Source organism: Coptis chinensis, chromosome 7, assembly GCF_015680905.1.
Source record: "Coptis chinensis isolate HL-2020 chromosome 7, ASM1568090v1, whole genome shotgun sequence".
Lineage (NCBI taxonomy): Eukaryota > Viridiplantae > Streptophyta > Magnoliopsida > Ranunculales > Ranunculaceae > Coptis > Coptis chinensis.
Window position 1 is genome coordinate 67,937,724 of NC_141462.1, and position 72,089 is coordinate 68,009,812.

The 72,089-nt window shown below is 39.9% G+C and overlaps 4 protein-coding genes across 6 annotated transcripts; all 4 read right to left on the minus strand.

Annotated features, from left to right (window-relative positions):
- Window positions 1–6,447: 6,447 nt before the first annotated feature.
- On the minus strand, window positions 6,448–7,200 carry LOC147488515 (uncharacterized). The gene has a single exon (XM_086574402.1). The coding sequence runs from the start codon at window positions 7,198–7,200 to the stop codon at window positions 6,448–6,450; it is 753 nt and encodes a 250-aa protein (XP_086430528.1).
- A 5,003-nt stretch (window positions 7,201–12,203) lies between these two features.
- Window positions 12,204–15,601, minus strand: LOC147488516 (uncharacterized). 3 transcript variants are annotated; one of them, XM_086573329.1, is made up of 5 exons: window positions 15,417–15,601; window positions 14,974–15,167; window positions 13,830–14,150; window positions 12,862–13,541; window positions 12,204–12,489 (listed from the first exon to the last, which is right to left on the minus strand). In XM_086573329.1, the coding sequence occupies exons 2-4, from the start codon at window positions 14,974–14,976 to the stop codon at window positions 13,128–13,130; spliced, it is 738 nt and encodes a 245-aa protein (XP_086429455.1). In that variant the 5' UTR covers window positions 14,977–15,167; window positions 15,417–15,601; the 3' UTR covers window positions 12,204–12,489; window positions 12,862–13,127. The 3 variants fall into 3 exon arrangements, 2 of the variants coding, with proteins under 2 accessions (XP_086429455.1, XP_086429454.1); XM_086573328.1 differs by lacking the exon at window positions 14,974–15,167; XR_015202560.1 differs by lacking the exons at window positions 12,204–12,489; window positions 12,862–13,541 and adding an exon at window positions 14,678–14,857 and having other exon boundaries at window positions 14,009–14,150.
- Window positions 15,602–16,868: 1,267 nt separating this feature from the next.
- Window positions 16,869–22,291, minus strand: LOC147488517 (putative pectinesterase 14). Its single transcript, XM_086574403.1, has 6 exons — window positions 22,121–22,291; window positions 20,540–20,691; window positions 20,027–20,201; window positions 19,701–19,907; window positions 17,135–17,373; window positions 16,869–17,019 (listed from the first exon to the last, which is right to left on the minus strand). Exons 1-6 carry the CDS (start codon window positions 22,289–22,291, stop codon window positions 16,869–16,871), a joined length of 1,095 nt encoding a protein of 364 aa, XP_086430529.1.
- Window positions 22,292–58,546: 36,255 nt separating this feature from the next.
- On the minus strand, window positions 58,547–61,733 carry LOC147488518 (cucumisin-like; the record flags this gene model as incomplete). The annotated part of the gene is given in 10 exon segments (XM_086574404.1): window positions 58,547–59,167; window positions 59,478–59,691; window positions 59,783–59,923; window positions 60,020–60,038; window positions 60,085–60,315; window positions 60,397–60,455; window positions 60,568–60,705; window positions 60,707–61,091; window positions 61,282–61,519; window positions 61,604–61,733. Coding segments are annotated over 10 exon segments (2,079 nt in total), but the record flags the coding sequence as incomplete, so codon positions are not given.
- Between the last annotated feature and the right edge of the window lie 10,356 nt (window positions 61,734–72,089).

Consider the following 72,089-nt stretch of genomic DNA (forward strand, 5'->3'; position numbering starts at 1 on the left):
TAACAGAATGAGACAAATCAAGAAACACTACTCAAGTATCCTAAAGACTAGGACTTATTCAAACGGACTACAAAGACATGTTCTCTTCATTCCCTCCCTTAAACTAGTTACCAACTTCAACTAGTTTAATTCGGGAACTTGACAGACTCCTAACTGTCGTCGAAACCTCTGAAATGCATCCACTATGAGGGGTTTTGTCATTACATCTGCCAGTTGATCATGTGTTTTACAATAAACCAATTTGACTGCTCCTTCTTGTGTGAGATTACGAAGAAAATGAAAATGCACATCAATGTGCTTGCTTCGACCATGTAGCACAGGATTTTTTGACAACTTAATTGTGGAACTGTTATCACAAATAATTGTAGTACCGTTACTTTCCTCCAAACTCAACTTCTCAATTATTCTCTTCATCCAAACAACTTGACTAGCACAAGCAGCTGCAGCCACGAACTCTACTTCTGTGGTTGAAAGTGTGACTATAGGTTGCTTTCTGGAGGACCATGCAACAGCCCCATATCCCAACATGAAAACATAACCTGATGTACTCTTCCTGTCTTCTATATCTCCTGCATAGTCACTATTTGCATATCCAACCAGACCTTCACACCCTCCCTTCTTGTAGAAAACTCCAAGGTCAATAGTTCCTTTAAAGTATCGCAAATATCCTCTTGGGTCGCCATCGGATGCAACTTCGGTTGGTTTGGCCATGTACCTACAAATCAAGCTTACTACAAACATCAAATCTGGCCTTGTAGGCTGTTAAGTACATGAGACATCCCACCATTTGCTTAAACAAAGTCTCATTCACACAAACCCCATTCTCATCTTTAAAAAGCTTACAACACGGAATAATAGGATTATGAACTGAAGTTCTTTGTCCTCCATCCTAAACCTCTTCAACACCTCCAAAGCATACTTCCTCTAACAAATATACATCCCATCTAACCTCTGCAAAACTTCTATTCCCAGAAAAAACCTCATTCTCCCCAAATCAGTCATGTCAAACTCCCTCAACATGGAATTCTTAAACTCAGCAAACATCAATTCATCATTGCCAGTAAATATTAAATCATCAACATATAAACTGACAATGAGAATCTTACCTCCCTTATTTGTTTTAATGAACAAAGTATGCTCACTATAACACTTCTCGAACCCTTCACTTATGAAATGTGCTTCAAGACGACTGAACCAAGCTCGTGGAGCTTGTTTCAGTCCATATAGAGCTTTCTTCAACTTCAGATACTTTTTGAGGACTATTCTCCAGCGCATAACCCTTCGGCTGTTCCACATACACTTCTTCATTAAGTTCCCCATGCAAGAAGGAAGATTTGACATCAAGTTGATAGAGAGGCCACCCTTTTTGAGCTGCTAGAGCCACAATCATTCTCAATGTGTGTCCATTCACGCAATTGGTGCAAATACTTCTGTGTAATCTATCCCTTGTTGTTGCACATACCCCTTTGCTACCAGACGAGCCTTCAACTTGTCCACTTCTCCATTCTCCTTGAGTTTGGTTTTATAAACCCACTTCACTCCAATTTTATTTGCACCTTTAGGAAGATCAGTGATTTCCCATGTGTTGTTCCTCTCTATAGCCTGTATCTCCATGTCCATAGCTGTCCTCCATTTGTCATGCTTCACCGCTTCCTCAAAATACACTGGATCTGCTATAACAAACAGAGCTGAATGGACATTTGCATCTTCTTCTTCCGACTCCTCCGAAAGTCCTTCCCCAGTTACATAATCTCTCATTCACCCCAGAGGCCCTTTGTTTCTTCCTTCTTCAGAACTAGATGAATCGCCTCTATTTGCAACATTTCTTCCTTCTTCAGAACTAGATGAATCTCCCCCATTTTCACCATTTTGAGGACTACCAACCAGTTCAACGACTTCTTCTTCTGCTTCATTCACTGCTCCCTCATTCCCTGCGTTCACTGCCTCATTATCTTCATCATCCCATTCCAAATCAACCATTATGTGTTCTTCATAACTGCTATTCCAGCTCCAAGACTTATTTTCCTCAAACATGATATCTCTGCTAACTACAATCTTCCTTGCAACTGGATCATAGAGTCTATATGCCTTAGACTCTGCACTTACTCCCAACAACACACAAGCAATGCTCTTTGCATCTAGCTTTTTCCTTCTCACATCATGGACATGCACATGCGCCACACATCCGAAAACTCTAAAGTACTTTCGGTGGGTCTACTTCCACTCCATGCTTTCTCAAGTGTTTGATTCTTCACAACCGATGTAGGACTTCTATTCATAACATGTATTGTCCAGTTCACCGCCTCTGGCCAGAAAGTCTTCGGAATCCTTCTTTCAGAAAACATGCATCGAACCATGTTCATCACAATTCGATTTTTTCTTTCCGCTACGCCGTCCTGCTGGGGGGGTGAATACCAAAACAACAAAGAAAACAAGTTTTGAAGGCGCTCAAACTAGCACAAGAAAAACACCAAAAAGCTATTTCATCCTCAACAACGTAATGAGTAACAAACATATTGTGGATGAGAAACTACTAATGCTCCTTTTTAGACTTTTTGCTCTTGTAGGCTTTTAGTCTTACACCCTTCTAGCAGACGTCTTGATTTACAACTTTCCTGTGTGAAAGCATGCATGTCTCCAATCTCGGCAGTAAAAGAAGTATTTCCAATTTTAAGATTTGAAAACAGAGTTTTTGAGGTGGGTGAAGCAGTCAATAGCACGACAAAGAATGAAGGTGGAGAATCATGATAGAATATGCAAGAAAAATAAGAATTTCTTCATCCCATTTGCTTTGGACACATTTGGGCCCCTAGGCATAATTTAAAAATGTCGAAATAGGTGTTTAGTAAGGTCTCCAAGTACAATTTGGAGGACACCGACGTAGAATATTTATGAGCTCTGAACAATAAAATAATTCCCAACTTTTGGTGATAGGATTCCAAATAAACCCAGCAAATTGAGGCATTGATAGAAGCACAAGATTTACCAAACTAACTAGACATGGTAAATGAGGCTAAAAAAAGTAGGTCTTAAACCAAAACCTTGTTAAGAACAAATGTTCAAGTAGTACTTAACAGTTCTAGTAATGACTTACTTATTATTAAAGAATCTTAGGCTTATAAATAACCTGTTACAATCTTAACAGAATGAGACAAATCAAGAAACACTACTCAAGTATCCTAAAGACTAGGACTTATTCAAACGGACTACAAAGACATGTTCTCTTCATTCCCTCCCTTAAACTAGTTACCAACTTCAACTAGTTTAATTGAAACTTGATGACTCCTAACCGTCCGTTTAAACCTCTCTCAAATGCATCCACTATGAGGGGTTTTGTCATTACATCTGCCAGTTGATCATGTGTTTTACAATAAACCAATTTGACTGCTCCTTCTTGTGTGAGATTACGAAGAAAATGAAAATGCACATCAATGTGCTTGCTTCGACCATGTAGCACAGGATTTTTTGACAACTTAATTGTGGAACTGTTATCACAAATAATTGTAGTACCGTTACTTTCCTCCAAACTCAACTTCTCAATTATTCTCTTCATCCAAACAACTTGACTAGCACAAGCACTCTGACCTACCTAACTCTATACGTGGTTGAAAGTGTGACTATAGGTTGCTTTCTGGAGGACCATGCAACAGCCCCATATCCCAACATGAAAACATAACCTGATGTACTCTTCTTGTCTTCTATATCTCCTGCATAGTCACTATTTGCATATCCAACCAGACCTTCACACCCTCCCTTCTTGTAGAAAACTCCAAGGTCAATAGTTCCTTTAAAGTATCGCAGTATCCTCTTGGCTGCCATCAGATGCAACTCAGTTGGTTTGGCCATGTACCTACAAATCAAGCTTACTACAAACATCAAATCTGGCCTTGTAGCTGTTAAGTACATGAGACATCCCACCATTTGCTTAAACAAAGTCTCATTCACACAAACCCCATTCTCATCTTTAAAAAGCTTACAACCTGGAATAATAGGATTATGAACTGAGTTGTCTGTCCTCCATCCTAAACCTCTTCAACACCTCCAAAGCATACTTCCTCTAACAAATATACATCCCATCTAACCTCTGCAAAACTTCTATTCCCAGAAAAAACCTCATTCTCCCCAAATCAGTCATGTCAAACTCCCTCAACATGGAATTCTTAAACTCAGCAAACATCAATTCATCATTGCCAGTAAATATTAAATCATCAACATATAAACTGACAATGAGAATCTTACCTCCCTTATTTGTTTTAATGAACAAAGTATGCTCACTATAACACTTCTCGAACCCTTCACTTATGAAATGTGCTTCAAGACGACTGAACCAAGCTCGTGGAGCTTGTTTCAGTCCATATAGAGCTTTCTTCAACCTGTATACTTTTTGAGGACTATTCTCCAACGCATAACCCTTCGGCTGTTCCACATACACTTCTTCATTAAGTTCCCCATGCAAGAAGGAAGATTTGACATCAAGTTGATAGAGAGGCCACCCTTTTTGAGCTGCTAGAGCCACAATCATTCTCAGTGTGTCCATTCACGCAATTGGTGCAAATACTTCTGTGTAATCTATCCCTTGTTGTTGCACATACCCCTTTGCTACCAGACGAGCCTTCAACTTGTCCACTTCTCCATTCTCCTTGAGTTTGGTTTTATAAACCCACTTCACTCCAATTTTATTTGCACCTTTAGGAAGATCAGTGATTTCCCATGTGTTGTTCCTCTCTATAGCCTGTATCTCCATGTCCATAGCTGTCCTCCATTTGTCATGCTTCACCGCTTCCTCAAAATACACTGGATCTGCTATAACAAACAGAGCTGAATGGACATTTGCATCTTCTTCTTCCGACTCCTCCGAAAGTCCTTCCCCAGTTACATAATCTCTCATTCACCCCGGAGGCCCTTTGTTTCTTCCTTCTTCAGAACTAGATGAATCGCCTCTATTTGCAACATTTCTTCCTTCTTCAGAACTAGATGAATCTCCCCCATTTTCACCATTTTGAGGACTACCAACCAGTTCAACGACTTCTTCTTCTGCTTCATTCACTGCTCCCTCATTCCCTGCGTTCACTGCCTCATTATCTTCATCATCCCATTCCAAATCAACCATTATGTGTTCTTCATAACTGCTATTCCAGCTCCAAGACTTATTTTCCTCAAACATGACATCTCTGCTAACTACAATCTTCCTTGCAACTGGATCATAGAGTCTATATGCCTTAGACTCTGCACTTACTCCCAACAACACACAAGCAATGCTCTTTGCATCTAGCTTTTTCCTTCTCACATCATGGACATGCACATGCGCCACACATCCGAAAACTCTAAAGTACTCAACTGAGGGTCTACTTCCACTCCATGCTTTCTCAAGTGTTTGATTCTTCACAACCGATGTAGGACTTCTATTCAGAACATGTATTGTCCAGTTCACCGCCTCTGGCCAGAAAGTCTTTGGAATCCTTCTTTCAGAAAACATGCATCGAACCATGTTCATCACAATTCGATTTTTTCTTTCCGCTACGCCGTCCTGCTGTGGAGTATACCCTGTAGTCAATTGCCTCTTGATGCCATGCTCTGTGAAGAACTCATTGAACTCAAGTGATGTGAACTCTCCTCCTCGATCTGTTCTCAAACATTTAATATATCCTCCTACTTCTTTCTCAACACAACTCTTAAAACGTTTGAACATGCTAAATGCATCAGATTTTTCTACTAAAAAATAAGTCCATGCTTTTCTAGTAAAGTCATCAATGAAGCATATAATGTACCTCTTCTTACTGTTAGAGATGGGAGAGATGGGTCCGCAAAGATCTGCATGAACAAGCTAGAGCTTTTATGTGTCCCTCCAAATGCTCTTCTTTGGGATTGGATCTATGTGTTGTTTTCCAATCATGCAGTTTGTACACACTGTTGTTGGAGTCCTGAACTAAGGTAACCCATGCACCATCTTCTTAAACTAAGAGTCCTCAACCCCTTGTAGCTTAAATGTCCGTAACGACAATGCCCATAAGTGTGCCATATCCTGTGTGGAGATGTAGAAGCAAGCTGGCTTTTGTGATAGTGATTTGTCCAGCAACACAAACATCCGATTTGCTGACATCTCGGACTATATTATGAGTCCTTTCTCTGGATGATAAATCTTGAGCATTCCATGTTGGATGAGAATCGCCAACCCTTTTTCTTGTAGTTGACCAATGCTCAACAGATTGTTCTTTAGTTCAGGCACAAAAAATACTTCACTAACAACATGTGTAAACCCACTTACTTTCAATCTCACACTGCCTTTTCCTAACACATACATCCATCCTAACACATCCATCCATTCAGTGAATGAACTCTTGTCACCACATATGTGGTTGCTATAGCCAAAGTCTAAGAACCAGACATCTCCCCTTCGAGCACCGTTCATCTCCACATATGACATGAGCAACATCTTTTCTTCTTCTCCTAGTTCAACGCATAGTTAGCTTCCTTAGCCCAGCTTGGACATTCAAATTGAAAGTGTCCAAGCTTGTGGCATTTAAAGCATTCCACTGTTGCTTTGTTGTAGGGCTGGCGTCTACCTCTTCCGCTTCCTCTGTACACACCTCGACCCCGTCCTCTTGCACCAAATTTGTCGTCATAACTGATTTTGAGTGCTTGTTCTTCTCCTGTATGTCGCTGGAATTTTTGTTCATGAACAATTAGAGAACTCTGCAGCTCATCAATGGAAAGGTGATCGATGTCTTTGGACACCTCAATCGAGCAAACAATATAATTGAACTTCTCACTCAGCGATCTGAGAATTTTCCCCACCACTGTGACATCTTGCATTTGCTCCCCATATGTTCTCATCTTGTTGGCCACTAACAAAACTCTTGAAAAATACTTAGAGACTCCTTCTCCAGTCTTCATCTCTAGGATTTCAAACTCTCTGCGGAGAGCTTGTAGATGTGACCTCTTGACCCTAGCACTCCCTTCAAACTTCTTTTTCATAGACTCCCCAATATGTTTGGAAGTTGTCTTCACAAGAATGGTCTCCAATATCGTCCGATCTATAGCCTGAAAGAGAAAGTTTTTCACTTTCAGATCTTTCAGTTTCAATTCTTCTAGTATCTTCTTCTGTGCGTCTGTCTGCACAGATCCATTTGTTGGCTCCTCATAGCCAGTCTCCACCAGCCTCCATAATTCCTTAGATCGTAGGAAACTCTCCATCAACATGCTCCAATGGTCATAATGACCATCAAAGCGAGGAATGGATGGCTACATAAAACTCTTTTCGGTAGTCATCTTCTCTGCTGCTGCAAGAACGTCAAAGACTCTGCTGCTTTGATTTTGTCAGGCCCAATGGTGGCTCTGATACCACAATGTTAAGAACAAATGTTCAAGTAGTACTTAACAGTTCTAGTAATGACTTACTTATTATTAAAGAATCTTAGGTTTAGAAATAACCTGTTACAATCTTAACAGAATGAGACAAATCAGGAAACACTACTCAAGTATCCTAAAGACTAGGACTTATTCAAACAGACTACAAAGACACGTTCTCTTTAAACGTCAGGGATGCTTATATACCAAGTAAGCCAACGTGCAACTATTCTTCACTCTAATATGCACATCAATCCGACTCGTTACTAAACTGTAACAAACAAATGTTCAAATAGGGAAAAATCAAGATATAACACGGCTAGCACATCAAATCTAGTGTAACAAAACACAGATATTATAGATATTAAGCTAGAGTCAATGATCTATCTTTCCTGGAGTTCAAAGGCACATTTAACACTAACTTCAAACACATTTGTCATGTCAAAGTACTTTAAAAGAGATAGGTATCAAACTATACAGTGGTAAAAAGCAAGTATATTACAGCTTCATGGACAAAAACATAGAAGTGTACACCAAGGTTAATCTATACTCACCTGATTAAGCGACAAGTTCAAGAGTCGATCCACAAAGCAAACAACGCGTCTGGATGTAAAGGGGTTGCACGTATCCAAAAACATAACAGAATACACATAATTGCATGTGAACACTTGAAGCACGGTTTGTAAACAAACCTAAATAGTATACACCAACAAGAATGCTATAAAACAACAATTAGCCAGTCCATCCATTAAATGAAACACACATACAATTATACTTGCATATACATACTCAGTCACATACCTGTGCTCAGTTTCAAGAGACTTTAATGATGGCATTTTTTAGATTCCTATTCTTCTTCTAAGGTTATAAGTTTTAAGCCCTGTAGAAAGTGTCGGAATTTTATCGATATTCTGTCGCAATTATCGGTATAAGATTTAAAAGCAAGGCTAGTAATATAGTCCATCTTTCATTGCTGTGCAACATGCTAGGAAATATGGGACTAAAGTGGGGGAGGAGCATCTTTAGGAGCGATACCAAAAAACACCAATTTTTTTAACCAAATCAAATACCAAACCAAACTTACACCAACCAAATGCCATGGTTTTGGATAAACCGTGACATATAGTCATTGATGCTTTCACAAAACCGCGCCATAGACGCCCACCACAGAAGCCTAGGCCCACGCGGTTTTCTAGAAACCGCGCGGTGTGTCGCACACCCCGTGATATCATCCTTTAACTCCGTGTAGGTTTTCGCAAAACCGCTTCATTGAAGCCCACACTCTAGCCTAAGCCCATGCAGTATTCGAAACACCGCGTGGTTTTTCCAAAACCGCTAGAGAGATTTGATACAACACCAAAGCAAACACTAAATTTTGCCCAATTTGGTGTTTGCTTTGGTGTTTTTATTAAAAGGTGTCTCTCCTGAAGATAAAAAAACACCAAATTATTGAAAATTTGGTGTTTGATGTTAGGATAATGTCTCTCCCTTAAATGGTGAGACCTGAAAAACACCAAATATTTTAATCAAACAAACACTAAAACTAAATAAACACCAAACATCTTCAGCCCATCAAAGATTTTTTTTTGTAAGTGTCTTCTAGCTTAGTTGGTAAAACTTTTGGGTGATGATACTAGAGGTCTGGAGTTCGAACCCCGCTACACACTATTGAATTACTGATCTCTTTAAAAACAGGCTTGTCCACACTTTTTTTTTTTTTTTTTTTTACCTTTTAGCTTAGTTGGTAAAACCTTTGAGTGATGATACCAGAGGTCTGGGGTTCGAACCGCGTTACATACTATTGAGTTATTGATCTCTTTAAAAATAGGTTTGCCTACACATTTAGCAGGTGCCGACTAGCAAAGTCGGTAAAACCTTTGGGTGATAATACTAGAAGTCTGGGACTCGAACCCCATCAGCATCAAAGAGTTATTGATCTCATTTAAAATAGGTTTGTTAATAATAATAATAATAATAATAATAATAAATTGACCTCAAATCCCGCTACTTTGGATACACCGCGCGAAAAAAACCCACGTTGCGTTTTGAACATTGCGCCATATAAGCCCAAAGTACAAGCCCAAACCACCGCATGCTAGCACTTTATAATCTACCAAAACAGTGCAGTTTTCCTCATTTATCACATTCTTCTGTAGAATTAAACTCATCTCTTTAACAATAAAAATACGGCTTTCAAAACCGTGTGGGCCTGAACATAAAGTCCATGCTGCTTTTAGAAAATCGCACCGTAAGAGTCAATAATTCAGTAAAAGCTCACACGGTGTTCGAAAAATCGCACGGTTTTGGATAAATGGCAACGTACATTTGATACAACACCAAAACAAACATCAAATTAAAGCTGATTTGGTATTTAGTTTGGTGTTTTTTTTTTATTTGGTCTTACCACTGGAGATGGTTTTTACCAAATTTTCAAGAATTTGGTATTTGATATTCATTTGGTCTCACCATTAAAGATGCTCTTACTAATGTGTATGGACCATAGTTCGTGATTCCGAACGAAACTCCGGAATTCCGTCCGGAATTTCGGTTTTCCAAAAAATCAAAATTCTAAATATAGAGTCGAAATTTAATGGATTTCGGTTTTTGGATTTATCGAATTCGAAAATTCCGAAATCCCGAACTATGGTATGGACCAAATGATATGATAAACCTAGTGTCAAAAAAAGTAGTAGGCTTAAATGTTTAATATTTAACTTGGCTCATTAGTATTTAGCCAAAAAAAAAGAACTCTCATTAGTTCACAATTATTTTCTCAAACCATTTCGAATTCTCAATTCAATTTATTGATACTTTTGAAATCATATGCTTATACTGAAACCTTCTATTTTTAGTGGTCCTCAAAATTTCACAGAATTACTCGTTAATTTTTTTAGGAAGTCATTTTGTGAGCCTAGTCTCTTTTGCCATGCTGTACGTGTTGTGCGGTTTCGTTATGAACGAAATGGGGATAGTCGAATCACAAATTCTGTGCAGTTGGATGTTTGAGGAATGGCCTCGTCAATTACCCACTTAATGGGCTCTCTTTACATGGTCTGGTTGTGGAAGTCATAGCCGCATTATTGAAAGAAGAAGATTCTTGGATGATCAATTCCGAAAATGCTCGCCGACGAGAATGCGTGATGTATTATCTGATGTCATATCAAGCCAACAGAGTGCATTTGTAGGGAGACAGATCCATGACGGGCCAGTGATTGCGAGTGGTATTCTTTGTAACGTGGACACCTCAAAAGTGTGTGATCAGGTCAACTGCGGTGTTTTAGATCATGGACCAAAATATCGCCGATATATATTGGTATTTTGGTACACCGATATCGATATTTCCGACATATATCCACCGAATATAGAACTCTTTTTTTCCCGATATATATCGGAATTTCCGATATGAAACTTTATATCGCCGATATAATCGATATTTCCGATATAATCGATATATATCGGTTGACTTTTTGACTATTTTAAAATATAAATCCGATATATATCCGATATTTCCGATATATATCCGATATTTCCGATATATCCAATATTTCCGATATTTTAAATAGTTTGGACTGGTTACCAAAAAAAATGGATATATCCGAAATATCCGATATATCCGATATACACTACAACAGAAAAGACATTTAAAATCACTTTATAAGTGATGTCAAAAATATACGACGTCACTTTTGCAAGTGATGTAACTGGTGGCGACGTGAAAAGTCAAGGTTTTCCACATCACTTTTAAACGATGTCCACAAAGTGATGTTACTTCACATCACTTTTTAATTGATGTCCACAAGTGATGTTATAACTTTGCATCACTTTTTAATCGATGTCCACAAGTGATGTTATAACGTTGCATCACTTTTTAATCGATGTCCACAAGTGATCTTATAACGTTTAACATCACTTTTTAAGTGAAATCAATAAGGCCAATTAGCATCACTTAAGAAGTGACGTTTCATTCAAATTCCAAATTACTTGTAAAGTGATGTGAAATAACTCTATAAATCACTTTAAAAGTGATGTCCCATTTATCAAAATAATAAAAAAAATAATAAAAAAAAATAAAATTGCCAATATCATCCCAATATAATACCATTTTCCTGGTCATTTATCATCAAATAAAGATTTTATCATCAAATAAAGATGAAATGTATTTTAAAATCACATTCATCACACAAATATCATCTCCAATTACAAATATTACACTATATACAAAAAATTGTAACGAGCCAACATATACCAACAAAATCTAATCTGCGATTAAAATGAGTCAAAGAGAACCACAATCACCCAACCAAGAACCTATCACAACTTTGGCTTGATGCAATCAATTTAATCCAAGAACCTATCATCACCTAACAAATCACTCTGTTTTCTTTTTACTAGCGGTATGAACATTGTACTAGAAAATCAATGCAGACTTGTACTCATGCAAGAATAGTTTGACAATGTCTGGATCTTCAGCCAGGGTTCCAACCGGTGCGCACAGGGATAAACTGATAAACATAATTACAGACACATTTTCAATCGGACCACACTTAATCATATACAGTAGCTCTAGAAGTACATTACAACTATTAGTTTGCAAGATTTATTGTTTTGTATTACCTCAAAGAGTAACTTAAAAAGATTGCAATGTGATACCTGCATATCCCTTATGGGCACACTCAGACCATGTATCGTCCTTTGGTTGAGTTTCTTTTCCCTGCAGAAAATGAGTAATTCTCACTCAGTATGGTGCCCCAAAAAAATTTCCTTAACATAAATTTCTTTTTCACAAAAAAATATACAAGTACAAAATGGAACCATTCTACCTCGAAATCAGGGAAGACTGTTTCCCCGCCCTTCCCAACATCAGAGAGATACATGAGTACTATTGCAACCCGGTGGCCACCAAGTTTTTGATTCTTTTTGTCATGGAAATAGTCATAATGTGGTTCATACTTTTGACCATTTTCATAGTGCAGAATCTGCATGGCCTCTCCGTTTTCTGATTACAAGTCAAATAATATTAAAAGTGATAATATATTAACAAATTAACAAATAACCATTTAAGATGCTTGATGTTTCATATTCACCGTGAGGAAGGAAAGTCCAAGCAGCTATCCTCGCCTCAATAGTTTCCACAACTTCATCCTTCAAAGCCAGAAAGAAAATGTATAAACTCTCCAGTTATACAAGTTGAACAAAACAAGCTTAAATCACTGTTTGAACAAACAATCAACTTTGGTACAAGTAAGTTGAACAAAACAAGCTTAAATCACTGTTTGAACAAACAATCAACTTTGGTACAAGTAATTGGGGGAATTATAACTCTAATTCACTTTTACCAAGCAGATAAACGAACAATGTGGTGTAAAACTAAGGTAAACAACAAAATGATAACCTTCACAATAGAGGCGTGCCGGCAGAGTACCTATAATTTATGATTACATTACAAAACCAAAAGCACCAACAATAATGTTAACAAGTAGAGACTGAACATAACAAGAAGGGGCGTGGACATACCATAATAAGAAATTCTGGAAGTTCGCATCATTTGGATCCTGCATGGAAGTAAAAAAATCTTCACAAGTAGCAGCCTGTCCATCATGCCTCTTAAAGTAGAGATCCATTCCCTGGAACACATGCTCAGCAGCGCCCACATGCTCAGCAGCACCCACCTGTTCAGCAGCAGCAGCCTTATCGCTCACTGCCCTTTTGTGCGCCACTGAAGAACCAAGTGCAGCAGCCCCCTCTGTAGATTTTACTGCTGAGATCTCCGCTGTCGCACCCTATGAAAAAGATCTTGCAGTCGCACCCACTGAGGCTGGGGCATGATTCTCTGCTGGGCGATACACAACTGCCTTACCAGAAAGAACCGCTTGGGATTTATGAACAGCAGCACCCTCTACGCCCTTATGCTTAGCATCTCCCACACGGGCAGCAGCCCCCTCCTGATCAGCGGCAAAGAACTCATGAGCAGTAGCCTCATGTTCCGCCGCATATGCAGCTCCCACCTGTTCATCAGCTACATGTTGTTCGGCCTCATGCTCAGCCACTAGTTCATCCTTACGATCAGCCACTAGTTCATCCTCACGAACAGCAGCAGCAGCCACTAGTGCATCCTCACGGTCCGCCTCATGCTCATGATCAGCAGCAGCAGCCACTAGTTCATCCTCACGATCAACAGCCTCATGATAAGCAACCTCAAAAATCAAAATATCACTTTGAGTCCAAAAATGGGAAAGGGTCCAAAAATCAAAAATCACTTTGAGTTGCTAACAAACATTTGACTTGGATATAAATCAAATATTATTTCGTACAATTCAGTGATCCCTCTATTTTTTTTCTAACGATCGGGACATAGTGCTAAAAGATGTAATAGTATGAAAAAGTTTCAATTCTACTCTATTCTGTACTTGCAAAGTTTCTGCACTCAATCTAGATAAATATGATGTCCAAAACATTTTTAAGGAAAGCGAACATTGGTATACCAGATATCCACGGAATGCAGTCTGAATCTTGATTGCTGCCACTTCCTCTGGTGATATTCCTGGATACCGGGGCACAGTCGCCAGACGAACAACCTCAGCAGCGTCCTGAGCAGCAGCAATGGCAGCCTCAGCGGCTGCAGCAGTGGCAAGTGCTACCGAATGAGCATGCTTACTTTGTTCATTCTCTGCTTCAACCAGTTTTAATTCCTCGGGCTGTGGAGGAGGAGGAACCTCAGTTACAGCTCTAAAAACTGAAGAAGAGGACGGATCCTCACGTTTCTTGTTTCTGAACCCCCATTTCTTTTTAGACTTGCTAGTTTCCTGATCACAAAAAGAAAAAACTTCAATAACAAGTCTCATTTGGTACATAATTCCTGTGTTTACAGAACCCATACACATCTGCGATCTATTTATCAACATATATATTTGGCGGAAACACATTTAGATGTGATGGAAAGTCTAGTGTGACATAGAGTGGTCTTTCTATAGAATTAGATTCACCACCACTCCCCTAATTTATTAACTTGCAACACCAATATCTAATAGTATATGATTCTAATTTTCATTAAACAAGCATCAACACTGAAAACAAGAATTCATAACAATTACATCACAAATCTTAATTGATAAAGGACTATCAGCGACGCGACAACAATTCATATCTTTGGGTGAATGAGACAGCACCAGATGTCTACATTTCTCTGGGTTATTACGATTCAAATAGTTCTTAACTTTTACGCTGGATTTATTTTTACTATTTTGATACATCATTCTATGAACAAGATGGTCTTGTGTAAATGATATTGATTGTTAAATTAATTTTCTTCAAGTACTAACAATTTACTTACTTCTGTGACGACCCTGCGCTAAAATAATGCCATTTTTCGAAGGGTCTTGAAGCTTCCTATTATTTCAGACAGTCTAACAACAAAACTATCTGGAGGGGCACCACCAATTTCTCTTGGAAGAGATGTCATCACTGAACCAGAAACATTCTTCCTTCTGGGAAAAGGTCCCTCTGCGAATATCTTGCAGATATTACAATGAAAGTGAAAGATCACTAAGGGATTATGCAGATACTAGATTAGAAAATCAATAGAGGGAAACTGAGGGAGTTGTACAAAGTCATTAAGTATATCTTTACCATGATCAAATAAAGACTGGTTTAACAGCAGGAGCTCGTCATCATCACGAAAGTCAGATGTTGACTTATCCTCCTTCTCACGAAGCACTAGAGATTTCATTGCGGAAAAACTTAACCCTGCCCTTTCTCTGACAGGTGAAGAATTTCTAGATGATGCTAGGAGATCTTTCATTGAATTAGACTTCTTTGCAGATCTATCAAACAAACAGAAACGAAAAAAATGAAACTATTAACTTACAGAATCAACAGATCTCAGAGACACCCTCTTTTCTTTTCTTGATAGAGATCAGTACCCAGGCAGCATAGTATACTTTACACCAGAACATACAATAAGACACAATACAAAATCTAATTTTACATATATGCCGGTCTCCTATATGTAATTTTCCAGCATTCAACCGTGGAAACCAAAATCAAAGTAAACAGATCGAGAGTGACCTTACCTGGTTCATCAGCGATGTCACACCGCACTAACGCAAAAGAGAAAATTGGAGAAGATGACAAGAGGAACCCAAAATGTTTTCAGAAGTTGGAGGCTGGATTGAAATAGAAGACAGATGAAGAAGATAACCAGTTTTCTCGGTTTGTTTTTGGTTGGACTATTTTTGGTGTAAGAAAAGAGTCCAAAGGCTAGTCTTGCAAACCAAGCGCACGCTGTTTCATTTCTATTTAACATTTTAACCTTAACCTAATTTTTTCCACCGTGTTTTTCTAACTAATTAACTTAATTAAAATGAGCTATATTAAAAATAACACTTCTGAAAGTCACATTATAAGTGATTTCGAAAACTTGGCAAAGTCACTTTTAAAGTGATGTTGAATACATAGATATTACATCACTTTATAAGTGACACGGTGAGTGACAACACCTTTAAAGTGATGTTGAATACATAGATATTACATCACTTTATAAGTGACACAGTGAGTGACATAAAAAAGTGTTACTACATCACTATCAGCTTTTGAAATAAGTGATGTTAAAAAAAAATTATGATAATTATTACATCACATGCTGAGAAAAGTGATGTCATAGCTTTCATATGACATCACTTCACTGAAAGTGATGTAAAATTAGTGATGTCATATGTCATATTTGTTGTAGTGATATATCGGTTTTTGGGTACACCGATATATTCATCGATATCGATATTTTGGGCCTTGTTTTAGATAATCTGTTGCGAAGAACGGGTTTTTAAGATAAGTATAGAAAAGTGGATACAGATATGTATTAGCTCACCGTCCTTTTAAATCTTGGTGGATGGTTCTCCAACTGGGCCAAGGCAATCCAATATCGTCTTTTCTCTTTAATGAGGTAATTGAGGCACTCAGCAAACTAGTGGTCAAAGTGATGGATTTGGGGTACTAATGTACGTGCACATATTAATCACTCTTGCACATATTAATTACGTGCTTTTCTACAGTTGCATGGATAACTATTTTTTATCAGAAAATAAAAGTAAAGTTTATTTTTTATTATTATTATCAAAGCTAATTGACAGTATTGTCTGTGTACTTGTGTAGCTGTATCAGTATGTTCATGTTGTGCTACTTAATTAACCAAAATGTAAGTGAATTAGGAATCTTTAAATATTTTGCTGAAGAAGAAACTAGGAGGAAACAATTACAATTACTACTGTTCAATACGTCAACAAAATTTGGACATTTACTATTTGTGGGCGTCCAAATTTTGAAGATCGAAACAATCGTGTTGTTGAACATGACAAAGGCATAGGTTAACGCATCAGTGTATACAAACAATTACGCATAAAAAAGGGTATCATGTATGAATAGGAAGCCATTTGGCCCGTGTGAACGATACAAAATAATATTGTTGTTGAATATTACAAAGGCATAGACTAAACATCAGCGTATACACACTATTTCGTATAAAAAATTCATGTATGAACAGGCAGCCATTTGTCTCCTATAAACGATATGCTCATAAATGGACGTGCTTCAGCTACGCTAAGTTGTTTACTGTATGAGACCCTTTTACTGCGGTTGGCTCCAGGTCCAGAGCAACCATATTCACCAAAGAAGACGGTCCTATCATAAAATCAAATAAAACATAATATTTGGAGCATTAGTAATTTAATACCATTACGAACATAAGCAATGGACTTAGAAATTGTAAGACACTTTAAGTAGTGAATTTACATACCGGTGGTAACTTGGTTTACCCATATCATTCCATCCATCCATGGCGATTATGTTAGCCATGTTCGTATTGATGAACACAACAGTGGCATAAGCACGATATGCTCTGCCAAGCCATGCATTGCCCTTTCCAATAATCTTACAGTTCACAAAGGAAAAACCTGTATTACCGTCCAACGACTCTCTTGCTTGGGCTGTGATCATTCCGCGGTGATCACTAGAGATGAGGTTTAGAGTGCAACCCTGTTCAAACAAAAATATTAGCATATGGAGGTGCACTTAGTCAGAGATGAGAATGGAACCTTATATATGGGAAATATACTTGGATTTATTAATGGTTGTCTTAAGTCTTCGAGAAATTGCAAAGCCGACTGAGATATAATACAATTCAGGTATGATTTGAACGTACTCACTTCTGGCACTTAAAATCAACCAGGGAAGCCGTCAAGCTAAATGAGGGGCAGGGACGGAGCCAGGAATTTGACCTAGGGGGGGGGGAGGCGAGTGTAATCAAAATACAGGGTCGGTAGGCGAAGCCAGAAATCTGTGTGGGGAGAAGTGTGTTTACCACTTTGACCATGTAATTAACAAGGGATATGATAACAAAACGTATTAGTAGATAAAGGAAAACATTCAAATTATGAACCTACCCCATAGATCTCAAAAAGGAACAATCAAAGCAAACTAAGAGAAAACAAAGGCTTGGCCACTTTAAGCTCCCCATAGTTTACTTATATAGACTATTTTAAGAGGTATTTTCCATATATTACATGAACTCTGAGCTCTTTCGCCTCCAAAAAACTCAGCGAAATCGTTGAATTGAAAAAAATAGTTTAATATCAGGAATTTAAAATGCTTACATCTTATTATAACATCATTTCTTGACTTCTTTCCATCGAAATTAGTAAATTCTTGTTGTGAATTGAAATAAATTGGTTTAAGAAGTGATGGAAGGATTAAAATAAGCGATTTCTCCCATTCTTTTTTTCAAAACTCAGAAAGGTAAAGTGAATAGTAAAGACAAAATGTGACCTTATTAAAGAAAGTGTATAAATAAATTGTATAATAATGTTTTCTTTTTTATATTTGGAGTGAGCAAGTAAGCCGTCACTTTGCAAGGATTTTATGCTCGACTTAATTGTGTGTTACTTGAGTTTTACTCTCGGTCCCGTGGACAACCAAACACCCTATTTCTCACATTATCATTGAGAATTCAATTATCCGAGAATTTTAATTCTTGTTGTGAATTAAAATAAATTGGTTTAAAAGTGATAGAAGGATTAAAATAAGCGATTTCCTCCATTCTTTTTTTCAAAACTCAGAAAGGTAAGGTGAATAGGAAAAACAGAATGTGACATTATTAAAGAAAGTGTATAAATAAATGGTATAATAATGTTTTCTTTTTTATATTTGGAGTGAGCAAGTAAGCCGTGACTTTGCAAGGATTTTATGCTCGACTTAATTGTGTGTTACTTGAGTTCTATTCTCGGTCCCGTGGACAACCAAACACCCTATTTCTCACATTATCATTGAGAATTCAATTATCCGAGAATTTTAATTCTCACTAGAATTCTAATTCCCGTTCCCAAACGTACCCTCGACGACAGTGAAAAACCAAACCACGAATTTCATTGTTCAAACACTTTTATACAAAAGAATCAGTTAAATTACATTATCAATTGCCTATAATTAATTATTACCACGTACACTACCAGAAGTCCCTTTATATTCTCTAAGAGTAGATTAATGATAAAACACTTGGATTTGATATGACGCTCCTACACCTATTATAAGAAGATTATGTTGTGGCTTCACATTTAAAAAACATAGTCAAAAAGTTTAAGGGGGCGGTAGTAAAATATTTGAACTTATTTTGAGGGGGGGCCGAACCTCTATGTATTCAGAAATTTTCATACTGATAATACATAGAACATAATGGTTCTTCAAAACCTTAGGGGGCTGTCTCCATCTATGGGGGTAAGTGCCTAGTGCAGGATATCAAGATTTAATTAACTGGGTTGAGAAATGTGTTAGCTTAGAGCATCTTTAGGAGAGCTACAAAAAAACACCAAAATTTTGAATCAAACCAAACACCAAACCAAAAAAACATCAAGCAACTTTAGGAGTAACATCAAAATTTCACCAAACAACTACGCGGTTTTGGCAAAACCGCCCCATATAGCCCACGCGGTTTTGCCAAAATCGTGCCACTAAAGCCCAACTGACAGGCCCAAGCCTACGCGGTTTTCAGAAAACCGCGCCATGCATCGCACATAAACTTTTTTCTTTTTTTTTCCCAATCTCTGGCGCCATATAAGCCCAATTAGAACCCAAGCCCAAGCGGTGTTGGGAAAACCGCGTGAGTGATTTGATACAACATCAAATCTGGAACCAAATATTGGCCGATTTGGTGTTTGGTTTGGTGTTTTTTTGGTGTTTTCATCAACATGTAGCTCTCCTGAAGTTGAAAAAACATTGGTGTTTGGTGCTAGGTTGATATCACTCCTAAAGATGCTCTTAGGGGTCTACATATATAACCCTAAGGTCAAAAGTAAAACTCTATTGCGTACCTCAAAAAGCGATATAGCATCACCAAATATAAAGTCAATCGCTCCTTCAATGAAACAATTTTTGTAATAGTGCTTCCCTTTGTTGTCCAAGAGAGTATCTTGTATACCATAAAACCCACATCTATAAAAGGCTGCCTGATCTGCTTCAATATTGACAGCCACTGCTTGTGCTCCCTTTCTAACAGCATCAGGAGGAGGAGCAGTATTCTTCTCAAATGAGAAAAGTGCATAAAAACCAACGTAAGTTTGGTCGACAAACAAAAATTTCATCAATGAAGATACTATCTTATTTGTATTAGTTGGTACAATCAATTAATTTTATATACCTTGAAACTGATATCGTAAGCAGTAAAGTTTGATGCAAAGATGATCCCTACTGTGTGGCTACTTGTTGTTCCTTTGGCAAACAATGCTGTATCAATCCAGGCGATGATGGTTGTCTGATATCCTTGACCTTGAAATATTGCATTGGACTTGGTTCTATCGACTATTACCTTTTCCCTACCGGCAGTGAATGAGGAAAGACAAAAATAAATCAAATTTTAGAAGTAAAATATTTTAACTAATAATAATAGGACATCAAATTTCATATATAGTGATTACTTAGAGTTATGTGAAGTATATATATCTTGGAAAGTGCATGTATTTGTAGCCCCAAAAGTGCGAACATACGTGGGTGTATACACTAGCATTACACATCGTACAAAGTCTCATGGGTACAGAACTAGAATATTCCAGCATTTGTTTTTTCCAATCTAAAATTATAACAACATATTTTCTCAATCTAAAACTGTAAATTTACTAGCAGCTATCAAAGGATAATATAATGAGACTCTAACCTGTATGTCCCTGCGCCAATGGTGATCAACGTCTTCGAACGGCAATTTGGTGGAACCGCATCAACAGCTTTTTGAATGCTTGTAAACTTAGCATCGTGTCCATTCAAGCTAACTTTGAGTACTAGACCAACTTCAGCATGGAATGTACTTGGCTATAAACGCTAAAAAGAACCAAGGGAATTACTAACACGTACAAGAATAGCGGTAAACTGTTCTTTCCCCTTCCGAATATCAGTACTGTTTATAAGGGGTGAGTTTTGTAGTTTGTTTACTTGGCACTTGTATCCATTACCATGAAAGGGAGAGTAGAGGTCTTGCACGTTGAGACAGGGATATATTATTAGTGCACATGAAACATTTTAATGGATCACCCAAGAAAAACATTGCACCTCTGAGTCTCTGACCTCTCAATCCCTATGTGCAACATTTAACACCAAAGTTTAAAAATTGATTGGCTTGTACGTTAGAGCATGCGTCACCTATTATATATACCAATGCAAGTAGATTGCGTCACTTGAAAAAAGTAATGATTTTCATTTGGATTATAACAAAACTCATCGATTTACTTGTTGGGAGATTTCACTAGAAGGTCACACCTCAATCTAGCTACTTTCTATCCCAAATGATTTCAACTTGGAGATCACACCAAGGAAATCACCCACCCAAGACTTTGGTAGTTATCACAACAACTTCAACCAAGCAAAACCACTACTGTATCATCACAATTCATAGCAACAATAATAATGGAAGTAAACATGCAAAGAGACACAAAGATTTAGGTGGTTCGGTAAATATTACCTACATCCACACACAAGAGCCGAGTTTCCTTTATAACAAAGATTGGAGAGTTTACAAGAGATCAAGAATCAATAAGAAGAGGCCTCACTCAAACCCTAGCTCAACAGAGCTCCCACAATACCCTATAAATGAATCTCTCAAAGTTGTACTTCAAAACCCTAATCTATTTCCTTTATATAGGTGTACATAGACAAAGGGGAAGTAAAATGTGCTTGGGCCGCACTTAAGAAAGCGCTGGCGCTATAGGTGTGGCCCCTCTTCATCGAGCATGGCGAGCCCGCCTTAGGTGGCGAAAGCTTCTTCTTCTTCGATTATCGCTATGGTTACGAGCGCTGAAGCTTCCATGGGACGAAATGATTTCAACTCTTTCATCGGGTTCGAATGAGAGTGGTGAACGGACACCCAGGAGCAAAGCTTCGGCGGTTCCAACAACCCAACAATCTCCCACTTGGAACCTTCGAGATTCTTCATGCACATCACATCTCAATTGTAACCACTCAATCCAAATCCAATATACTAAAGAAACACTTTCGGCCATCCATCATGGTCTTCAAGCAAGAAGACCCACACCGGTTGAACACAACTTCAACTTCTCATGAGGCACGCGGCCTTGGTCAACATATCCGGCTGGATTCTCACTCCCTTGGATCTTCTCAAGTGCCAAGACCTCATCCTCCAACAGGATCGGATAAAATGATAACGGAGACCAATGTGCTTGGTCCTAGAATGAAAGGCGGAATTCTTGGCAAGATGTATAGCACTCGACCGTCCACCGTGTAACACACTTCTCTCTTGCTTCATCCCAAGCTCTTCCATCAATCCACAGTAACCCGGATCATCTCTTTGCTTGCCTCCTGTATAACGGCCACATACTGCCTTCCGTGGTGACAAAGCAACAATCTTCTCAGAATCGAAAATCCAACTCACCGCAAGTAGCACCCCACCAAAAGACATAACCAATAGTGCTTTTTCTTCATGATCTACTTCTCCCGCAAAATCGGCATCCACATACCCTTGCGGGTTCACAACACCCCTCCATAACATAGGCATTTCTCTCAGTAGTACCTCTCGGATATCTCAATATCCACTTCACGGCTTCCCAATGTTGCTTGCCGAGATTAGACATAAATCTACCGACAAACTCCCATTTGCTTGGGCTATATCCGACGACGCAAAACCATGACATACATAAGACTTCCAATGGCAGAGGCGATGGTACCTTGGCCATGAAGTTTCTTTCCTCAACTTGATCTTGGGAGAGTGTTCCTTGGACAACTTGAAGTGAACCGCCAAAGGTGTGCAAACCGGTTTCGCGACTACCCATCTTGAACCTCTTCAATACCTTCTCAATATACTTTCGGCTGAACAACTCGAATACCTTTACGCCTATCTCTTCGATCCTCATCCCTAGAATCTGTTTCACATTTGCACCCAAATCCTTCATAGAGAACTCACTTTGCTAACTTCTTTCAATCTCCCAATTTCTCGACATATCGAACTTCGCTACTAACATATCATCAACATATAGCAACGGGATGATGTAGCCGAGTCGAACCTCTTGAAGTAGCAACAATGGTCGGCCACTACTTATAGTAGCCATTTCCTTGCATGAAGTTATCAAACTTCCTGTATTACCCGCCTGTGGGGCTTGTTTCAAACCATACAAGCTCTTTCTCGAGCCTGCATACCATATTCTCTTTACCCTTCTTGATGAAACCCCTCCGGTTCTTTGCATATAAATTTCCTCAACTAGGTCACCATGGAGGAAGGCGCTTTTAACATCCAACCGCCAAGATATAAATCTTCCACTGCAACAATACTCAACACTAATCGAATAGTATTCGTTTCACCACCGGGGAGAATATCTCTGAAGTCAACCTTTTTCTTGAAAACCCTTGACTACTAGCCTTGCCTTGTATCTCTCGAACCATCATGTTCCTCTTTTGACTCTAAACACCCATTTGTTCTCTAGAGCCTTCTTGCCCATGGGTAGTTTGGCTAACTCCCACGTGCCACAAGAGATGAGGGACTTCATCTCATCTTGCATAGCAAGCTCCCACTTGCTTGCATCACTCACCTCCAATGCTTCATCATAGCATTGAGGCTCGCCACCATCAGTAAGTAGCAAGTAATTCACATAGGTGGAGGGCGGATATCTCGAACTCGGTACATGTGGCCTGGATGTCTTCCTTGGGGCACGAGGTGGAGATGGACTCGGTGGTGTGGTATCCTCATTATTCTCTGAGTCACTACTACTGTCATCCTCTGACTGTGGAGCTCCCACTATACCACGACTTACATCGAAGTCTTCCAACTCAACATACTCTGTGCCGCTCTCTGTACCCAATTCCTTGGTTTGTGCTTCATCTCTGTCCTTGTACATCACCTTCTCATTAAACACAACATCTCTACTACGAATGATTTTCCGATTTTGATCATCCCAAAAGCGATACCCAAAATCATCACCGCCATAGCCAATGAAGGTGCACTTTAGTGACTTAGCATCAAGCTTGCTTCTAGCTTGGTCACTAATGTGGACATAGGACACACAACCAAACACCTTCAAATGGGAAAGGTTCACATCCTTCCCGCTCCACACTTCCTCTGGAATCTTAAAATCCAAAGGCACTGATGGTCCTCTATTGATCAGGTAAGGCTTCTTTGTGCTAACACTTTCGCCTGCGACTGTTTGGGCAAGCCTGCTGAGTGTAATGATACACCTAGCTCTCTCTCGTCGGTGTTCTATTCATTCGCTCTGCAACCCCATTCTGCCGAGGTGTCCCCTGCAAAGTCTTTTCCATCTTGATGCCATTGTCGGCCGCAAGATTTCTTAAAACCCTGAATCTTCATACTCTCCACCGTTTGTCGGATCTCGAATTCTTTACTTTCAAGCTTGTCTCATTCTCAACCATGGCCTTCCAAGTCTTGAACACTTCAAATACTTCGACTTGTGTCTCAAGAAATAGACCCACACCTTCCTAGTATGGTCATCAATGAAAGTCACAAAATATGACTTTCCGCCAAGTGAAGAGACATTAGTCGGCCCCGGACATCTGTATGTATCAACTCGAGCCTTCTAGCTTTGAGTCGACCCATTCTCACGAAAACTCACCCGCTTCGCTTTCCAAATACATGGTTCTCACGGAAGTCAATTTCACGACCATTTGTAACTTTGGGAGTTTACCGTAAGAGTGAAGGATTTTCATTCCTTTCTCACTCATGTGACCAAGTTCGCGTTGCCAAACATTCGATCCTCCTTTTGCCATGTGCCCGCGGCAATCGACTCACAACCATGTGCGGTCATGTAGAGTACCATCTTTCTTACCATTTGCAACAATCAATGAACCCTTCGAGACCTTCCAAGTATCACCCGTAAAAGATCAGAATAAATCCTTCACTTGCCAATTGCCCCACGAAATCAAATTCTTCCTCAATCCGGGCGTTATGCGACGTCCCTCAATAACCATGACGAGCCATTCATCTTGATATGCACGCCACCCTTGCCTACAATGTCACAAGGTTGGTCATCACCGAAAAGACCGTTCAAAGGTCACCTTCGGTGTAGTTCTCAAGGAACTCTCGATGTGAGGTAGCATGGAAAGATCTTGCCCGAATCAAGTACCCAAGACTCCTTCTTGGCTCCATCGAACATATCAAAGCGCCATCTACCATCTCAACAACATTAGCTTCTTGATTCTTTTTCTTGTTCTTATTTATGTTGTTGTTGTTTCTTGGTGCCGGGCAATTGGGGCTATAGTGGCGTGCCTACCACAATTATAGCACACCACTTCACTTATGTCTCGAGGTTTGTGTTCAACGCTTTGCAATTGGGAGGCTTGAGATTTCGATCTCCCCCACTTCTTCTTACTCTTACGACTCTGTTGGACTTTCTTCCCCTACTTCGATTGCTCAATGCCGACCTCGAAGTTGATCCCCAAGATGACGGACAATCCTGTCTCCGGATTTCCTCGCTAGTACCATACTAACAACGTGCTCAAACTTCAACTTGGTCATTCCCCAGAGCCACTAATAATAGCGCCATAGTCGCTTCCAACTTGGAGGCAATTGTCCAAGTATCGCCAAAGCTAGCACCTCATCACTAAATGTAATCTCAACCGACTCCAATTGGTCCTTAGTTTGGTTGAATTCATTTAGGTGATCCTGAAGGAGGTCCCTCCAACATTTTCATACTAAATAGCTTGGTGATCAAATAGACTTTGTTCAAGGCGAGGGTTGTTCATACATCGTAGTAAGTGCCTCCATGAGAGACTTCGCCCGTCTTCTCGGCCTTAATATTGAAGGCTACCGACTTCAAAAAGACTCAATCGGATTGTGGCCAAGGCCTTTCTATCTTGCAAATCCCATTTATCTTGCGGAATCTCCTCGGGCTTCTCACTTATCAACGTTTCCATCAAATCCTTTTGATAGAGAACATCCTCAATTTGCATCTTCCAATAGCGAAGTTTGTTCCACAAACTTCTATCTTGTAGCTTTCCTTTCGATTCGTCATGACTTCCACTTGAACCAACACAACGGTGGAGACTCTCTCGGAGGAATTTCTTCAAACACCTAGCCTCAAATGCTAAAGGTGGAAACTTTCCTCACACACCTTGTTCCAATGATTCAAAACCGTGCTCTGATACCACTTGTTGGGAGATTTCACTAGAAGGTCACACCTCAATCTAGCTACTTTCTATCCCAAATGATTTCAACTTGGAGATCACACCAAGGAAATCACCCACCCAAGACTTTGGTAGTTATCACAACAACTTCAACCAAGCAAAACCACTACTGTATCATCACAATTCATAGCAACAATAATAATGGAAGTAAACATGCAAAGAGACACAAAGATTTAGGTGGTTCGGTAAATATTACCTACATCCACACACAAGAGCCGAGTTTCCTTTATAACAAAGATTGGAGAGTTTACAAGAGATCAAGAATCAATAAGAAGAGGCCTCACTCAAACCCTAGCTCAACAGAGCTCCCACAATACCCTATAAATGAATCTCTCAAAGTTGTACTTCAAAACCCTAATCTATTTCCTTTATATAGGTGTACATAGACAAAGGGGAAGTAAAATGGGCTTGGGCCGCAATTCTGGAGCTTGAGCTGGCGCTTAGGTGAGCGAGCCCTCTTCATCGAGCGATGCATGAGCGAGTCCGCCCTTAGGTGAAGCGGAAGGCCAGCGGCTTCTTCGGACATCAGCATTTAGTTACGCCCTTGCTGCTTCATGGACGAAGCGCGGTCGGCTCTTTCATCGGGTTCGAAGCGTAGTGGTGGTGAACGGACACCGGAGCAAAGCTCGACGGTTCCAACAACCCAACATTACTCTCGGCCTTCCCATTAGCCACCGCTCCACGAGCCGCCGTTGATGAATCATCTTTTTGGGCTGTAGATGGATCTTCAGTTGCACCCCTCAAAGTAAAGTTAAAAGAGAAAATAAGTAAGCATGTAAAACATACATAGACAGAGTTCTTGTTCAAGGCTATCATTTATTCCAACCTTGAACTTCAGAGTAAAAAGGCTACGTGGTTTAATGATGATGATAAACTGAAATCTATTTTATAGTTAACTCCTATACTCAATTTAGAACACTTCAAAATTCTGTTAACAGCATTTGCTAAATCTTAGGAGAGATTTGGTTGGTTAAAACTACTATATTCTAATGACCAACCGCTATTTGGCATTTTTTTTTGGTAGTTGCATTGTTATCTAAAACATCTTGTGTCTTTATCTTTTTTTTTGGGTGTAATATCGCGATACTGGGTTCCACAAAAGAAATCTTTGTTGGGAGATTTCACTAGAACATCACATCTCAATCTAGCTACTTTCTATTTCACTATAACGTCACACCTCAATCTAGCTACTTTCTATTCCAAATAATTTCAACTTGGAGCTCACACCAAGGAAATCACCCACCCAAGTCTTTTGGTAGTTATCACAACAAACTCAACATGTAAATCCACTAATTTATCATCACAATCACAATCATAGCAAACAATAAATATAGAAGTAAATAATGCAAGAGACACAAAGATTTAAGGTGGTTCGGTAAATGTTACCAACATTCACACAAGAGTGAGTTTCTTTTATAGTAAAGATTGGAGAGTTTACAAGAGATATCAAGAATCAAAAACAAAAGACCTCACTCAAACCCTAGCTCAATAGAGCTCCCACAATACCCAAGAAATGAATCTCATAAAGTTATCTCAAAACCCTATTCTATTTCCTTTATATAGGTACATATAGGAAAATGTGAGAAAATGGGCTTTGGGCTGAAATATTGGAAATCAGTGAAAATTTCGGAAGGCATGAGCACGGGTCGTGCCCAACTTCCAGTAACTTTCTCACAGCATGGGCGCGGGTCACGCCTCGGCCAAGGCTAATCTGAGCGCAGGTCGCGCCCCCTTTTCCAAGCTGAAAACTCGTGAACGCGGCATACGGACACCAGAGCAAAGCTGGACGGTTCCACAACCCAACAATCATTACCAGCAGGAAAATGTCAATACCTGTATCTCCAAATTTTGCTATTGCTATTGTTATTCATGGTCTGATGGGCCATATATCTGCATGAATTTATATTGCTAATTAAATTAGTATTAACTATTAATTTCTCCTTGATTCAAGCAGCATTTTATAGCCAGTTCCAATTCAAAGGAAGAGACTCGATCTGCTTCTTCTGCAACACCAGGCCGGCTAGCTGTATGAACTAATATTACAACCTCTAATCTCACAAGTCTCTCTCTCGTCTTTTTTCTCCAAACTCCTCTGTTTTTCTTTCTCTCTTTCTTCCTTTTATCCCCCTCTCTCCTCTTTCCACGTATCGCGGCAGTTACCTTGCAGTTAAGGTTCCGCTCTCTATCTCTCCGCCTCTTTTGGCGGTTCGAGCGGTTGGGATACATGGATCTGATCTGGTGCAACCTGACTCCCCCAGCTATACCGCATCTGGTCCAATTGTTACCACTAACCTCCTATGTCATGTATACGTCCTATACAGATGCCCTCTCTCAGTCGTATTGATGGTCCGCGAACAACAATGGAGCCGAGAACTACCCGGTCTCATTTCATACCCCTTTCTTGGAACACTTCTCTTTCCGGACCCATCCACTCTGTCCCCCTATCTTCTTTCCCTTAGCACGTGCTCCACGTGCTTCCTCTGTACTGCCACCTGGAAATACGGCGCATGCGCCTCGTTTCTTGTTCCTTCGAAAATCGAGACTAATACGTGTCCCCCTTTCCTTGGTCCTTTGTTGGTTAATACCATTATGTCCCTGCCCCTTCAAATCCCGCTCAAATCTCTCTCTTCTCTCAAAACCCTCAAAACCCTCATAAACAGTAAACCCTCACCATCTCTTCAAATTCCCTTTCTTCAAACTCTTCCCTCATCGTCCCCACATCGTTTTCTTCGATAGCTCTCCAGCTGAGTTTGGTTCTACGCCCTCCATAGCTTTGGCCCTCTCTCGTTACAGGTTTGTCTTCCCCCTTAAACTATTTTCCTTTCCTCTCATTATTTGTGTATTCACTATTTTTGGAAGGTTTGATTCCATCAGTTTCTTCTTTTCTAAGATTGCGCATCTATCTTTTTGTAAACTTCCCTCTTAGTACTGTTTCCATTATGTTTTCATCGAAATGTGAGGCTATCTCCTCCACCCAATCCTCCACCACCAAATCCGGTGAATCTGGACCCTCTACCCCTAGATCTAGCCAGCACTCCGCGGACCGATCTGAGTCCCCGGCTTCTGATTCTACCGATCCCACCGCTGTTCCATCTACTTCTGGAAGGAAACCTTCTCTGCCTCCGCCGCCATCTTACTACCGCAGACCCAATCTAGATGCCATTAAAGCCGCTTATGGCATACCTAGTGACATTATTCTTGAACACGTGTCAGGTGTCACCCATTTTCCTCACTTGGTACCACCGCTACCGGTTATCTCGCCGCCATCAGGGACGATTTCGCGGCGGTTTATTTTTCCCTTGACTCTCCTTGACGTCGAGGTCTGTAACCATTTCAACATTCCTCCGTGCCAAGGCATAGGTAACTTCTGGCGTGTTATGTATGCCGCCAATCACTACAATGTGACTCACTCCCCCAAAATCCAACTCCGCGATATCCTTGCCCACTTCTATATAAAAAAGAGCACTAAACTGGGGAGTGTGGGATATCAATCCTTCTGCACTCGTCCACAAAAGAAGTCTTTCCTTCTTCACATCACCACTTCTGACAAGGTTTGGCACCAGTACCCGTTGTATGTGTCCGTAGTTTTTATCCAGCGGACCTCCCTCCCAAGTTTCTTTGAGGCATCTCCATTTCCTAACAAGTGGTAAGTAAGCCGTTTTGAGTCGCGGTATTTATATGTCACTTGTCGTTAACTTGTCTTTATTCTTGGTGATGTAGGTTGGAGACCCGATTCGCGATCCCAGATATACAACGGTGTTTACTCAGAAATTTTCCAATCCCTCCGCGAACTAGGGAGTGCCCAGTGCGAAGTCCTCGACATTGATCCGGAAAAAGCCACTCCTCTCTTACTTGACCCTTCTTTAAAAGACATTGGCAAATACCAAGGCCTCCTCTATCGTCTGCCGCCCCCCAAAGAAAGAAAGCCCAAACCATCCCCACCTCAAAAAAGAAAGCGCCCGGCCTACAAGTCTTTCAACTATACCACCAAAATCTCTCATTCACGAGCAGTTGCCCAACGTGCTGCTGCCTCTAAAAATAAGACTACTACCGTGGAGAACCTTAACCCTTCGTACTCCCGTGTGGCTGAGTGGGAGGACGATTTTGTCCATACTTCCGCCCCCTCTTCTGCTACTAAAATGGACGTGAACAAGTACAAGCTTTAGGACAGCGACTCTGATGGAGATGCTCCTGTCGAGGTGTCCAACAAGAGCCCTCCCACCAAAAGGGCTAAAATTTCTTCCACTGCTCCTCAACTTACCACTGGCCGCAATGAACCTCCGCGGTCTGCTATATCTTCTCGCCGCCCCAGACAGGAGTCTTCTTCAGCTGGTCCTTTAACATCTGGCCCTGTCGAAGTGTGGCATCCCAAGTTCAAGGCTAGGGACCGCGATGTCACTACGCGAGACTCAGCTTTGGAAAATCCAGCTGTTGCCGCCTCCTTATTTTTCAGCTCTCATCTCCCTCGGGATCAAGCTTATGGAGATTCTGGTACCGTTACTTCCCATAGGGCTTCTATTTACACTGGATGGGAAAAAGTATGTGTTTTTTACTCTATTGCTCATTATCTTTTGTGTCCTAACTTCGTTGCGTCATATATTTCGTGCTACCCTTTAACCCAATATGTCTCTGCAGCTAAGTCTAGATATCGGCTATGTGCTGCGCGGCCTTACCAGCACCGTGGAGAACTTGGAGACGGCTAAGCAGGAGATACATGGCCCTGATGGCTGGAAAGCAAAGTATGCCAAGCTGGAGAAGGAAAGGGATGAGTTGCGGATCAAGGCAGTCAAGACCCATAAGGAGCTCCAGGCGGCTGAGGACAAGCACCGCGACTACGTAGAGGGGGTCAATTCTAAAATGGAAAGCCTCAAAGAGACGGAGAGACTGACCACTCAAGCTACTGTAGATAAAGCCGTCAAAAGGCCGCGGATCAATTCCGGGGCCTCGCTGCGAAGAAGATTGCACGGGAATTAAAACAACAGCTTGATCAGCTCCGCGCTGCAGGCCGTCTTCTCCCAGCGACAACTCCTGCTGTAGATTCATCGCCCTTGGTATCGCCAACCGTGCATCTTGACGCTGCTGAGACGCCTACCCCTGATGCGACGACACCTATGACTAGCGCTGACCCCTCACCAGTGGAAGCGAATGAAGACGCCAGCATGGCTGTCGGTGAAAATGAAAATCCTTCTGTTGAAGAACCGGCTACTAATCTTCAACAGTGATTTATGTCGGATTTCTTTCTTTGTCGATGCCTTTGGATTTGTAATATACTTTGAACAATTATTTGTGTTTGTGAGAAACAATGTCTGTTGTGCTTCACCGAGATATTACTATTGTGTAGTATTTGTCAATCGACTTGCCTTGTACTCCTTTTGCATTGTAATTTATTATCTGTTGTACTTCTATATCGGCATATTTCTCCTTCGTTGTGCATTGGAGCCATTTAGCTATATGGTATCTTGACTTAATCTCTTTTTCATTTGCATTTGCAAACTCGGTTAGAGTAACATTAGCTAGGGTCGCCCCCATGTATTCGGACGTACATGAAGTCCGCGAAGGGCTCTTCCCCCTGCACTCTCCATTTGTATAGCCGTGAAGCTATTCGAGGTTGCCCCCAGTTTGATTCGGACATAAGTCCGCGAAGGGCTCTTCCCAGACTCTCTTTTGTATAGCCAGAAGCTAGTTAGGGTTGCCCCATTTGATTCAAACATTCAATCCAGGGCGGCTCGTCCCCCCCGCAATCTCTATTTTTATAGCTGTGAAGCTAGTTAGGGTTGCCCCCAGTTTGATTCGGACACTTTCAATCCAAGAAGCTCTCCCCCTCTCCTCATTTGTATAGCTGTGAAGCTAGTTAGGGTTGCCCCCAGTTTGATTCGGACATTCAGTCCGCGAAGGGCTCGTCCCCCCCACCGCAATCTCTATTTGTATAGCTGTGAAAGCTAGTTAGGGTTGCCCCCAATTCGGACATGAAGTCCGCGGCGGCTCGTCCCCTGCAAGAATCTCTATTTGTATAGTCCACAAGCTAGTTAGGGTTGCCCCCGGTTTGATTCGGACATGAAGTTAGCGAAGGGCTCGTTCCCCCCGCTCTTTCTTGCTGTATAGCTGTGAAGCTTGATGGGACAGTTATATTCACCCTTTATTTTATTCTATTGTCTACTTCTAACTCGTTTGGAAGAATGCTTGTTTATATCATAGTCATAAAAATAAACAATACAGATAATGTGCTATCACATATGAAAAGATTAAAGAAAGGTCCTAGACATGGAACTCTTTCAGCATTCTGATATTCCACGGTCTGTCAATCTTTTCTCCTGCTGTAGTCTGTAATCCATAAGTTCCAGATGTACCTTTTTTACTGATGACATATGGACCTTCCCAGTTTGGTCCCAACTTTCCGTCGTTTTCTTTCTTGGTGGCTGGAGTAACACGTCGCAGCACATAGTCACCCACATTGAAATTCCATGGCTTCACTCGTTTATCATATTGTGTCTGCAGAGTCCGATGGTATTCCTCCAACCGAATACGGGCTATCTCTCTTTTTTCTTCCACAACATTCAAATTCGCGGCTAATATTCTCTCATTCAGGCCGCTTTCCACCGCTTTCGTTCTTGTTGTGGACTCTATCATCTCTACTGGTATGACGGCCTCTACTCCGTACGCCATCGCGAACGGTGATTCATTAGTGGATGTTCTTGGTGTAATTCGGTATGCCCACAGCACATGAGGTAAGTGTTCAGCCCATGCTCCCTTCTGCTCCTCTAGTTTTTTCTTAAGGTTATCCATGATGACTTTGTTTGAAGCATCGGCCTGTCCATTCCCTTCCGGATTGTAGGGGGCTGAGAACCCTTGCTTCACTCTGAATGCATGAAGGAATTTCCGGACTTTCTTCCCAGTAAACTGTGTCCCATTATCCGCTATGATTGTATGTGGCAATCCAAACCTGCAAATGATATTCTCCTATAGGAATTTGATCACATTTTCTTCCTTGACCTGTTGCAACGCCACGCCCTCAACCCACTTGGTAAAATAATCTGTTGCCGCTAACATAAACCTCCTTTTACCGCTTGCCATGGGCAACGGTCCAACTATATCTATTGCCCACATGGCTTAACCGCCCGGCTAAGCACATTGTTAACGGCTCAAGATGGATGAATCAGCCGGTTGCAAACCTCGGCATTTTACTCTTTTGGCATATTGTATGGCATCTCTCTTTATGTGTGGCCAAAAGTATCCCTGAGAGAGCAATCGGTGTGTGGTTGTTTGCCCCGCTGAATGACTTCCACAATCCCCGTCATGCACTTCTGCCAGCAGTTCCTGAACATGCGGCGGCCCTATGCATTTTAACATTGGTCCTCCGAAACTTCTCTTATACAGGTTCCCATCTAGTAGAGTGTATCTTTGGCTCATCTGTTCCATTCTACGCCTTTCCTGTGTGTTTTCAATCTCTATCCCCATCAGGAAAGTCTTGATGGGAGTTATCCAATCTGGATCAATCTCGGTGGTAAGACAAACATACTCTCCTTCCGCGGTACTGGGCTTGTCCAACACCCTTATTTCAATAGATCGCCCCTCCGAACCTGGTAATACCGCCGCAACATAAGCTAATGCATCGACATGTCTATTTTCTCCGCGATTTAAATGGGTAAACTTGATCTTACTGAATTTGCTCGCTTTCCTTTGTAGGACCTCCAAGTATCTTGCCATCCTCGGGCAGCGAGCCACAAAACCCCCGTTCACTTGGCACACCACCAGGTTAGAATCAGAGTAAACAGATAATTCCCTCACGCCCAGATCTTGTGCCAAATCTAAACCCGCTATCACAGCTTCATACTCTGATTCATTATTTGAAGCCGCGAACCCTAGTTTCATTGACAACTCCAACCTAGTATTCTCCGGGGTTACCAGGACTACGCCTATTCCGTTCCCTGTATCCATAGCAGAGCCATCCGCGAAAACTCTCCATCCATTCCGGGCATCCCATGGGTCCAATGGGTCGTGGTTAGTCTCTCCTTCGTGATCCATTACCATTTCCTCACCCCATGTTGGGTCCTCGGCTGGGAACTCTGTCAATACCTCCGCCATTGCTTGTGCTTTTTCTGCGGTTCTCATTTGGTACTGAATTTCATAGCAACTCAGCATTACCGCCCATTTTAGCATTCTTCCTAACTTTTCTGCCCTCAAGGCCTGCTTGAGAGGCAGATTTGTTATTACTACCACTGAGTGTGCCTCGAAATAAGGCTTCAACTTTAAGGCAGAAAATACCAACGCCAAAGCGTATTTCTCAATTCGGCTGTATCGGGTCTCTGCTTCTAACATGGTCTTGCTTTGAAAGTACACTGGCTTTTCTACTTTGTCAACCACGCGGACCAAGACCAAACTCACCGCGTATTCCAAAACTCCCAAGTACAAATACAGTTTTTCCCCCTGTTCCGGTCGCGACAATAATGGCGCTTTCCCTAGATAACTCTTCAACTCTTGGAAGGCTTCTTCACATTCCGCGGTCCATTTGAAGTCTTGTGATTTCCTTAATAATCGATATAGTGGTCGACATTTATCCGATGACTTTGAAATGAATCGGTTAAGTGCCGCTACTCTCCCTGCTAAACTTTGCACCTCCTTCACATTCTGAGGGGACGGCATTTCTATCAGTGATCTTATCTGTTCAGGATTTGCCTTTATACCGCGGTGTGTAACTATGTAACCTAAGACCTTTCCAGAAGTTACCCCAAAAGTACACTTCTCGGGGTTGAGTTTCAGTTTATGTGCCTGCAGTATATGAAAGGTTTCCTAAAGACCTTCCAAGTGTTCCTCCTCCGACATGCTCTTTTCCACCATATCATCAATATATATCTCCATCCCCTTCCTAATCTTCCCTTGAAACATTTTTTCTCCTAATCTTTGGAATGTCGCCCCTGCATTTTTCAAACCAAAGGGCATCCTGGTGTAACAGTACGTGCCACCCTCCACCACGAACGTGGTCTTTTTCTGATCCGGGCCGTGCATTGCGACCTGATTATACCCCATGGACGCGTCCATGAAAGAGAACACTTTGAACCCTGCAGTTCTGTCCACTAACTCGTCCACCCGCGGCATCGGGTAACAATCCTTTGGGCACTCCTTGTTCACATCCGTGAAGTCAACACACATCCTGACCTTACCATTCTTTTTTTAAGTAACCCGACTTCGTTAGACAACCATTCTCGTGTATTCGACCTCCCTTATTATCTCCGCCCTTTCAATCGTGCCACCTCCTCGCGAATAGCCTCAAAGATATTTGGGGCGTAAACTTCTCATTTTTGTCTAACCGGCGGCACTTTCATTCATGTGCAAATGGTGACATGCAAACTCACGTCTAAAACCCGCGATATCCTCAATCGCCCACGCAAACACACTTGAATTTTCTGTCAAGAACTGCGCTAGCTTCTTTTTCCATTCTTCGGGCAAATCAGTCCCTATGGATGTAAATTTCTTTTCAACTTCCGCTCCCAAGTTCACTACTTCAATCGCATCCAATGTCTTCGGTCCCAACGGCGATTTGCACCCTTTTGTCACTGCCGCTTCCTGTAATTGCTACACGAATCCTTGTTCCTGTGATGGCCCTTTCCCCTTTGTACCTCGGACGAAACTCTTCACCGTGATCTGCTGGATGTTCTGCGCTGCCACTTGATCCCCCCTAATTTCATATGTTCCCCCATTGGTGGGGAAGCGGATCACTTGGTAATATGTCGATGGAATGGCTTTCATTTCGTGAATCCATTTTCTTCCTAAAATTGCGTTATACTGCGACGTAGTGTCCACCACCATGAATTTAGTGAATACCGTCGGCCGGGCTGCGATCAGCGGCGGCAAGATAACTTCCCCATGGGCTCGTCATATCTTGCCGTTGAACCCATACAAGTTGGTTTGAGGAACCTTCAACTGGCTGCTGTCGATGTTCATCTCCTCCATGGCCCCTTTAAACAACAAATCAACTGAACTGCCGCAGTCTATCAACACCCTCCGAACTAGATAATTCCCCATTGCTATGGTAATTACCAAGGCGTCCTCATGCGGTGTAATTATCGGCTTCAAATCTTTTGGGGTGAACATAATGATCTCGTCGGCCGTCGCGTCTCCGCTAACTAACCGCGGTACACTCACCACCTTATTCACCTGTCGGAGGCTTGCTGTCTTCCTTACTTTGTCCCTGTGTGCATTCCTCCCCAGAGTCTCTCCACTAAAGATGACATTGATCGTACCCAAAATTCTGGCCGAAGCTGGCACTCTATCGGCTTGACGCACCTCAACGACAAACTCTCTGAGCATTCCTTTTTCAATCATCCTCTCTACTAACCATTTCAAGGCATAACATTGCTCGCGTGGCATGGTTTGGTTTGATGATACTTTCGCCAAAATGGTTTCCCTTCTATCTCCCTTGGGATACTTCGCGGCCCCTCATAACTTTGGTGCTCCTTAATTAGAGTCAAGATTTCCTCTAATGGTCGGTTAAGAGGAGTCTGTTCCATTTCGCGGTATGGCCTTCTCTCTCGCACCTCTCTTCTGCCCCGATCAAGTGTTCTCTCTGGCCCTCATTTCTCCCCTTTGTAAGATCCTCTTTCTCTATCCTCTATTCTACCTTTACCCCTTCGATCATCTTTCAACCTCCTCGTGACCGCCTTTTCCCCGACCTCTTACGTTCCTTTTTGCCGTTCTCGCATTATATCCTCATATCGTATGTATTTCTCTACCTTCGGGTATAGGGCATGCAACGTAGTAATCTCAATCTTAGACACAGACTCATGAACTCTGGTTCCCGATCTCAAACCATGCTGGAAGGCTATGACCGCCGTATGTTCATCCAGACTTTCCACTCTCAGCGTCTCCTCCTTGAATCTGCATAAAAACTCCCTCAATGATTCCGCGGCCCTTTGCTTAATATTAAACAGGGCCGCGATATCAACCACCCTTCTCTTCTGGTGAATGAAGTGATCAACAAAGGCGCGTTCCAGCTCTTCGAACCCTTTTATGCTCCGCGAAGCCAACTGATAATACCAGTCCGAGGCTCCTCCCTTAAGGCTGGCCGGGAACATCATACAACGAAGCCCATCATACTTATTCTCTTGCCATAACGGCATCTGTTGCGGAAATGATGCAAATGATCAGTGGGGTCTCCTTTCCCGTCATACCGTTCAAACCTGGGCTGAGAAAACCTCTTAGGTACTTCGGAATTCCTTATTGAATCTACCAGCGGATTTTTGTTGAGGCTCGCCACCTCCTTCTGTGTTGCGCTCTGATTCACTCTTTCTGCTACGCGATTCACTTCCCGATCTCTCTCGATCATAGCCTGAACCACCCCTAAAGTAATGCCCACTGTTGGTTCGACATCCGGTAGTGGGCACTCTATATTCTCCGCTTCCACTTCACTGCCCCTGGGCTCCCCATGCTCCGTTCCACCCCGTGTAATCTCCCTCTCCTTTCTCAACTCATCATTCTCCTCTCCTAACTTAACTATCTCCTCCTGCAGGAGTATGGTGGCGTCTGCCGCCACATCTGATACTTCTTCTTCTCCTACCCCTTCCATCTCAGCACTCTCTACTTCCTCAATGGTTTCTCTGACTGTCCTTTCTTAGGTCTTCCTATTCCTCTCTTTATTACCGTAGCCATTTTCTCTTCTTTTCCCCACAGACGGCGCCAAAATGTATGAATTAGTATTACAACCTCTAATCTCACAAGTCTCTCTCTCGTCTTTTTTCTCCAAACTCGTCTTTTTTTCTTTCTCTCCTTCTTCCTTTTATCCCCCTCTCTCCTCCATAATCTCTCCTCTTTCCACGTATCGCGGCAATTACCTTGCAGTTAAGGTTCCGCTCTCCATCTCTCCACGTCTCGCAGCAATTCCAGAACGGTTGGGATACCGCGGATCTGATCTGGTGCAACCTGACTCCCCCAGCTATACCGCATCCGGTCCAATTGTTACCACTAACCTCCTATGTCATGTATACGTCCTATACACCAGCTACCCCTTCTTGCCATAATCGGCAACAAAATTCAATTTAAACCAACCAATATAATCGTATACTATTTTCCAGCCATTCCATTTTATTCAGGCACCACAAAGATTGTACAACAGCAAAGTTTCATCGGATATGGAATATTATTTTATTTTATTTTTTTCTTGTGGTCATCCAATATGCTTAGAAATAAAAGTGTTCATCTGGGGGCTCCACGTACGTTGACACCCAGTTGTAATGCAGAAGAACAATAAACCACTACTGCAAATAATAGTGATCCAGTGACAATACAAGAACAAATGTAATGCAGTCTCCGAAAATAACAAAATGGACAAACAGTTATGTAAATCAGACAACAATATATATGCCAACAAATTCCAATATAGTTTCTAGGCCAGCAATTGGAGTTTCATCAATCCAATGCAACAATTGGACTTTTACACTATGTGCACCATGCGAAACGTACTCCTCCAGTAATATTTGAAATAAACTCATCTGCTTCTCATTCAGTGACTTGAATGATAGGATCATGTTGATTGCTGATTGTTGCCTTCTACGTGGAGTTCGCGAATCCAGCAATGAGTTGGTGACGGGAGTAATATGCAGCCATGGAAAGAAAATTCAGAAGTGCCTCGTCTCCTTTGCTTGTACTGCAAGTAATATTATCTCCAGTAATGGTTCTAATTTTGTCTGCTGTGTAATTTAAGTTGCATAACATTTCTGCCTTGTCGGCTTCCAAAGCATCATAAAACAAGCCAGGATTCAGCCCTTCTACCAGATCAATTTGGCAAACACCATAACCATAAAAGCTCATGTGATCAGAAAGCAACCTTGTGAAGGATATGAGTGCTTACTTACAAGCTCAACAGACTTAGATACAGGAACCTTTTGCAGATACAAATCAAACACAAAGGCTTGGTATAAGGGGAAGTTCGAGAAGCCATACACTGGAATTTGAAGGCCAACTAAAGGATTTAGAATGTTACAAACTGATGACCAATCGACAGAACGAGTTAGCTAGAGAGGTATATATTCTTAGATTTCACTTAAGGTGGTGATATTAACAGATTGACTTGTCACTTGAGTATATATAAAAATTGCGTGCTATAAGGAATGCAAGCTTTGTCGAACTAGGTATGGCGCTCTGGGGTTTTGTTAGCTATTCAATTCCTACAAGAAGGGAGTCGGAGAAAAAAGTCAATAAATTTGAACAAGGTCATCAAACCAGGGATGGGACTGGTATAGTCATATATAGAGTCCTTCCATTTGGATTTCTCTGAGCTAGCTATAGATTTATTGGGGGTCTGTATGTGGACAAATAATCTAAGAATTGATACAACTAATCTTAGTTATATGTAGGCATGCACAGTTAGCTTCCCGAGTAAAGAGTTGATTATATTGTTGAGCTAGTGTGCAGTTGTGTTGGCTAAAGAAAATCCGTTGGGTAGTGGAGACCAGTGTGGATGTTGGAAAATAATTGGATTGTGCTTATTGTACTTACAGTTTTATGCGACCAAGCCAGTTTCAAAGGTTACAGCAAGCCATGAAGACTGTGAAAAGACTGAAAAAGGATAAGTATCACACCTTGTGGAAATTGGAATGCCGCGAGAGTGGGAGGCATGTTGGCCTTGTGGAAACATAGGAATAAAGTGTGGTTGGAAGGAGTTGAGAACTCAGAGAAACACCGCAAGCATTACTTTTAAAAGTTAGGTGATGCTGGTCACTGGTATTAAGGACACTGAAAATAGCCAACATGATCAATTTGGTATTAAACAACTAAACATTATAGGGGAAATTTGGCAGAGCACCAAGCACGCAAGCATCAAAGAAAGCTAGCTTCCCGTTTTCTCTTCAAGATGGCATTGGAAAACTCTAACACAAATGCAGAATCTAGCTAAAAGTAATCCTGGACCTGAAAATACAGGGGTGGTGATATTCAGATAATATAATTGCAATTTCAACAAAGTTTACAACAAAGGCATGTATAAGGTTGGCAACTAGTTACTTGACTGAATGTCTCGTAGTCTTTGAAGGCACTGAAGTAGTTATTCATAAAGGTGAAAGTTGGCTATGAGAGGAATCATATTCGACTGCAGCAGTGAAAAAAAAAATATATTTTAGGCGTTGTTCCGTAGAGATTAAAAGCCAGACACCAGAAATGAAGAAGAAAATGAAGTATAACACATATTACTGTCACAGTTTTACGAAACCGATGATGGTAACCACATTTTTAATTGCTTGAGTTTCTTATATATAAACACAGGTATACCAATTAACTTCGAAAAACATAACCCAGAAAAAAAATAAAATATAAAAAAATCTGCCCTCAAGGAGTTGGCCTATAACAGGTACTCAGATGGTAGGTTTTTTTCTTATAATAAGAAAACAAAAAATATATACATATATTCATCGTGAAATGGGATTAGCCCGATGGCCAAAATCATTAGTCACGACTTTTTCGTTGACTAGCTAAAAGCTACAGTGATGCATAATGATTCTTTTGCTCATTTCTTTTCATGAATGCAAGCTGTTTATGTTCTCACTGGTAACGTAAATATGAAACTGGATTTTAGTAAGAGTTTACCATAATTTAGCTGTTATAGTAGAATCACAGAACTTCTCATGACCAGAACATTTAATCTTGGTGCAAATGAGTACTTGCAAAGTTGTAAGCATAGTACAAAATATCAGGATAAGGGTATTTATCGATATTCAATTTCTTGATATGTATCGTGGATATATTCTCCTCTTTGAAAATATTTGATATTATTTCATATGCAAATATCGTAGATATATCCAAAATATCAAGGATATTTTTTGATATATCATGATATATTATTTATATTTATTTGAAATATAATGGTAAATATTAAATAAAATTGTTATATACATAAAATATCGCTAAATATCTCCAAATATCACAAATATCGTTGATATTTGCAGTCGTATATATCTCTGAACATATCGTGATATTTATATATTTTTCTCTAAAATCTCGATAGATATTCCAAATATCACAATATATCACGATATTTTGTACTATGCTTGCAAGGAAGGATAGACATCGACTTTATTCTGTACCTACACAGTTAATATGGTTCATGAAATAAAAACTTGATTTGATTCTGCATTGAAGTCAGTCATCCTTATTTCTCATGGTTTGGTAATCTAGGTGAGTTGTTGGATTATCTAGGTTCGTGTATCATCAGGTCTTTGTGTTTGAAAACATAATTCACCGGCACTTGCCAATTCGAAATGTATAATTTAAATGAAAACTTATAACAGTTTTTTAGATTTCCACCCCCACCAAGTTTGCCAATTAGATTTCCACCCCCAGTTCTTCGATTATTAGACTTCCATCCCAATTTCACAGCATGACTAAGTTAGCTCTCGTTGACTCAATTCCATCCGTTTGGTGCATGTGCAATGCCAAATCTACCCCTCACCATGTAAAATGTCCAAAATACCCATTGACTCTTCTAAGACCAAAATCATTCCAATTGCCACGTGTCATCATCCTATCCATTTAATCCAACGTACACCAAATTTTTTATTAAATGGCACCCACTACCCCTGCTCACCAAAAATTACGGAACTACCCTCACTCATGTTTACCCCCCCCCTTCTGCCACGTGTCATCATCCTAACTTATTATCTCAACAGTCGAGAACACCTCATGCAACACACGTCTTAGTAAGTGATGATGACATCACCATCTTCTTCCATCAAACAAAGGGCACGAACAGAACTTTGATGAATTGAAAGCCCCAAGTTCCAGCCAAAATTCAAAACAAATCAAACCAATCGGTGATCAAAATTCATTCATAATTTTCCAATCAAACAATTTCAGAACAAATCAAACAAATCAGCGATAAAAATATTCCCACACGCATGGCCTTCCTAAACTGCTTTTTGTACTGCTTAGGCGAGACTACAGTAGGGGATGAGTTTTTTGGCCCACCTAAGATGCCTGAAGCCTTCACCCATGTCTAAAGGTGCTTGTCCCATGTGTACTATCTCACGAAATTGATAATCCCAAGAACCAGTTCGTGCTTCTCCTTGTCCACCACAACCAGTAAGGAGTAATCCATTACGTCAATAGACTATCAACAACAATGAATATGATACATTATCCGACCGACCGTGCCCAACTCAATGATTTTGCACAACAATTTTGGTTCTTCAAAGATACAGTAATATTTGAATCAACAATAGACTCGACTTTGAATAAAGAAGAATAGTGTTGGCCGAAGGATGGAGAAGGAATACTTTGTACATGATTACTTGTGCTAATTTGCTCCATTTTCTCATACTATTGGCTTTTGGAGTGCACTTAGGACTACGATGGATTTGGTACTACTGAGAACTATAGTGGTGTGCTATGTCATGACTGTTTTCTTTGTTCAAGTAAATCTTTAGTTTGTACTTTGAACTTCATATAACCTACTGTTGCATGTTTCATGTGTAGTTTTAAGTTGTCTGACCATGCTAAGTAACTAGTTCCATATTCATTCACCTTTGATGCATATTGTTTATAGAAATTTTCTTCTCTTTCATATCTTAAACCAAAGTTGTGTTTTCATATATCACTCTTATAATAAGCCGGACCGCTTCAAGAGGTGGACCAGGTGGAGTTTTGTGGAGACAACAAAGTTGTAATGAAAGCATTAGGAGAACCATAATCAAGCTATAACTGGAATTACTCAAGCCTTAGGGATTGTATAGTAGAAGGTGTATCTAGTTTGAATGGTTGTAAGTTTATTTGGATTAAAAGATGTCAAAACTTTGTTGCTCACCAACTGACCAAATGGCTGTGAGGGAGTAATATTCACAATCTAATGAATATCAAACACGTGTCCAGTACAGTAGAGTTAACAACCAACCTCATATCCTCATCCTCAGAGATCGCTTCATAGTGACTCAACTCGGGAAGCGACCTATGCAACTCGCGCCCAAGCAATGCACCACCAACTGATCTCATGTACTCGTCCTGCGAGTTTGCTTCAAAGTGACTCGAGTACAGTAGATGATCTCGCCCAGAAGTGATCTCCTCGATACTCGCTCTCCCCATCCCACAACGGCTTGTAACGTATGACTTTATGATTGTCATCAAGACCAAAGCTTCAGGTACGCACCACAGTATGTAAATGCCCTTAACTTGCCATCATGGCTCTCAAGACCTGGATCTGACCTGACGTAAGAGAGTGGAAGGCGCGGGCACCTTGCCTATATAAAGAGGATGAGGAACTACGTCTGACCTGATTCAAGTCTCCCCCAGTAGAGAGAACTTGATACGTAGGCAGTTCGTCCAATTCAATCCCAAACTAACTCGGTCAATTCAATCCCACAAACACCTTTCTCTCCGAAGATTGCCTACATCTGTAAGGTTAACCAAATAAAATCTTTACATTGGCGTCGTCTGTGACTCGATTTCTTGAGATCACAACCATTCAAACAAAAAACCTTCAAACAAATCTCAAACCCACGAAGCCTGGAAAGCCTCCAGGATCAACTGAAGATTATGGCCACAAAGATGGAAGCCATGAACGGTAGCATCACCCTACTCCGGTAGGAGAACATAGCACTAAAAACCCAGGTCGAGTCCCAGAACCCGAATGGAATCACTGCTGAGGATGGAATTAACGAGGTCAACCAACAAATCAACAGCCTCTTCCAGTGGATTGAACAAAACACTGTCAAAAAGGACACCACTCAGGTCGTTCAAAGATCTTTGGAGACGTGTCGGCGCCCCCTTCCAACCCGAGGTAATCAATAAACCCTCCCCCCAAGATTTCATTCAGCCTCGGTTCGCAATGTACGATGGCAACACGTAGCTCGCTATATTCAGAGCCTTGCACTCTACAGTGCGCAGGAGTTCGACCACCTACAGTGCCACTTGTTTCCAATTCAACAAGCTTAAAAGATGGAGCTCTCGATTGGTTCTAGTACTTTCATTTGGGACCGAACTTCGATCAATTGACTTGAAAAAACTAACCCGACCGGTTAACCAAGATGTCCACAATAAACATAAGACAACCGACCTCAATTCACTCTTCCAATTGTCTCAGAAAAGTGACGAACCAATTCGCACCTTCCTGGGACATTTCAAGACAAAGCTATTGTCCATGGAGAGCAGCCTCAAGGAGTCGTTTGCCACAGTGGCCTTCACCAATATGATCAGGAAGAACACTGATTTTTCCAGGTCGCTCATGAAGGAACACCCTGAAACACTGGCCGAACTGTACACACATGTAGAGAAGTACATCAAGCTTGTAGAAGGCCTCGAAAAAGAAAGACTGAAGGCAGCAAGTGAGGCCGCTGTGATCTCAGATAGTGTCGTATCTTCTAAGAAGTGACCCAGGCAACAGGGTCAGCAGACTAGCACCCGAACCCACACCAAAAGAGAGTTCGTGGTGCTTACAAGATCTCTGAGTTATATACTGGAGAAAATAAAAACAACGGCCTATTACTGACCTGAGGTAAAACGGCCAGAAGACACACCAGGAAAGCCGTACTGCGTTTTCCATAAAGCAAAGTGTCATAAGACCAACGAATGCCGCGTGTTCAAGCATTACCTCCAAGACCTCATTAAGGCAGGCCATATCAAGCACTATACTAATATAGCCGATGGCGACCTACACCACAAGCTCATGGCTCGCAGAGAGCGAAGTTGAACTCCACCACGCAACGACAACCGAGATCGCTCCCGCGCTCGAGGACGCTTCGTGGAACGATCTCGTCATGATCATCGCCAGCACCCATCTGACAGAGATAACAACAAAATGATCAACATGATCACCTTCTAGGACGACTCTGTCACATCCACAAGGGAGAAAAGGAGACGGGTAGGCGCCTTACAAGAAGTCTACCAGTTCTCCTCACAAGCGGCTCTTGCCCCACACACCACTGGCCGCAGCTCAGGAGATATCACTTTCACTGAGGCCGACCTTAACAAGGTGTGCCTCCCGCATAACGATGTTCTGGTTGTCCATGTCAAAATCAGCGACTGGATAGTAAAACACGTTCTGATCGACCCAGACAGTTCATGCAATATTTTGTTCTACTAGACTGTCAAGGAGATAATATCGAAAAAAAAAATTGTTAAGGAGATGAACCTGCCTAAGTCGGTTATGATTGATTCAATAGCCCCTCTATGGCTTTAATGGATCTCGAGCGGACCCAATTGGTGACATTATCCTACCTGTCTCAGTTGGGTCACATGAAGACAAAGTCAGTATTAATACGCGCTTCAGCATTCTGGATGTCAATTCGTTCTATACTGCTATTTTAGGACGCCGTTGGATCCACAAGATGCAAGTAGTTCCATCAACACTTCATCAGGTGTTACGCTTCCCTGGCCCCAGAGGCATGATGGAGCTCATAAGCAATCAGATCGATGCTCACAATTGCAATCAGATCCTCTCAGTTGACAAGCCCGCTGGGGCTTCACTAAAAAACAAGGGAGAGATCGTCAAAACCAAGCTGGCAGAAGACTTCATCTCTGAGGTCAAGACCTTGACCAAGACCCCTCGAAGCAAACTCGCAAAGGAAAACACTAGGGGCTCGGTCAAAAACATCCCTCCAGAAGTCCAGACCCCATAGGTCACCCCACCCCTCTCAAGGAGACACTTTGCAAGCAGAGACCAAGACCCCAAAGGTCGTTCAATCCACTGAGGTGGCTACTTAGACCGAGCTGAAGGAAAAGGTCAACTTAGGAACTGAGGATGACCACAAGTTTGTTTATATAGGAGCTAATCTTGATCCTACTCTCAAGGCACAACTTGTAAGCTTTTTTATCATTAACTAAAGATGTTTTTGCTTGGTCGTACATCGATGTGCCTGGAATTGATCCCAATATTGCATGCCATAAGTTAAATGTTAACCCAAATGCTAAACCAGTTCGCCAACGACCTCGAAAGCTATCCCTTAGGTTCCAAAAAGCAATCAATGAAGAGGTCGAAAATCTCAAAAAAATTGGCTTCATTAGGAAGGTCGATTACCCTGAATGGGTCGCTAATATAGTAGCAATCCTAAAAAAGAATGACACAGTTCACCTTTGCGTGGACTTTACCAACCTAAATCAGGAAACTCCTAAGGATAGCTTCCCCTTACCAAGAATCGACCGACTTGTGGACCAGACCTGTGGCCACGAGCTCTTGTCATTCATGGATGCCTACAGTGGCTACAACCAAATCCCACAAGAAAAAAGACCAAGAGAAAACTTCATTCGTAACAGAGCAGGGGATTTACTGTTACAATGTCCTCCCGTTCGGCCTCAAGAACACTGGAGCAACCTACTAGCCACTCGTCACCAATATGTTCCAAGACATGTTAGGTGACACCATGGAAGTCTACATAGATGACATGATCGCCAAAAAAAGAAAGTTGGAGATCACTTAGATCACCTCACACAAGCATTCTCCAGACTTTGGCGAACTCAGATGAAGCTTAACCCTGAGAAAGGACTCTTTGGAGCGTCCTCTGGGAAATTTCTGGGGTATCAGTGATAGGGTTATATACTAAAAACATTACTTTTGTATTAACTCTAATTCTTTATATTTTGAATGAAAATCATATGGGCAAATGTTATGCATATTATATATGTTATTAGTTATATGCATGCGTCTAATACTTTATGTTATAGATGATATGGTGTGTGGTGACACACAGAAGATCATATCATCAGTACCTTATAAAGTATAAGTAAACGTTCACAACCTAAATGGATTTGGACAAACCATTGGTACGGTTGTAATATAATCTGGCATTAGTCTATCTTGACTACAAGATTACACTAGTACACTTTGTGTGTATTGAACAGGGCTAAGTGAGGTTGTTTCTCTTTATGCTGACAATATAAGAGAACAAACACCTCTGTTATTATGGATGTTTGTCCTCTTAATCCGGATATAATAATGGGCACTTACGTGCATTGTACATTGCTTTAAATCATCAATGAGTGAGATTCATTTGTGAATCAACAAACTTGATGGATTGGGTAATGACATTGTATGTAAGGTGTGATGTTGATTATAGAAGGAATCCATGACCCACAGGAAGTCGGGTTGATGATGTCCCCTTGAAGAGCTCATAAGGATTGTCATGTAAACCCTATGTAGGTAGATTTAATCCTACATGACAATAAGGTTGAGTGGTACTACTCAAGGAAATAAGAAGTTGATTAATGTAATTGTTAATAAATTGACTTAATCAACGGGCATTCGATATCTTAAACACGGGGAGATCAGGAAGCATATAATATGGTGCCCATAATCGTAACACGTAATTTGGGATTATGGCGGTAGTACAACAATGGCCTTTAATGGAATAAGTCATTTGTTGATGGACTTGGGCTATGTGTTCTGGGCGAACATGGGAAGCCCAAGCCCGTCAAGAGACCTAACCCTAATTTCTCCTCATGGTCCCTGTTGTAGCCTATAAATAGAAACCTCTTTCTCTGGCCATTTTTCACAAAAATTTTGCTCAAGAAAAGTGCGATCCAAATTCGGTTCCAATTTTGTAAATGAGAGAGGCCAAAAGAGAAATAAGAAGCTAGAAGATTGTTGCCCACATAACGTCCATTCTAAGAATAGGAATACAACAAAAGATTAAGAAGTTGCTGATTTCGTAGATCTTGGATTCTCAGAGATATCACAGCTGATCTAAAGGTATAAATTTCTAACCTAAATTGTGATAACCCTTTATTTCGCTGCGCATGGGTTTTCGCGGTTTGTAGTAAATCATTCCATGAAACCATAACAGTTCCTACAATCAGGTCTCACAACGTGGGATAGAAGCAAACCCTGATCAGATTCGAGTGTTCTTGGACATGCTCGACCCAAAAACAAAGAAGCAGTTACAAAAACTGTCAGGAATGGTGGCAGCTCTAAACTAATTCATATCGAGAGCATCAGACAAATGTTGACCTTTCCTACAAATTCTCAATAAAGGTGGACAGTTCTCATGGATCAAGCAATGCTACCAAGCGTTCTCCATTCTCAAGGACTACTTGTCAACACCACATGTGCTGGCCAAACCAATTGATGGTGAAACGCTGGGGTTATACTTAGCTGTGTCTTACTTCACTATCAGTTCAGTTATCTTCAATGATGAACAGAACGCAGAGAAACCGATCTACTTCACAAACAAGACATTGTTGCCAGCTTAGAAGAACTACTCCCACATTGAAAAGGCAGTACTGGCACTACTTTATTCAGCAAGAAAATTCAGGCCCTACTTCCAAGCACATCCAATCAAAGTGCTCACCGACCTGCCACTAAAGAAGATCCTTCTTAAAGCCAACAAGACAACTCACATGACAGTTTGGGCAGAAGAACTCGGTGAACACCACATTGAGTTCACCCTAAGAACCTCTCGGAAGGGTCAAGTCGTTGTGGATTTTTTAGTAGATTTTCCAGTTGATGACCTAAACTGGGAACCAGCTAAGGGCAACACCCCATCCTCTAAGCAGCATGACCCATCCATATGGTCACTCTACATAGATGGATCTAGCAATCTAGGTGGCAGCGGAGTCGGAGTAGTCATAGTGTCACCAGATGGCTCTATGGTGGAAAAATCAGTTCACATTGATTTCGCGACCTCCAACAATGAAGCTGAGTACAAAGCCCTGATCATGGGAACTTCGCATGGCATTAGAACTTAATGTTCAGGGGCTCAAGCCCTTTAGCAATTCACAACTGGTCGTTCGCCAGGTTACCAATTAATATACCACCAATGAAGATAACCTCTCTAAATACCTTCAAGTTGTAAATCAGTTACTGCCTTCTTTCAAGAAAGTTACCATACACCATTTCCCTACTGGGGAAGAGAATGGCCCGGCGACCCGGCGGTTTGACATACCTCACAACCCAAACACCGAACCGTGACCCTAGGAAGCTACTCATCGAGGTCATTGATATACCTGCTTACCAAAACGAGCACGTCCTAGAAATCAGCGACCTATGCCCACTCTCTGACACTCAGATGAGCCAAACATGGATGCAACCTATCATAGATTATATCCAGTTAGGCAAAGCACCAACAGATCGCATCAAGGCCAGACAGGTTCAATACCCGGTCGCCATCTTTCTAAGTAAACGACAAACTTTTCAAAAAGTCCGCTGGAGGACCCCATCTGAGGTGCATAAGCCTAAAACAGGGTTAGATGATTTTCGCAGAGATCCACAAGGGGGAATGCGGAAACCACGTAGGAGGTCAATCTTTGGCTCACAAAGCTATCTCATAAGGATACTTTTGGCCAAGAATGCAGATTGATGCAAAGAAGTATGTCTTGAAATGCATTAAGTGCCAAACATTTGGCCACAATATCATCCAAACTAGCTTGCAAACTAATCAACATTGCCAACCCTTGGCCATTTCACATGTGGGGCTTGGACATCATGGGCCCATTCATTCCACGTAGTGCCTGGGACTTCCGGTTTGTCCTAGCTGCAATGATTACTTCACCAAATGGGTGGAAGTGATTCCCTTGGCTCATGTCAAAGAATCTAATGTCAGAAACTTCATCTAGACCAACATTATCACTAGATTGGGCTTACCCCACATATTGGTGATGGAGAATGGCTCCCAGTTCAAGGGAAAAACAGTCAAGGAATTTTTGGCTAAGTGGAAGATCGTTCACGCGTTCTCCACCCCCCAATATGCTCAAAGCAACGGTCAAGCAGAAGCCAGTAACAAGGCAATCCTAGAGAACTTAAAGAAGAAGATTGAAAAGAACAAAAGTCAGTGGCCAACGCAGCTAGAAAACATCTTATGGGCTCATAGAACGACAACTTGTTTTTCTAGTACAGGCGAGTTACCATTCTCACTATGTTACGGTCGAGGCCGTCATTCCTACTGAGCTAACAATTACAACAACTCAATCTGAAATCATTGAGTCTAGTCAGAACGATTTCATTCTTGCTCGAGAGGTCGACTTACTTGAAAAGCGACGTGACCTAGCAACCATTCGAGTGGCATCCTACCACTAAACTCTGAGGAAGACATACAACAAGCGAGTTAACCCTCGAAGTTTCCAACCTGGCGACCTAGTCTTGAAGAAGACTAAGAATGACTCGAAACTGGCACCAACATGGGAAGACCCTTACATAGTGGAACGAGTCGTTGGCAATGGAGCATATTTGATCAAAACCCAAGACGGACAGGCATTACCACGTCCTTGGAATACTTTCTTGTTAAAGAAATTTTATCAATAAAAAATTCCATGGCCATGAGTTCTTTCTCTTAGTACTATACACATAGTTTTTATTTTGCATCAATGCACTGCAATCTTTCAATGTTATTAAATAGACGCACAGCTCGCTCTCTAAGAGCAAAACGTTAACTGGAACTAAAATGCTCTCATCAAGAGCTCAAACATTCTCCGTGCTAAAACGCTTACTCAAGCTCAGGGCTACATAGCACCACCACTTCTCACTAGTTGGGGACCTATACTTCTAGGACCGACTCAGTACAGAACACTCTCTAAGAGCCAAACGATTATTTGAACTTAAACGTTCAACAAAATAAAATGCTCACTCGAGCTCGAGGGCTACACTCCTCGAGCTACTTAGCTTTAACATTTCTCACTAGTTGGATACCTATACTTCTAGATTCAACTCAGTGCAGAACGCTCTCTAAGAGTAAACACGCTCACTCGAGCCCTAAACGCTCTCTAGAATCAAAACACTTGTCAATCGAGCCCAAATACTTCAATGCATCCTAAGTCTTCCTAGATGACAGGACATACATCTCCAGGTCAAAATTCCTACCAAGATGTCAAAACAACATGCAACAAGCATTCAGATGAAAGTAAGCTAATACTTTGAAACAAATATGCATTTTATAAGAGCAAAATACAAACTGCCTGAACATACTTAGGAAACCAGTTCTATAATGTCATCATCCCGAACTGCCCAAAACAATCTGGGAAACTAGTTCGTTTAAATACCAAAATTAAAGCAAATAGTAAAGGCGAACTGCCCAGGTCACCCCAAGTTATCAGCTCTTAATGTATCTGGCCAATGCCATGCAACAACAATAAATAAGGCGAACTACCCAGGCAAGCCCAAGAAACCAACTCTATTGTATCATAACAACCAATCACAAAGACAACCAAAAACAAGGGAACATTCACTCATAACTGACAAGATTCAAGAAACATTTGGCTTAGTTCGACTAAGCTTAGCGAACCTCTCGATCACTCCCCCAGTTAGTATGACTTGTAATAGCGACCTCTGCAAAACAACCAGTTCCAAGGTCGATCAGTTCAAAACAAACAAATATTGCTCAATATACAACAAAGGACACAAAAACATACCAGCAAAATTGCAAACCCTAGTATGAACTGCGAACCCACTAGCACATTAATTTCCAATTAATAACAACGGCCTTCTCTCCCAAGACTCGTTGCTCACACCATCTAGAACACTCGACTTCCCCGTTAGCGTCTGCAAACTAAATTTTTTAGCACGAGATCGCTTCACAGTGAAGTGCTCAATAATATCAGCGACCTCAACACGGTACCCCCCCTCTAATTCAACAGGTCGAATACTCTCAACAAACGCCAAGTGTTGCTAACGAACTGGCAAGGCGCTTTCTTACAAAAGTTCAAAAAGTTACAGGTAATTTTCGAGAAAAATATCCTCATGCTAGCTTGCAATTGCCCCTCACAAACTACCACCCCATATCCCGTGGGATGAGCGCATTGCTTATAAGCGTCAACGTCATCCCCTATTTCATGTATCTCCGGGCCGCTTATATTTTTATATCATAAGCATCCCTCAAATCTGCAAAACTTTTCGAAGCATCGCTTATCTACATTTCTAGGGGGCAACCCACTAGAAGAAGAACCCTCAACACCCATAACTACTCTCCAAAGCAACTACTGATTCAAATCTTACATATTTTTCTTCACTCCCAAACGAGTACCAACCCTACTATAACCTCCTCCGATCGTTGTATCATCGAGTAAAGACATGTTGTGAAAACAAAAAAATTGAAAAAACCTAACAAGCAAAGTTTAACTATCAAAACGAGAGAAAGAAAAATGGAGGAGATAGCACTAACCTGAGCACTCAACGATCTAAAAAATCTGAAGAAAATGAAACAAAATAGTAACTCTTCAGTTCCCCAAGCTGTCTCATACACGCCACCTGTTCAATTCCCAATGCAGGCCATCATTGCATTGAACCCTAACCGACACGTCTCCTTATGTCTTGTCTTGTCGACTCCCACAAAACGAGGCGGTTATTATTACGCATATATGCTACACACGTACTAATATTCTCTCTCCGGTGTTAAGCTATAGCGCATAAAAGCGACCCATCGAGATGGGGGCTGTAATGATGGAGTAATATTCACAATCCAATGAATATCAAACACGTGTCCAGCACAGTAGAGTTAACAACCAACCTCATATCCTCGTCCCCAGAGCTCGCTTCATAGTGACTCAATTCGGGCAAGTGACCTATGCAACTGGCGCCCATAGCAATGCACCACCAAACTGCGAGCTTGCTTCAAAGTGACTCGAGTACAGTAGACAATCTCGCCCAGAAGCAATCTCCTCGATACTCGCTCTCCCCATCCCACAACGGCTTGTATCGTTATGACTTTATGATTTTCATCAAGGCCGGAAGCTTCGTGCACGCACCCACGATGAAATGCCCTTAACTTCGTCATCATGGCTCCGACTGGACTGGATCTGACGGCCGGGAGGCGGAAGCGCGGGCACCTTGCCTATATAAAGAGGATGAGGAACTTCGTTTGGCTGATTCAAGTCTCCCTCGGCCAGAGAAGAACTTGATCACATTAGGAAAACCTTTACAATAGGTTATGCATAAGTTGGATTAGTCTTTTCCCTTTGTTTGTCAATATTGAGTAGTTGCATTGGACTGTTTATGCTACTGAAAGAAAAAGAAAATGATATTTCGCCAAAATAAAGACTTTGAAGTCCTTGGAATGAGCATAGCCAATGTTCTTTCTGAAGTTTAATGCAATTGTTTGTCTAATGAGTTCACTTCAAAATTGCTTACAAAATTTTAAAATGTTATTCATTATTTTTTATGGCGGCATAGAACAAATTATTACTTCCTCTTAAATTAGTTATGCACAGTTATTTAAAAGACATGAACTCTTTTTGTTGAGCAGATGATGTAAGGAAGTGGTAGCTTGGATTGAGTGATGATCTTGGTGATTCGGACGGACTTCCTATTGTTGTGTATCGTCGCGGTGGATTTCCTTATTTGGGTTGTAACTTGTTTATTTGGTGTGAAATCATTTTAACTTTTCATGGGATTTAAATGTTTGGTAGATCATTATCTTGTGAAGAGATGGATTTGAGCTTGAAATTCGTTAGTAATCAAGAATTTTGTTGTGGGGGTAGATCATTATATTTATTTATAGACATGAGCTCTAACCATCGGTCATCTTTGTGAAAACTTGGGGTGGAAGTCTAATAATCAAGAACTGGGGGTGGAAATCTAATTGACAAACTTGGTGAGGGTGGAAATCTAAAAAACCAAACTTATAAAAGCATTATGGCAGTTGCTGTTTTATCGTACAACTTTTTATGTCAAGATATCATCATGTATGAATTGGGAGCCATGTTTAAGCCCGATGTAGGAAGTATTCATGAGCGGGGTTGCTTCATCTAGGGTAAGCCGCTGGCTTACTTTACCCCCCCTTTTTGTGGCTTGCTCCTTCTCCATAGCAGCCATACTCACCGAAGAAGACAGTCCTACAAGAAACTCAAAACCAACACTTATCAAATTATATTCAAAGAGATGCAAAGAAGTAAAGTGCAAAAGAAAAAGTATTATCAAAAATTTATCATGTACTTTTAGAACTTGGTTTGCTTTGAAATCATTCCATCCTTCTTCGATACTATCCCCGACATATTTGCATTGATGAAAACAAGCAGGGCAAATGGGCCATGCTCTCCCAAAGCCAAGCATTGCCTGTTCCTGTGATTTTGCAATTGACAAAAGAGAACCCGTATTCTCTTTTAATGATGTTCTTCCATGTCTTTGATTATTGCATTCACCGACCGACTTTTTCAAATGCGACAACGTTCAAGATACAATCTGTTGAAGTCAAACACTTCACATCAAACAAGCTGTTGCATTATATCAATCCAGATTATTCTTTGTGTCGTTGGAGAATTGAAGTCTTGCGTGGTTAAGTTATCTATAATAGACTAGCAAGTTATTTAGCCTAATTCTCTTCAATTGTACAATAAATAACATTGCAATACAAGCCAATTTAAGTAACATATAACAAACTAAGGAAAAAAAAAGTTTCACATGTTTCTATACTGCTGTCCACTGGTTTCTACAGGTTTTTCTTTAAAATCTGTTGTCTAATTCTTTCATAAGACTTGAGCAGCCACTGTACATAGTTTGGTTCAAAGAATAAAGTTCTTTCCATCTTCAGCCACTGATATTAAGATACTCTTTCCACTAACATTTACACTAATTCAAGTAATCAGCTTAGACGGTGTAGGGCCAAAAGTATCCTCTATCATCAGTAACATTGCTTGGTTAGTTCTGACCTAGTTAAAGAGGTAACACACCTTACTGGTACTAACTACACTTCCCAATCCAGATACTGATGAACAAGATTACATTGTTTTGACCACAGATCTTTGAGAAAGTTTTCTGTGTCCTCATCTTTTGAACTTAAAAGTGGAAATAAAGAAGACTAAAGTGCCTAGGAATTCCCTAGTTCGGATCTCATATATTCATCCTAGAGTGGCAGTGTTTGCTTGGAAACTATGTCAGAACACGGCAGCTACTGATATCTCCGTCAAAAGAAAAAGAATTCAAATTGCCTCAAAATGTTACATTTGCAAGAAACAAGAAGAAGACCTATTCTTACGGGAATCTGATTTTGCTAGAAGTGTTTGGAGATGGTTGACATCGTTGTTTGACTTCTGTAGTAACTCCTAGCAGAATGCCTCGTCATCTTAGAGAGAACAGAAGTAGCAGTTAACAGAGGATAGCTAAATTATGGATAGAATCAGATTCTATAAATAGCGGCAGTTCAAGCTTTCACTACAGGAAATCTGCCATGGAGCCTGAAAAAGAGGTGGAGGGCAAGCACACAGCTGATACAGGAGCTGACGATTTGAGCTATGTGGAGGGAAGGGAATGTTTCTGCAGATAAAGCTGCTAATAATGCCTACAAAATGCCTCGTAATGAGTTATTCTTGATTGAGGGAAAATCCACTGCTTACTAAGTGGGATATACCTTTAATGCCTTGTACTGGAGTGGTTTCTGTACAAGGACCTGCAAATGATTGCTGGATGCATGAGGTGACTACCTAGTGGGGATATGCATAAGGTAGCGGATATCCTTGAAAGATAAGTACTCTTTATGCTCGCCAGCAGAGAAAACACATCTTTGGTTTTGTCATTTTAAACCAGATATCGTCTGCACGGTTAAAAGAAACATGGGGTTCTAGCATATGTACACTCCAGTCCTGAATGATGGTACTCAATATCTAGAAGGTGCAGAGGAAACACTACTGAAGCAGAAGACATAGCTAGGGCCATGGCTTGTGGTGCTGCATATACTATATGGATGTCAAGTGTTAATCCATTTTTTGGCATCTTAATGAGTGAGATTTCAACTATACGTAAAGCACAGGAAGACAGAATATAATATACACACAAGCAATCAGTTTGAATGTAGGCAAGTAAAGTCGTAAAGAAGTCTAAGAAAAGAATATAATATTCAGACAAGTATCTAAGAAAAAGAGTCTGTATTTAAAAGAGAATACAATTGGAATGTTGATATTTTGCTACATTTGCATTAAATTAATAAATGAACCAGTCTTGTAAGAGAGAAGATATTGTGATATCTTTAGAATGAAAAGTAAACATGGAGATATGACAAAGTAACCTAGCTTGTAATCAACATACCTCAAACAGTGATCTACCGTTGCCGTAAATGAAGTCAACACTTCCTTGAATAAAGCATTCTTGGAAAAAGTGCTTGCCTTTGTTGGCCAATATGGTGTCTTGGTAACTGAAGAATCCGCAACTGAAAAAGGCAGCTTGATCTCCCTGCACATTAATTGCAACTGCTTGGGCACCGTCTCTCCCACTAGGAGGAGGAGCAGTGTTCTTTGCAGAAACAAAAGTAAATAAAATGATATTAGTAGAAACACATAGTGGTTGAACCGGAATAATGTGGGGAGTTGAACCTTGCACCTAAACAAGATAGTCCAAACTCCAAACCAACATGCTACTATGTGTTTCTTGTATAAGAAATTTATTTTGATATATAATATCAATTAATATTGAATTAAAATATATATTTATTCATTTTATTATTGTAATTATTAAAACATTTGCTAAATAAGACTGAATTGAACCATTTTAACAAAAAATCGGTTCGATTACCGGTTCGATTTTCAAAACATTGACCACATGACTCGGGCAGTAATCAATGAACATACTATCTTATTTTTGTATTAGTTGGTACAATCAATTAATTTTATATACCTTGAAACTGATATCGTAAGCAGTAAAGTTTGATGCAAAGATCCCTACTGTGTGGCTACTTGCTGTTCCTTTGGCAGACAATGCTGTGTCATTCCAGGCGATGATGGTTGTCTGATATCCTTGACCTTGAAATATTACATTGGACTTGGTTCTATCGACTACTACCTTTTCCCTACCGGAGGAAAGACAAAAATAAATCAAATTTTAGAAGTAAAATATTTTAACTAATAAAAATAGGACATCAAATTTCATATATAGTGATTACTTAGAGTTGTGTGAAGTATATATATCTTGGAAAGTGCATGTATTTGTAGCCCCAAAAGTGCCAACATATGTGGGTGTATACACTAGCATTACACATCGTACAAAGTCTCATGGTACAGAATTGAACTAGGTTCCAGCATTTGTTTTTCCAATCTAAAATTATAACAACGTGTTTTCTCAATCTAAAACTGTAAATTTACTAGCAGCTATCAAAGGATAATGTAATGAGACTCTAACCTGTACGTCCCTGCACCAATGGTGATCAGCGTCTTCGAACGGCAATTTGGTGGAACCGCATCAACAGCTTTTGAATGCTTGTGAACTTAGCATCGTGTCCATTCAAGCTAACTTTGAGTACTAGACCAACTTCAGCATGGAATGTACTTGGCTTTAAACGCTAAAAAGAACCAAGGTAATTAGTAACACGTACTAGAATAGCGGTAAACTGTTCTTTCCCCCTTCCGAATATCAGTACTGTTTATAAGGGGTGAGTTTTGTAGTTTGTTTACTTGGCACTTGTATCCATTAACATGAAAAGAGAGTAGAGGTTTTGCACGTTGAGACAGGGATAAATTATTAGTGCACATGAAACATTTTAATGGATCACCCAAGAAAAACATTGCACCTCTGAGCTCTCAATCCCTATGTGCAACATTTAACACCAAAGTTTAAGAATTGATTGGCTTGTACGTTAGAGCATGCGTCACCTATTATATATACCAATGCAAGTAGATTGTGTCACTTGAAAAAGTAATGATTTTCATTTGGATTATAACAAAACTCATCGATTTACTCTCAGCCTTCCCATTAGCCACAGCTCCAGGAGCCGCCGTTGATGAATCATCTTTTTTGGGCTGTAGATGGATCTTCAGTTGCACCCCTCGAAGTAAAGATAAAAAGAAAATAAGTAAACATGTAAAACATACATAGACAGAGTTCTTGTTCAAGGCCATCATTTATTCCAACCTTGAACTTCAGAGTAAAAAAGCTATGTGGTTTAATTCCTTAGACCTTAATTTCTTAATGAATGAAACAAATTAAGTATGGTTACATAGAAGAATATGAAAGCGTGTTGCAGAGATTAGTAACTTGTTGCATATAGTTTAGGGTCATTATCTTAGAGCAACTACCTAATGAATAATATGGTTTCTATGAACCTTCTGATGAATGTTCCGACCACCTATATTTGTACGCATGACTTGATGGAGTGCGTAGATGCATATTCCCAAAAGAGAAAAAAGAATTGATGAGAAACAAAAAATGAGCACACCGTGGTTGATTCAAATCTTACCCAGAAAAAAAACTTGGGAAACAAGCTAAGTGAGAGTGACGGACAACAAATGGGCCTTGGGACCAATTTTTTGTTGATTAATTTCGTTCAGAAATATTGGCAATTTCAACCGTTATTTTCTCCACTTTTAGATCATTTTTACACTGCAATTATTGATTTTGATATTTTAGGATGAGTTAACGACCAAAATATACAATGTACTTTGGTTTTGGTTTAAAAAATTACAACGCACTTTGGTTTTGGTTTAAAAATTACAACGCACTTTGGTTTTGCCAATTGATCAATTTTGTTCAGAAATATTGGCAATTTCTACTGTTATTTTCTCAACTTTTAGAACATTTTTACACTGCAATTAATTATTGATTTTGATATTTTAGGATTAATCATTGAGATGAGCAAATTGCAAAGGGGAGCAATACTTCTGCCAAGAATCTAAACAATGAATGGCTCCTTAAATTATGATGCAACAGGTGGGTACTAGTGATAACTGGAACACAACGTTTAATACAGAATTCATGCCTACTTCCTTACAGCAAATCCATGACATGTCAAGTTTCCTGTCCAGCAATTGGAGTTTTACCTCTCCAAAGCAGCGATTGGACTTCTTACGCTATGTGTACTATCTGACCACGTGAGCCAAGCGGTGACAACACGACTTCTTTGCCGTACTCCTCCAGTAATATTTACAATGAAACTCTGCTTCTCATTCAATGACTTGAAAGATAGGACACTGGGAGTGACAGAAATATTCAGAGAAAGTTGATTGCTGATTGTTGCCTTGTACGTGGAGTTCGCGAATCCAACATTGGTGACGCTCCTGGGGAAATAGGCTGTGATGGGTGAATCTGGTTCGTAATAAGCAGCCATGGAGGGATAATTCAGAAGTGCCTCGCCTCCTTCGCTTGCACTGCAAGTAAAATTCTCTCCAGTAATGATTCTAATTTTCTCTGCCGTGTAATTTAAGTTGCATAACACTTCTGCGTAGTCAACTTCCAAAGCATCATACAGCAAGCCGGGATTCAACACTTTTACCGGATCAATTTGGCCAACACCATACCCGAATTCATTTTCTCCTCCATCGATGGTTTTCATTGGGGAAGCTGCAAAATTATATAAAGATATAAATAATTAAGCAGATTCCAGTAGCATTCATTGGTGATTTAGATTAAAAGAAAAATGTCACATTTTCAATAACATTTATGTTGTCTGAAGAAGTATAACGTGGTTTTGGCATGAGTCATAAGATAAATATTGGCTTTTACCATTTTTCTATATGAACTTTGAGTTTACCAAGCAAAAATTAATTTCTATAAGAAAAAGCGACATCATAGTGCACTTGTAGTTAGGTTATAAAAAATTACTCCGTATATTCGTCCCATTTATGAAATTCACAGAAGCAAACAACCTTACCAGTGGTCATGAGAGCAGATTTAATGGCTGCAGGGGACCATGTTGGGTGAAATGTTTTGACATAGGCAGCAGCCCCTGCGGCATGAGGACAAGTCTGGGATGTTCCGGAGACGATATTATACATTATTGAAAGTTTGTCGCCTCCAGATCTTGAAACAAAGCCTTTTGGAGACCATGCTGCTAGAATGTCAACTCCAGGAGCACTTATATCTGGCTGCATAATATATGCAAATAATGATGTCAATGAACAATAAGTGCATAAAAAGTCATAATAGGAGCTCATAAAAACAAACAACACAGAATACCTTGAGAACTGTGGATGTTAAGATAGCGGGTCCTCGATTAGTAAAAGACGCCAAAGATGGAGCACTAGGATAATACACAACTTCACTTTCATGAATAATGGCAGTGGCGTTTCCACAAAAAAAGTTGAAGAGCTTCACTTTCTACAAACTCTTCAAACTACATCTGAAAAACAATTCACAAACTAATTACTCAACTAGATACTTTAAGCCAATAGATGGTTAATTTGGAATGGGGACCTTCTTCAAGAGAAAGAAACTTAAAAGTTGAAGAACTGCATAAGGCTGCATTTTTACTGTCTTACCTGGTGCTTGAAATATATGATGCAATATATTCGCTATCAGTATAATTAACAGCAGTAGCTGGTAGAGGATATGAATATGGAACGTCTTGTTCTTCATTACGGGCAATCATTATTGTTCCGTAAGTACCATACACCAAAGGGCCGCTCCCGTCAATCCCCAAATCGGTTGGATTGCAAAAGACTATATTTCGTTTTGTTAAGTTCGGATTCATTTCGCCAGGAAGACAAAATCTATAAAATACATTAAAGGAAAATTGTCAAAAACCATTCGAGAAAACAAAAGTTGGTAATGAGAAAGTTATAGCTAATTACCCGTCTTGTACAACGGGGTAGAACTTTTCACTTGTAGGAAAAACATTAATTGCAGGCCCCTAATCGATACACGAAAAGTTCAAAGTTAGATAGTTGACATAGGTAAAAAACATCCTCAGTAACTTATTATAAGTCATGCCAACATTGATAGGAAACTAAAGAAACTCTTACCGTAAGGGTTTTATTGTTCCCGAGTGTTATATTCGTTATGAACTTACGATCCATGGTGCTTGCTGCTACCGTCAGTATCCATGGTGCACCACTTTGTACAGTAACCGATAAGAATCCCCTATCTCCAGCAGAAGCTGATCGATGTGAGAATTCCATGCTGCATGGCATGAAATGCCCCGACAGCAATTGCAATTTGAGAATAATCAGCCGAGTAAATATCCTCCCTCCCAATTGAGACAGATAATATATCAACTCCATCAGCAATTGCGTCATCAAAAGCAGCAAGGATGTCATGCTCCATGCAAGCAGTTTTCCAGCACACTTTGTACACAGCAATCCTAGCAGATGGAACAGCTCCCTGTGCAGTTCCTTCAGAAAAACCATAGTAGCTGACGTTTTTAACTTCACGTCCAGCTGCCGTGGATGCAGTGTGTGTGTCATGTCCTTGAAAATCACGTGGGGATCTTTCTTCCTCCAAGTGGAAATCTTGGTCACCTCTGTAAAACCTTGCCCCAATAATTTTGCTGCAGTTTATATACAGACAAGGAAGTGAGGAACAGAACATACAACTAATTAACTGTCACATATCCTATTTACTATTTGTTGCTTGAAAAGCTAAATATAACATCACATACAATGACAGCCATATGAGTTAGATAGTTCTAAATCGATCACAAGATTTAACAAGTACTAATGAGTAGATAGAAGAAATACTTATTGCATGTGATATTTTGGCAAATGCCCTTCCATTTCTTTGGAGGAACCCCCATACCAATATTATTGAAGCTCTCAGACTCTGGCCAGATTCCAGTGTCAATTAAACCGATAATTACGTCGCTCTCGACCTCAGGTATTCTCTTCACAGTACTCAGCAGACCCAAAAAATCCCAAGATCTAGTAGTTTGAGTTATAAGTGTTTTGCTTGGGAAAACTGAGATTACACCTTGTGTGCCTATAATTCATGTTGTTAAATACAGGCTAACATACTATAACAAATACTAAAGAGCAAAACCCGTGTTTTCCAAAGAATACATACCAAGTAGCTTCTTACTCTCTTGTTCTGCGAGCCAGGCTGCAAATCCACTGAAACTCTTTTTGTAGGTGTAAATTAAGGATTCTACTGGAGAGCTACTCCGACGATTCAACAAACGAGAAAAAGTTAGAAATTACAGACATCACATCTTTAATGTGTGTTCTCATCCTTCATCTTAAAACTAAATGCAAATAAAGCCAACTCTATTGAGTTGGACATAATTGATTAACCAATATAATATATACATAAAGAGCCATGCTATGTTTTTCAATGTCCTTAGTTATTACCATGGACAGTTCCTTATAGTTGAACAATGAGTTATTATGGCAGGATTTCTGCCAAAGTAGTCCCTACCATAGTAGAAAATATCCCGATATATCTCGATATTTGGGGATATCTATCCATATTCCAGAAAAAGATATATAAATATCACGATATGTTCAGAGATATATACGACTGCAAATATCTGTGATATTTCAACCGATATTTGTGATATTTGGAGATATTTTGTGTATATAATAATTTTATTTAATATTTACCATTATATTTCAAATAAATATAAATAATGTATTATGATATATTAAGAAATATCCATAATATCTACGATATTTTTTGATATTTTGGATATATCCACGATATTTGCATGTGATATTTGCATGTGAAACAATGTCAAATATCCTCAAAGAGGGGGATATATCCACGATACATATCCAGAAATTGAATATCGATAAATACCCATATCCTAATATTTTGTACTATGGTCCCTACAATTATGGTGGATTCATATTCATGGGTGAATGGAGTAGTTTGCATGTGATGTATTATGTAAGTGAATGTAGAATGCATATCCTTCAGATGACAATATGTTGATTGATATACCCCATAAGTAGAATATTTGTTAAAAGGCTTCACCATGAGGCTTCAACAAGATGTTAAAAATGTTAGTTTCAACTTTCAAGAGTGCATTGAAAGATTTATGTGGTCGTGCTTGAAGGAATTGATGAGAAACTAATGCTTTATTTCTGTAATCTTATGTTACCAGTGAAAATTTGTTTGTCAAGCTGGCACTACATGTAAACTGGGAGAAACCAGAGATGAATCAGAAACACAATCAATCCAACTCATGTGATCACATCGTAACCATGTGCAAGACACTAACGGAGCTTACTTACAAGCTCAACAGACTTAGACAAGTTTAGTATCGAGCTCATATAAACGCTTAGTATAAGGTGCAGTTTAACGACAGAGTCTATTCACCGCTATTTGGAAAGCCTTGACAAGGTTATAGAATCTTAAAAAACATCTAGATGGCTGATCAAGCTTTTGTGAACTTCAACTGGGATAGCATATTTACAGAATGGAGGTTAAAGCGGAATGCATAAGGCAGGATCCGCTGACCATGCTCTATTGTTGGGAGCCAATATTATCATCCCTAAACCCAATAACTGCTTCTTTAGCCTGAACAGACTATGGGGGAGCCACCCCTTATTAGAGCAAATAAAAATTGCTCAAAAGGCATAAAAAGGTGATCAGGACATGGAACTGAGATCATCTGTCATGTAGCACCAACTTACACAGGGAACAAAATGAACCCTGATGCACTTCCAGGTTTAGTTTAGCAGAAGAAAGAGATCCAGATGATACGATTGCTTCAAGAGTAACTAAAATAGATCACGGTCTGAATCAAGAAAACGTCAGAGCTTCGTTATGGAGAAAAAAGAGTAAATCAAGTGGAGGGAGGAAAACCAAAGAGATTCAGTATACGGCACTTTCATGCACAAGGGAGAGAAAGACTAGGACAAGCACAAGCACTGATTTCTGAAATAGAAGCTGAAGATGTTAAGATGGTTACCGACCAAGAAAGAATCATAGCATACGTTGTTCACTACTATGAGAGCAAGTTCTGGGAAAAGTAAGTGGATATTATGAAAACCTTGTCAGTTTAGACCCAATTGCATGGAGGACTTCTTGGTTAAGATTACACCCAAGCTGGTTGATAATAGGTTTGAAGAAAATTTGAGAGGTTGATACCTAAAGAACAAACTGGGCTCATATAAGGTATGTGTTCTCAAGAATAGGATTGATAACAATTAAAACTTACGGTACATTGTATGGGGAACATCTATGGGAGGTATGTTAAACATTTGGTGTCGTCAAAAAATAGACATCCTGGATCAAATTCATTGTCACTACTGCCAAAATGTCTCTACTTGGAAGTGGGTGGCCCTTGTGGTCTTTTACAAGGTCAAATGGGTGGTGTGGGACACAAGGTGCTGAGGAAGTAGGGAGCAAATAACTACTTCATGAATGTAAACTCCAAAACCCATATTCAGAGTGAAAGGATTTCAAAGGTCCAAGTCATGGAGCATATGACATAATTTTCATTTGTAAAAGAGAATTAACATATTTTAGGAATATCTCTATGTTACTAAAAATATCGTCTCTCCAATAGACTATGTATGAATGAATCGGATAGTAAAGTGTTCATGGGAGTAGTGCCCCTCAGTAATTAAACAGGATAGACCGGTGGAAACAATGGATATTGAAAAGGGTATTTCTCATGGGAAGCACAGAGTGGAGTCACTCACACTTTTCTCCCTGAGGGGCCTCATGCTACTTTTATCTAAGGTGCTTCTTAGGTCTAATTCCGTTCTGTCAGGTTCAGGCCAGGGAGCTGTAATGAAAGAGTATAAACCACCCTAAGAAATACCTAGGAAGCACCTGTAATTCAAGTCAAAGTTACTAGAGCTAGCACTATATTGAGGCCTGATAAGATCAAGAAGAAAACAAAATGTTGGATAAAAAAGATGCCATCATTTCAAAAGAAGTCGTCATCGAGTCTGTTACACATCATTCCTATCTACAGTATGTCAGTTTAAGTTTGGCCTACAAGTTTAATAAGAGATTCAGAAAGGGTAAAAACTTTCTATGTACCGAGCCTGAAGTCAGAAAGGAAACAATCATGAAGTGGGAGTTGAATAGGGTTGCAACTAGCTTGTAACCCTTGTGCTGACAGACGCTCAGAGATAAAAAAGTTGAAAGAGGCAAACTTAAGCCATGTTTAAAGAAACTAACATGGAGCTTAATGAATGGAGACAATGACTTTGTTATACTTATGAGAAAAAAAAAGAATAAACTTTATGAAAGAGGATAGAATGACAAATATCATAAGCAGTGTATGCATAAGCACACATGATAGTTGGATCAGGGGAAAATATAGACCTGTGACGGACTAGATGGACTAATGGTCAACTCTATACAAGGTTTTTTCTCTATCATGTGAGAAAAAAATATGTGACTGAGAACTCAGGTGAGTACACTGAACACTTGTTACAAGATTGTAGTAAGGCAAGAGCACTATGTAAATGGAGTGCACAGAAGTTCCCTGATATCACACATTTCACACCTGCAGAATGCTGCCATAGTAGGAGGCGTGATGTCCTTATGGAATGATAGCAACAAAGTCTGGGTTGAAGGAGTTAGTAACTAAGAGGAACTCACCAGGAGGCTGTTTCCCTTCCTAACCCAATTTTGTAACTTTATGCAATTACTGTACAAAATAAGCAAAATTTGGAAAGGCAAAAAAAGGGTGAGGACGGGGGGATTGAATAAGCAATTTATATATAAAGCAAGTAAAGTTTTATTCTAAATTCGAAGTTTTTTTCTGTGTAACTCTCTAAGTACTATTGAATCGTATCTAGATGCATGACCGCGTATATATCACGGCATATCAACAGTAACTGAAAAAAGGACATCTCAAATAAATTTATGTTGTTTGATCAGCACCAAAATATGAATGTTTGCATACTCATCGTTATAGGGAATTTGGTAGAGGAAAACTACAAAGAACATCTTCAGAACACATTATTAGCATCTACTATGCTCGGAAAAGTTTCGGTAAAGTTTCTTCAATATCCAGCACATGCATACTAACAAAACTCTGAACAACTGAAAGATTTCTTTCAAAGGACAGAAGAAGAAAGAAAAGTACACCTGCCCTCAGATGGTGAGATTCAACAGAATAATCTTTCTTTAGTTTTGCGCCCATGTATACAATATAAGCCTACACAAGTGTAAGAGAAATCAATATCTTTAACTCTTTTTGAAGGATAAACTATGGTTTTGCCCCTTGTACTTTTAGTCCAATTACCTTTGTACTAAGACTGAAAAATCCTTGTACTTAAAATCTACTTTCAATTTACCCCTTTTCCATTGACTCTAGCCAATTCCATCACCGAAGTCTTTCAATTTCCAAGTCTTAAATTGTTCAAATTTCAAAATTTTCAAATATCAAATTGTTCAATTTCTCTCTTCTATAATTTGTAATTCCATCACCCACTATCTCATAACACCAAATAATCAAGTTTTCTCTCTCTAATTTCACTCAAAAAAAATTAGATTTCATCCTATTGGGGATTTAGGGGGGGGGGTTTTTTTTCCCTCTCTTGAAATTGAAATATATTTGTGAAATTTAGACCGGAGTCAATGAGTAGGAAGGGGTAAATTGCAATGTTCTAAAAAACGTTAGGCGGTAGTCGGACGGTAGGGGAGCGCCTAGCGCCTAGGCCTTTTAGGCGGCGCCTAAACGGGCTAGGCGCTAGGCGGTTTTATTTAATTATTTAATTAATTAATTATTTAAATATATATGTATAATTAATTTTTTTTTCTCTGGATAGAACAGATTATTTGATAAAAAGATTCCTTGTCACCAAAGCAAAGGAATCACTAACATAACATTATCGGATTATCCAACCAAATACCATCATATATCAATCCATCATCGACCTATCTTTATTTGTACGCACCACACCAAAATCACACTTCACTATCACTATTATACCCATACTCAAAAACCTGATCCCTATTTCTTCCTTTTCCCACCCAATAACACATCGCCCACCTTCAACTCCCTCCACGTGTTTCGCACGTGACTCTTTCCTCTCTTTATAACTCGCAAAATAGAACGATAAACTGAAAAACCGAGAAAAAAAAAAAAAAAAAAAAAAAAAAAAACCATCTTTGAGGTGGTAGCTCAATTTTCTCTCCAAAGTATGTACTTAGTGCGAGAAATCTATTCATAGGAGATATAGAAGATGCTGCAAAGATTCTACTGGAATGGTAGTGAAGAGATAACACATGTTCTATCACTATTAAGCTCGGCATCCATTTCTTTTTTCTCTGAATGGCGTTCAGATATTGTAATACCAATAAAAGAAATTAAAAAAGTGTTCTTTGGGGGATCTGAAAAAGAAGAAGAGGATGAGGATGAGGAGAAGAATAATAATAAAAAGAAATTTTTGTGTTTGGTGGAGTATGCTGGGAAGGATTTGAAGTTTGTTAGAATGGGTGTGCCGTTGAGAGATATGGAGAGTGAGAATTTATTGGATTATTTGGATGTTTGTTTGGATTTTATTGATAATAGTAGAAAAGAAAACCCTATCGGGCTTTTTTTTAACTTAACCCCAGAGAGACCGATTGTTTTTTTAATTGGGCTTGTAACACATTGGGCCCAAAAAACAAACTAGACCTTATAAACCGTCCAGCCCGTCTAGACCGCTTTAGGCGATTAATCCGCCCGCTTTAACCGGATTAATTGGTCCACCGTTTTATCAACCGTTTAGGGTGAAAATCAGTACGGTTAGGCACCGCCTAGACGGCCGCCTAGGCCGTTTTTTAGAACACTGGTAAATTGAAAGTAGACTTAAAGTACAAGTTCTTTTCACTCGATAATTTATTACAAGGAGGTGACTGAAAGTTGACTAAAAGTACAAGGGGCAAAACCTTAGTTTATCCCTCTTTGAACCAAATCACGAAAGTAAAACAAAATAGGAACAAAATTAGATACATCTCTTATATCCAAAGTTCTGCATGGATGGATATATCTTTTTACCTTTCTCTCCATTTCAGCATTGACAACAAGTTGGTTGCCAGTAACTAAGACTAGGAGCAGCATAAAGACTACCCATGCACTACTGGAGATTTTAGCCATTGCAACGGAACACGAGATTGTTTTGAAATTCACACCCCAGATGAAACGAAGTAAAAAAGTTAACGAACTTTCTTTTTCTTTTTTAGGTAAAACAAGAAAGTTGAGAAAGTGAGAAACCTTCATGTTATGTTCTGATAGATCATTTGTCATACCATATATAGGCTAGGCACCAACATCTTGGGTACTTGGAAAGAAAATATTTATGCCATCAATACAAAATATCCTAAAGACAATCTTTTCATTAATTTGTTTCCTTTTCCATTTAAGGCACATCACTAAGATTTAAATCACTCTTGTTTTTCGTTACACTAAACTTTCTGCGTGACCAACTGATACTGAAGTTCAATGTTCAAATATCCAGCAATAGTTTCCCTCCCTTTACCAAAATTTCCATGAGTTTAGTAGTACAGTAATACCAAGGAAAGTAAAACATTCATCCAATTCAGTAAGTATCATTCATTCCTTCTCCCTGGAAAGTGGTGATATGGTTGGAATATGTACTTCGTGTGAGAGAGGAGAAGAGCATTACTCCATTATGTTCCTTTATTTTGGGCAGTGGTATTTACACCCAACTGAATGGGATTGCCCCTTTGACAAAAGGGTAGAAGAATATGGTTATTCCAAGTATGTCGCATCTTCAAGCACCACAAATGTAAAAAGAGTTACGACAACCAGGTGCTGCGAGAAACTAACTCACAGTAATTCTGTCGTTGGGCACTTATGGTGGTGTTTGGCAAAAAGATTCTGTTGAAGACCAATACTCACGGTAATTTGATGCCACGAGAATTTGGTAGCTTACTGCAGCGAGAAATTTTTTTTTGCACCCACAGTAGCAATATCTCGCGAGAGCTAGAACCTTGTGGCTAACACCTACTGTGAAATTCAAGTATTCACATTACTCTTCTGTTGCGAGACACTTTAATTTTTTATGTGATGGTGTGAGATGGGAGATGATGGTGGTTTGCAAAAGAAGATGGTGGGGGTGATAAATGGTGAAGATAGTAGATGCAAGATGGTGGTAAGCTGTGTGGTGGTGGCAACAGTTCAGGGCGATGGTTTTACAATTTAATTGAAATGGAGTGCTTGTGTAATCTATAAATGGAAGGGTGTACGACATATGTATTGGTAAATGGAGGGGTGCCAATACCCCAACACCATAGAATCTTTAAAAGGGGTGCCAATCTTATGCAGGGCGCGATAGACTCAAGTAGCACCAACCCTCGCAACAATGAACAAAATAATCTCTATTCTTATTATAATTCAAAATTCATATCAAAGACCCCTTTCTCAAAACCCTACCTAGCCTTTATATAGGCAACCTAACAAACGTGTGAAATAACAACTGCTGGACTATTGCACTGCGGTGTGTACAAAACCCAAACATACTGAAAGAAAATAGCAACGATTTAACTAAGACCAAGACTTCACACTTAACTCTGACAGAACTCAAACTGCATCACAATCCTATTAAGTGGGGTGTAAATACTGCTGCCCAATAACCATGGCCAGACTGTAATTTTTTGTTGTGCATTTTTTATTGACAAGACGACAAATCATTTGTTTGACTATTCGAAAAGTGGATGGAAGTTATGTCAGTTGGTTTTAAAGAGAAAATAGAATGAAATGGAGCACGCAATAACGACTTTGTAAGAATATTAGCAAGCTGGTCTTTAGAATGACAATCAACCTCCAAAGGAGTGACTATCCTTTTGCTCATAACTAAGTCCCGGATGAAGTGACAATCAACCTCCACATGCTTTGTACGCTCATGAAACACAGGGTTATTTGCAATAATGATAACAACTTGATTATCACAAAAACATCTGCATAGGAGAATGAACAACAATACCCATCTCAGAAAGAAGTGAATGAACCCACATCATCTCTGTAGTTGTAAGAGCCATAGCTCTATACCATTGATTTCGAATTTGAATTAGATTAGGAGTTAGTTTTAGCAATTGGTTTGCTTATATAAACCATTTTAAATATTAATCTTTTCAGACTTTATATTTTTATTATTGAGTTAAAAGAATTCATTTTTTTTTTTATTCAAACTCTAGTTTTTGGGTACTGCCATTAACTTTAATTGGTGTTTATCATCCAAGTTTGCTTCTGCTTTCGAGTATACAACAAGATCAATCAATAGAAATAAAATCGGTTTTTTTAATTCTTCAATATAAGATTGAATAAGAAGTTACACTTGGAGGTCAGAATTAACTCATAAGAATAAGCAAAGAATTTTCACTTTTCACTTCTTTTTTGTGCCGAATTTTTAAACGAATTCTCATTAGAAACTTGAATTACACACGAATACGTCCCCGCATCGAAATTTTGCCGTACAACGAATTACTATGATGCTGAGTGAGATTGGGGTTCAGAGTTTGGGATGAGTTTCTTAAAAAATGTATGAAAGAGGGAGCTAGAAGTTGGAATATGTGAAAAAGAAAGGTAATCTCGAGAAAATGGTCGGTATATCTATTTATTAATTAATTTATTTTTACTTTTTGCATGGTAATCTTGGGAACATGGAAAGTGATGGGAAAAATGTGGGAGAAATGCCACGGTCCCAAGCAATAGAAGCATTATCTTCCGTAAAAAACCAACGAACATGCTTATTTTTAAAGTCAGACAGCCCATATAATCTAGGGAAAACCAACACTAGGGTCTCTCATCCAACCAAACATCTTCCTATCCTAAAAACGAATATTATCGGCATTGCATAAAACATATCTAATATTCTTGAGAAACACCACCCGCACTTTTCGAATGCCCTTCCAAACACCACACATGTAGGGTATGGTAACAGGGCCACTCTCCTAACCCAAATCCGACATACCAATCTTGAACACTATCACCTTTCTCCAAAAGCTTTCCCTTTCCTATCCAAACCTCCACAGCCATTTACCCAGCAACGCAAGATTGAACTAATGGAAGCTCCTAACACCTAACCCACCCCCTCTAAACGAAACGCACTCTTTCCCAGCTAACCAAATGAAACCTATCCCGAAAGAAATCCTAATAATTGATTTCAACCTCTATTTGCAATACTGATGAGCATGTAGAAGGGGGACATATAGTAGGCACGAAAGGAAAGAAAAAATGGTTTTGATATGGATAAATCGATCCTCGTGGACAAGAAACGACCCTTCCACCCTGCAAGTATAAGATTAAAACACTCGATAACATTATCCTGTATCCCAAATGGAACCCATGTACGTTTTCCCAAGAATACTGGATTTTCTACACCCTTAGATTGCTTCCATTTGATACAATCCCTAATTTTGTTACAAACAAAGATAACAGTAGAGATTCATTAAGTCACTGATTTTTTTCTTTCGAATTTAAATAAATATAGGGAAGTTCTGGCTATCGTTGTAACATTTTTATTTAATTTAATTTAATTTCTTTATTCATTAATTTAATGGTGCTACCGTAATCTACTTTAAGTAGCTAGGGAACTCAGGGTGCATGAGGATACAGGGTTTAATATTTTAGTCGCTTGCAAATGTCTTAAGGTTGATTAACCTTTCTGGTTATACCAATGAATACATTTTACCTATAAAAAAAAAAAAAAAATAGAAAGGTTTAAATATATATAATTGTATTGTGTTGTGAATCAAAGTGCAACTGAAGGCAGTTTGAGAAACGAAGAAATTCACATGGTCAGATCTGTGCAGGTATGAATCTATGATACCTTTCTTGCTACACAAAAACCATAATTTCTTGAATTAATGTCTAAATAAATAATACTGCAAGATGTACATAAAAGGAATTGAAGTATGCATACCATGTGCACCACATCCTCCAAGGATTGGAGTTATAAGAGATGAGATGGAATCAATTACAAGAAGCCATAGCTTTACCATCTCCAGTCTTTCCCTGAAAAAGTTCTCTAATTAATAGCAGGGATTGGTGAAACTGACTAATAGAACAACATCGAGAGAGTTATCAAATTATACAAAACTGGGATCTTAGTGTGAATTCTAGATGATTTGGAACACCCAACAGCCCAAAAATGTCAAACACCGAGTGACAAACTATATTGTTCATTGTTCTTTCAACGTCATTCTTTTTGGCCTACAACAACCAATGAAAATTCAATTTTTATTAAGTACAAAGACGTACTAATATGACAAGTAGTTAAGAAATTATGATTTTGCATCAGTTTAATGGGAATTTAAAATGAAAAAACTAGTGATACACTAAGCTCTATACATGTGTTTTGTCAATGTGGCATATTCCCATGAGCTGAAATACAATGACATTATAATGATGCAATCGCAATTGCAAAGAAACGAATTTTACGAATTCTCAACTAAAATCAATTCAATTCAATCCAAAAACTAACTTGGCCAAAGGCCTACAACTCTTTATATAGGAATACAACTTCTAAAACAAATAAAACACCCTAAATTTGGAATTAATAATAACCCCAAAATACCCTTATACTAAATAACCTCAAAATACTAACTAGACCCAATTCTAGTACTCTCTAATGAC

Excerpts from the sequence above, each read along its gene's own strand:
- LOC147488515 (XM_086574402.1), bottom strand. The coding sequence starts at position 7,200 with ATGTTGATGGAGAGTTTCCTACGATCTAAGGAATTATGGAGGCTGGTG.
- LOC147488516 (XM_086573328.1), bottom strand. Across the intron at positions 13,542-13,829 it reads CTGCATTCCGTGGATATCTG|GTTGCTTATCATGAGGCTGT; the intron begins GTATACCAATGT and ends TTGATTTTTGAG.
- LOC147488517 (XM_086574403.1), bottom strand. The coding sequence starts at position 22,291 with ATGTCTTTTGGTGGGGTGCTACTTGCGGTGAGTTGGATTTTCGATTCT. Across the intron at positions 20,202-20,539 it reads ATTGGCGCAGGGACATACAG|GGAAAAGGTAATAGTCGATA; the intron begins GTTAGAGTCTCA and ends CACTGCCGGTAG. Across the intron at positions 17,374-19,700 it reads ATGCTATATCGCTTTTTGAG|GGTTGCACTCTAAACCTCAT; the intron begins GTACGCAATAGA and ends TTGTTTGAACAG.